This window comes from Camellia sinensis, chromosome 1 (assembly GCF_055761805.1).
Source record: "Camellia sinensis isolate YWXY chromosome 1, ASM5576180v1, whole genome shotgun sequence".
Lineage (NCBI taxonomy): Eukaryota > Viridiplantae > Streptophyta > Magnoliopsida > Ericales > Theaceae > Camellia > Camellia sinensis.
Window position 1 is genome coordinate 123,380,179 of NC_138961.1, and position 72,089 is coordinate 123,452,267.

Consider the following 72,089-nt stretch of genomic DNA (forward strand, 5'->3'; position numbering starts at 1 on the left):
CATCATACGTGCCATGTGGTGCTCCAATCCAATTAGATCACGCCACTCGAGTTAGCACCGAATAATTTCTCCCTCAAGGGAGGAACTTCGAGGGTCAAGGAAACAGACGATTACCATTCAAACCACAGGCAAGCCACTACTGACATTTAACGAGTCTCGTGCAAATGAGCCTCCAATTTGGAAGAACATTGAAGCATGAACCTTATTAAGCACACCACAATGCATTATTAGACACATCAATAATGTCAATTGTTGGTCCAAGCCAAACGATGCGCAACTAAATCCAACACAGAAAAAGTAGAAGCATCAGTTTTTATTGAACTACCAATTAGATTACCAGATATAACACCTCTACTGCAATGAAGAGCGCAGAACTATATATATAAACATGTGCTGGAATAAACAAAGTTACAGGTCCCATGTTCACTCAATAAAAACAACAAAGCAAAAACAAAAATGCAAAACTAGAAACAAACCAATGAATAAACAAATTCCCTCTTGCAGTCTGAGCCATTGCATGTCAAGATCTCAAGCTTTGCACTACCAAACTGTTTTTGGTATTCCTTGTGAAATGTTTAACTGAATTCTCTCTAATCATGATGAGGCTGGTTCTGTTTCTGGGGCTGGGCCCGGGGCTGGGGCTGGGACTGGGACTGGGAGGTCTCCGTCTCGGGCTGGGACTGGGAGGTCAGAGTCTGGTGCTGGTGCTGGTGCTGGTGCTGGTGCTGGGGCTGGGGCTCAGGCTCAGGCTCAGGCTCAGGCTCAGGCTCAGGCTCAGGCTCAGGCTCAGGCTCAGGCTGGTGGGGCTGGGACTGGGAGGTCGAGGTCTGGGGCTGAGACGGAGTTGGGGATGGAAATTGGGAGGGCTGGCTCCGGGACTGAGAGGGTTGGAATGGGGTTGGATCTGCTTTTTCATGGTGAAACTTTACGACAATACAGGTGATATTGTCAGCGCTGCCACGTGAGAAAGCAGCCTCCGTTAACTTCTGAGCTGCAGCCTCAGGTTCTTCTTCTGTTCGTGCAATTGACACAGCATCCTGATTACATTGTTGCATGAAAGCATCAGCAGATAGTAACGCTAAAACAAATCTAAGAAAACCTATCTTTGATTTTCTTTTATGGACTGCACTGCCCTTCAATCAATACTGTACAATCACAGTACAAAGGAATGTTGCAGGTTTTCCTCTGACAACAGAAATAATCAGAATAGCTTATAGATATGCCATTAACTCTGTCTGGCAACATGTTTAAATCCACATGCATCAGCAGAAATACATTGAATTCGATAGTGGATTTTGAATTTTTAATTTGGATATCAAAATTGCTTTGAGGATTTGAAATTCAAGAGTAGTGAACAAATTGTTATAACTGATAGGTTGAAGGATGGATTTGGAAAATAACATCTAATAGTGTAATTGAAATTCATAGATTTTGGTCATTAGATCCATGGAAGGATTTGCACAGATTTGAAATCTCGACAGCTTTTGGTCATCCAAATGGGACAGTGGATTTAGGTCACCGAGTTTCAAATCGACCTAACCTCAAATCCTTAAGGTTGCATTTGGACATATGAATTTGGATTTGAGAATTTAAAATCCATTGATTTGAAATACCTAGGCATTGCAAATCTATGTATTTCAAATTCTTTGTTTGGATAAGAAATTACATAAAGATTTAAAATTTGGTGAATTTTTATGTAACTGTATAAAAATGGTTATATTATACATGTATATATGAAGAACCAAAAAAATAAGACAAGTAAATTATTATGCAAGTGGAAAAGAGCACTGGCCATTTCTTCATTGTTGTGTTGCATCAAACAGAAAATCACAAAGGAGTGGGATTTAAAATAATGCCCAACTAGGTGTTATTTCAAATCCTCATATTTTGGTGATTAAGCCCTTGTGCTTGGTTGGATTTGAAACTCATGTTATGTGCTCATCCAAATGTAGTAAAATATTTCAAGCCTAGATTTCAAATCCTCAAATCTAAACGGAACCTAAATCCAAATGGAGAGAAAGTCTTAACAAATGTTGGACTGCGAGCATATTTTGAGAAACTTGTAGGTTTTTAACGATAATCAAAGAACATTACTATCATCATTGATCAAAGGATGGTTTTTACCTCATTCGGAACCACGTCCCACAGCCCATCACTTGCAAGCACAAGCAATTCAAATTCTGCATCAATCTCTTGATCCTGAAAAAAAATGTGAAAATTTCATGAAATTCATTATCATGAACTTGAAAAACAAGGAAAAACTCCACAGCTAATGAAATACACACTTAACTACAGGTGTTCTGCACACCATCCACTATTTCACAAAACTTGTCCATCCGCTAGGAAGCATGGATACAGATATGGATACAACATATAGATACGGATACGATACCGATATCGATACCGTGATATGACTAATCCTAAAGAAATAGATACTGGTACGGGTAGCATACGTTTGTAAAAAAAAAAAAAAAAAAACATATTTTTTATAAACTAAAGAATGTCGAGAAATCACACTATAATTTTATAATGCAAGATATTAACCTTTAAGAATTAGGTATTAATTTAAGTCACAGTAACTTATTTACCTACTAAATTTTCAATAGGTCTTTGCAAATATTTCATTTCAATATTAAATCTAATATGTTTATATTACAATAATAGAATAATCCACAACTTGTCTGTATGCTTTTCCCTTTGGCACTAGTAAAAAAAATGTTATATTCATGTTTACTTGCTTATCTAATTTTCCTATTGTTATATTCTCATGTTAATCATCACTTTCTATATAGTTATAAGGGACATGCATGAAACAATAAAGATACATCAATTTGACAAATTCTATTACTTTAACTCAATATGTTCTTATCAAAAAAACAAAACAAAGTAATATTTTTATATTTATCCTTGCAATTATATTATGTTATATTATAATGCTATGTAAGAAATGCTACAGTTCTAATTTTGTAAAAGAAGTAATACGTGACTTGGAATATCCGATGCTTCAATAAGTATTTGATACTCAAAAATAATGAAAATTTAATTAAGAAGTATCCGATTTTTTTATTTAGTATTTGATACATATACGCGAGTATCTAAGGAGTAGTGGTATCCGATACAGATACGTCACCCTTTTTGAAGGATTCGTGCTTCATAGTCCATTTTTTTTTGTCTGACATAAAGTGTAGGAGTTTCATGAAAATGGCAAACATATCATGATAATAAAAAATAAAAAAAAAAAAAAAAAAAAACCGAGTTTTCTATTAAGACCTAGCTATAAACAAATATCATTATTGCCATTGGATAAAATTTTGGGCAAAATCCATTTTACCTCCTTGATGAGAGTAACTACAAAAAACTTTCAATTGTACGGAAAGGCATTGTTTCTGATAAAAGGAAAAACGAGGTTCTGTCCAAATCATTTTTAAAGAATATTGCGATGATCCCTGCATCACAGACAGACCACCGAGGCTAATATACCCAAGATAGTTTTTGCTATCAATTGCCAAGAAAGGTTTTTTGTATGAATTTATTCAAATTGCTGGTGTTAAGTGGGTCATCCATCATAGAAGAAAGTTATTTGCATGAGAAGAGAAGCAGAATCAGAATTTGTTACTTTGTTTGCAACAGAATGGTCATACCAGGACTTATCGTAGTGATAACTTGGTTTGGAAAGCTAATCTTTCAGGAATGTTTTCCATCAGATCGTTTTACTTAATATATGAGAATTTACTGCACATTTCTTCTTTCACTGCTATGTTTATTTTGGAAAAGTATTGCTCCACCAAGAGTTTAGGTGTTTGATTGGTTGGTAATGTAGAATCAAATAGCTACTGCTGATTTATTGATAAAAAGAAACATTATATCCAATCAAGGTGCTGGCTGTTGTCATTTCTGTGGTAAAGAAAATGAATCTGGGAATCATTTACTTTGGTCAGTGTTCTCTGAAAGTATGAGGTGGAGGGCATGGATTTGGTATCGCCTTCAACAATCCATGAATTATTTGATTTTGTACATTTGAGGTCAAAAACCTTATTTTTGGAGTTGGTGCCACCAGCTGTGATTTGGTCTTTATGGAAAACTAGCTTATCTTTAATGGGGTTCAACCTGTGCGTGGAATGAGATAATCGAACTGGTTGAAGTCAGTATTATTCATTGGGTGAAGACTCATGTTAACATCAATTTTTATTTGGTAGATGACTTTATATACTGGTGGGTGGCGGCAGGGAAGTGGCTCAAACTGGTTAAAGTGAGTATTATTCATTGGGTAAAGCCAATCGTTCTTCAAAAAAGAAATAACCAGAAGAAAATGGCTTGACAAAAAATGGGAAGATGAACAGTTAGTTGGCAAGATGAGGAAGAACAGAATCAGAGATAAAACCCTCATCAGATAATGAGAGAGCACCATTTGACAATTAGATGATACAATATACCGGAGAGTTTGGCAATGGACAAACAAAAATAAGAACTAGAGCCATGTGGACTAGCCCAGAGAAGCGGAGCAATTGCATTGTTAAGCTGGCCACCAAGGAGCCAATATATTAATTCCCGATATTGGGAGTACTTCTCCAAATTAACTTACGTAGCATGGTTTTACAAAACAGTGAGATATCACAAAATATAGTAAAACCTTGGTAATAGATGAGGCTAGGCTACCTTTGGTGTTGAAAATATAGTAAACAAGATGAACAATATCTCTATAAAATTATTGTTTTGAACATCAACAATATACGCATGATATATCGTCTCGTTTTTTTTTTTTTATGTTGAGAGTTTCCAGAAGACGTGCGAATCACAACCAATATAGAAACACAAACTAAAAAAAAAAAAAAACTAACATGTATTTATTACATCATAATTAATTTAGTACAAAGTAGGGGCCACTGACTCAGTGATTATAACTATCAACCTTCAAGGTTGTAGGTTTGAACCTCAGGGCAGCCCACTTTGTACATGTTATGTCAAAAGTTAGGTCTGTGCCCGATCTACCACTCTCAAACTCACAACCAATGGGGACTAAACTGGGGTGTACTTTTTATGCCCTAAAATATATTTTAAGAACATTGAAAATACAGAAAAGTTTAAATGTTTCTGTTAAAAAAATGGATATAATGGCAATATGCTGAAATTGAACTAATGAAATAACAAAAAATAATAGTAGATTAAAAAATTCAAAACAATGCCCAAATGTTCTTTTAGCGGCCAAAATCCAAGATAACAGCGTTATTTGGTTTTCATCCAAGGGTATGATTTGCCCCCCTTAGTTGCACGAAACAAAATTAGAAGCAGGAGCGGGAATCATTTACATTTCAAGAATCGTTGGTTGGGAACGTTTGTATATATTTTAAATAATTTAAAAAAATATATTGTAAGATTATTTTTTTTTTCCCTAATGATAATGGAAATATATACATTTATTTAAAAAAAATTCAGTTATTCTAAAGTATTTTTATTACCTTTTTTATCTATTTATTTTAAAATATTGTTGTTAAAATTATTTGTTTTATTTATTTTCTTAAAAAAATAAAATAAAAGGAGAGAGAGAGGAGGAGAAGAAAGATAGAAGACATAAGAAGAGGAAAGAGAGAGAGAAGAGGAGGAGGAGATAGATCAATCTCGAGAAGAGACGAGATCGAGAGACGACGGGATTGAGAAAGAGGAGGCAAGAGAGAGAGAGAGAGAGAGAGAAGGAGAGAGAGAGAGAGAAGACAGACAGAATCGAAGACAGACAGACGATTGACAGAGAGATTGAGGTTGAGAGTGAGGATGATCAGTTCCTTCTCTTCTCAGATTCGCGCTTCTCTCGCATCAAACTCGCGATTCATCTCCAATTCTTCCTCAGAAGTGCAGGATCGCTTCTTTGGCTGATTCGTGAGCAACTACTGCGATTCTCGCTACTAAGATTTGCCCATTATACACGGGATTCAAAACCTTGCTACTGCAACCAATTGTATTGGGAAAACACCATTTGGGGAAAAAATACCATTTTATTCCTCATGTTTCAGAAGAGTTTGAGGTTTCTTGGATAAAGAAAATGACCTATTTTTGTCTTTACTGACTTCTGGTCTTCTTTAACATTATATTCACTAATGTTAATTGATAAGCAACAAAAAGTATAAGTAAGATATACAAGGAATTACTAAGAAACCTAACCTCAAAGTACATTAAAAAAGAAAAAACATAAAACAAATTAACGCTAATAAATTAGATGGTTTCAAAAGATTACCTGGATCTCAGGCTCTGCCACAACAAATTGCTTCAACATACGGTTACCAAAAGCACGGGACATTGCTAAGACACCCCCAACTCTCCAAGTGCCTGAAAGAGAATCAACACAACGTTCTTACATTGCTAAACTCAAGGCGCCAAATATTATTGATATAATATATTATCTTATTACCTTGATACGTACAAAAATTGGGGTTACAAATACAGATACATCTACTGGCCTCGCTCCATAAATGGATACTTTTCTACCATTCATTCATACTCATAGATACTGCATAGACTAAAAAAGACAGTAAATTTTGGGATGGTTGAATGAGATTCTCAAGCCTGGATGCCCTATCCAAGTTCTGGTTTGAGACAAGTTCAGCTGGGTAGACTCGGATCACTTCAATCACAATGCAGGTCCAGTCACCCCATCCCAAACATTTCTGTGTCCATCTCTAATCTCATTCTCAGAATTGCCATAATTTTAAAGTCCCAGAGATTGCACTGATTACAGAACAAAAAATGAGCCTCTTAAGCATGAGAATATCTGAGCAACTACATGATTGCACAGCTAGAAAAGAAAGGTCCATATATGGACTCCACCCATGTGTAGAATAGTCATCACTATCAGAAATCTTGAAAATAATATAAAGAAGCTTCAATTGGAAGTTCATGCTTCTATGACCACTCCCCCCAAAAAAAGTACAAACATACATATCCCATTTATTCAACAAACTAAAATTACAAGCTAAGACCCCATCTAATATTGCCCCAGTCCTGACACATCAGTTGATTTTGACATAAAAAGAGATCTCATCACAGTCAACATACAAGTGTACAACAGAATTGCAGATTCTTGAATAAAAAAGACTGGATATATACATGATGAAGTCTTACCTGCCCACATTATTACACCTCCTGCACTTTCAATTCTTTTCCGCTCATCACTTCTATTTGGTTTATGATCCTCAGAAAGTGGTATTGCTGTCAAGCAGGAAGAAAGAAACTGCTTTAAGAAATTACAACCAACCACAACTCCACTATCCTTCTTTTCTCCCCTTTCTTGTATGTATAAAATGTGCATCACCAAGGAAATAATTAAAAATAATTCATCCATACCAGACCAAAAATCAGCCACTACAAGAATAATTTCAAGAAAACGTTGCCTATTCTAATAATCCTGAATAGTTCTAACTGCCCATGTCAAACATTGTGTTTGCAAAAGGGTATGGGATAAGTATCCAACGTGTCTAGTTGGGCATTGGCGAAGCAAGCATGGTTGGTAAGTTTAGTTTAGTATGTAGTAGTACATATAATCCTTAACGATCAATGTGGCATATAAAGACTAACTTTCTTAGTTGTATCTCTGTGTCCTTCAACTTGAGTAATAGATGAATCCGACACAAACACAAACACAAACACAAACCCGATGCATGGACCTGGGTCCTTGAATCACATCACAGTGTGTAAGTCGGATCTAAGGCCAAAAACGAACCAAGGCTGGCCACCTAAGGTCCAAGCGTGAAGCGAGAACTTCATTGAAGCAAAGCAAACACCAATGATATGTTTTAAAAAATTAAAAAAAAATTCAACGAACCCTGTTTGCTTAGGGAAATCAAAACTTAGGGTTGATAATGATGTCACACCCCTTCTATATTAATTAACCCAAGAAGATTACAAGGAAGGAATCAAACATATAATCTAAATAAGGAAACAAATAATAGAGTAATCCTAACATATATTCTAACAGTCCCCCTCAAGCTGGTGCAAAGATATCTATCTCTCATGCCCAGCTTGCCAAGAATCTCATGAAAAAGTCTAGGGTAAACTACCAATAGGTCCTAATAGTTGGACTTAATTCTCATGAAGTCCTATTGAAAATAAGTTTTGGTAAAATTGTCGCTAAAAATAATTTTTTTGTAACAATTTTTTATATATGTCACTAAAAATTGATAATTAGTGACTTTTTTTTTCATGATTTTTATAAATTGTCGCTCAAACTTACAATTAGTGACTTTTTTTTATGACAAATTTTTCCCATAGGACCTATTAGACAATAAGTCCACTTATTAGAACCTACACGTAAGTACCCCAAAAGTTTACTCCCAACTCCCTTGCAGGGCCGGCCCTGGGTTTTCAAGGGCCTAAGGCAAAATAATTTTTCGGGGCCTTTTAGATATTCATAAAAATAAAAATAAAAATCACCCTGTTTGGTTTAGAATTTTGAAAAATAATTATTTGAGTTTGCAATTCGTATTTTTTTATATTTTTTGTATTTGGCAACTTTTTTTTTTTAAAAAAAAAAGTACAAATATTATAGTTTTTAAGTGTATCTAAATTAGATGTATCTACAAAATAAATAAATAAATAAAATTGCGTAAAATATTTTAAAAACACATAATTGGGTCATAAAAAGAGAAGAAAGAAAAATAAGCCCCACAGACTTATACATGTATTTTATTTTTTATTTTTTTAATTGGGCTAACAACTAACACTTATAAATATTTTTTAACTGGGCCTTTTATCAATTGGGCCAAATAGAACTTTTGAAGCATTTTAAAATGGCCTAAATTAGTTAAACAAATTTAGGCCATTTTGAATTTTTGATATAGTATAAGATAATGAATTTGGAAGCCTTTTTTTGGGGCCCTAGGCACAGGCCTCAATGGCCTTAGCCCAGGACCGGCCCTAAGTTTTCAAGGGCCTAAGGCAAAATAATTTTTCGGGATCTTTTAGATATTCATATTCATAAAAATAAAAATCACCCTATTTGGTTTAGAATTTTGAAAAATAATTATTTGAGTTTGCAATTTGTATTTTTTTTATATTTTTTGTATTTGGCAACTTTTTTTTGTTTTTTAAAAAGTACAAATATTATAGGTTTTAAGTGTATCTAAATTAGATGTGTCTACAAAATAAATAAATAAAATATTTAAAAACCACTAAAAAACACATAATTGGGCCATACAAAGAGAAGAAAGAAAAATAGGCCCCACAGACATATACATATGTTTTGTTTTATATTTGGGCTAACAACTAACACTAATAAATATTTTTTTAACTGGGTCTTTTATCAATTAGGCCAAATAGAACTTTTAAGACATTTTAAAATGGCCTAAATTAGTTAAACAAATTTAGGCCATTTTGAATTTTTGATATAGTATAAGATAATGAATTTGGGGGCCGTTTTTTGGGCCTAATTTTTGGGACCCTAGGCACAGGCTTCAATCAGGACCGGCCCTGGGCTGAGGCCATTGAGGCCTATGCCTAGGGCCCCAAAAATTAGGCCCAAAAAAAGGCCCCCAAATTCATTATCTTATATCCAAAAATTCAAAATGGCCTAAATTTGTTTAACTAATTTAGGCCATTTTAAAATGCCTCAAAAGTTCTATTTGGCCCAATTGATAAAAGGCCCAATTAAAAAATATTTATAAGTGTTAGTTGTTAGCCCAATTAAAAAAATAAAAAATAAAATATATGTATATGTCTGTGGGGCCTATTTTTCTTTCTTCTCTTTTTATAGCCCAATTATGTGTTTTTTAGTGGTTTTTAAATATTTTACGCAATTTTATTTATTTATTTTGTAGATACATCTAATTTAGATACACTTAAAAACTATAATATTTGTATTTTTTTTTAAAAAAACAAAAACAAAGTTGCCAAACACAAAAAATATAAAAAAATACGAATTGCAAACTCAAATAATTATTTTTCAAAATTCTAAACCAAACAAGGTGATTTTTATTTTTATTTTTATTTTTATGAATATCTAAAAGGCCCCGAAAAATTATTTTGCCTTAGGCCCTCGAAAACTCAGGGCCGGCCCTGGCCTCAATGGCATTAGCCCAGGGCTGGCCCTGTCCCCTGGTGGGGATATCTGCAAGTTGTTCACCAAACTTCACAAAATGAGCACATATTATGCCACTAATGAGCTTCTCTTTGATGAAATGATGATCAATCTCAATATGCTTTATTCTGTCATGTTGAACCGAATTGTGAGCCATGTTGATGGAAGCTTTATTATCACAATATAATCGCATGGAGTCTGTCTGGTCAATTCCCAGATTACTCAATAACACCTTGATCCACAAGAGCTCACATACACCTTGTGCCATAGCTCAACTTCTGCGCTAGACTTGGCAACCACATTATGTTTTTTACTTCTCCAAGTAACCAAATTGTCTCCAACAAAGGTATAATACCCTAAAGTGGACCTCCTATCAATTACCGATTCTTACCCAATCAGCATTTGTATAAGCTTTCACACTTAGATGATCATGTTGGAAAAATAAAGACTCTTTCTAGGAGAAGATTTCAAGTATCTCAAGATTCTCATAACTACCTCCAAGTGTATTTCATGAGGAGCATGCATGAACTGGCTAACCACACTAACAACAATAGCAATATCAAGGCAAGAATGAAATAAGTAAATGAGCTTACCCACTAGTCTCTGATAACTCCCCCTATCCACAGCTGCTCCCCCACTATCATCACTAAGTTTCTAATTAGGCTCCAGTAGTGTGTCACAGGCTTTACTTCGAGGCATCCCTGTTTCCTTCAGGTTTTCCAAGTCTTTGATTTCAAACTCCCTTGCCAAATACTTCTTCAATAAAAGGATTTTCTCAACATCGTCTCCTGTAAGCACTATGTCACCCACATATAGAATGAGAGTGGTAGTCTTACCATGAGAGGAGTGTTTAACAAACAAAGTATGATCAGCCTAACTATGTTTGAAGCCATATTTTAGCATCACCTGAGTGAACATCTCAAACCAAGCCCTAGGTGACTGTTTGAGGCCATATAATGACTTCTGAAGTCGACACACCTTACCCTTAATTTGAAGAGTTTCAAAGCCAGAAGGAATGTCCATATACATCTTCTCTTCTAGGTCACCATGCAGGATCAAACTGATGAAGTGGCCAATTCGGATTAGCTGCCAGAGAGAGAAGTACTCTGATTGAATTCATCTTTGCAATTGGAGCAAATGTCTCTTGATAATCCACCCCATAGGTCTGAGTAAAACCATTTGCCACAAGTCGAGCCTTATATCGCTCAATTGAACCATCTGCCTTGTGCTTCACAGTATACATCTATTTGCATCCCACAATTCGTTTGCCCCTAAGTAATTTAGTCAAATCCCAAGTGTCATTCTTATGAAGTGCTTTCATTTCCTCTACCATGGCAAGTTTCCACTCAGAGATAGCAAGAGCATCTTGAAAATAATTAAGTAGACTAACAAAGAAAATTTTTAACACAAAGGCTTTATAGGAGGAAAACAAATGAGAATAGCATACAAAGAGATAGGATGATGAGTACAAGATCTCACACCCTTTCGTTTAGCAATAGGTATATCAAGGTCAGTAGGCTCAGGAATAGCAATATCAGTGGACTCAAGGGGAACACAAGGGTTACTTGCACTCTCATCAAAAGAAGGAGACAAGAGTGGATGATTAGAACTAGCGTCTTGCATCCAAGTAACTTTCTGCCTTTCTTGGTCTCTAGCATAGTCTTGCCCTCCCTTGGCCTTGATGACGTCAGATTCAACATTGGTAGTATCATTGGGTCTAGGTGCAACAGGAACAGAAATAGGAATAGGAATCCCTTCATACCAAGGCTCCCCCTGTAGGAATGACTGAGACACCGAACATGACAAGAAATAAGATTGGAACTCAAAGAAAGTGACATCCATGGAGACAAACCACTTATGAGATGGAGGGTGATAACACTTATACTTTTTCTCTATGAAGCACGAACACCTCTTCGAGGGCTCCGTACTAGTGTTGGACACGGACACGCGGTTGACACGTGTCCGACACGCAGCAGAGAGTGTCCCTTTTTTAAAAAAAATTTTTAACAGCGGAACACGTTCGTGGGTAATTTCACAATTTACAAGACTTTTTTGGGGGCGATTTGTAAATAAGTAAAATAGATATATGCCCTAACTCGTCGATTAGCACAGAATAAAAAGGGAGAACAGAAGAGAAAGGGAAGAGAGGACCTGGTTGCTTGTCGTTTGTCTTCGCTCCTCGTCGGTCGTCACTTGTGTCTCGTCATCGGTCGTCACTCGCATCTCGTCGTCGCCCGTCGTTAAGGTACACACTGCTCTTCTTTATTCTTCTTCGTCATCGATCTTCTTCTTCTTCTTCTTCGTTCTTCCTTTTCTCCGATCTACTCAGTCGCTGTCGTCTCTCTCTCTCGCACCCTCTCTCACCCTCTGTCTAGTTTGTTTTCTTTTATTTTTTGAGTTATATAATGAGTTATAGTTATTATTTTCTTTTATACAGAATGATCCGTCTCTCTCTCTCTCTCTCTCTCTCTCTCTCTCTCTCTCTCTTTTTATTATTTTTATTTTTTATTTTCTTTTTTCTCTCAGTTATTATTTTCTTTTATAGTTATTATTTTTTATTTGAGTACATAATTTTTTTTTTTGATTAGTTTTGTTAATTTTAATAATGTATGTTTGTTAATTTTATTATAGGAACTAATTTTTAATTCTAAAACCATGGCTACGGGTGATAGTTTTAATGATATACCTGAACCTGATGATGATTTTGATGAGAACAAACCATTGTGGAAGTATATAATGTGAATGATACATACGATGTTAAATTAATTAAATGTTTATTTTTTATAATTTTAATAGTGTTATTTTGTATATTTTATTACCTTTTAATCTTATGATATATAATAAATAAAATTAATTATATATATTGAACGTGTCCCCAGCGTGTCGTGTCCCCTATTTTTTGAAAATTTGCGTGTCCTCGTATCCGTGTCGTGTCTCGTGTCCATGCTTCATAGCTTTTTCTGAATTGGCGAGTACCCCAGGAAAACACATTTGACAGAGCGAGGATCTAACTTACCCTGAGTAGGGGAATGATTGTGGACAAAACAGACAGAACCAAAGATTTTAGGAGAAATGGAAAACAGAGACTTGGAACCTAAGAGGTCCTAAACAGGAGCTTGTTTATGCAACACTTGGGTAGAAAGACGATTAATGAGATATGCAACAGTGAGAACAGCCTCGCCCTAGTAGGACCAAGGCACACCCATAGAGAAACATATCCAGCGAGCCATATCAAAAAGATGACGATTCTTACGCTCAATAACCCCATTTTGTTGAGGAGTGTCAGTGCAAGAAGTCTGATGGATAATGCCACGTGTGGAAAAATATATCGGTAACCTTGAATCAATGTATTCACCTCCGTTATCAAAACGCAATAATTTTACAACTGCACCAAATTGAGTACTAATCATTTTATGGAAATTTTGGAACACAGAAAAAACCTAACTCTTTTCTTTCATGAGATAAACCCCAGTAATATGAGAAAAGTCATCGACAAAGGTGACAAACCATCTATGACCTTTCAAAGACACAACACGAGATGGACTCCAAACATCAGAATGTATTAAGACTAGGAGCAAAAGAAGCTGTTTTGTTTGCCAAGTTGGCAAGACTCACAATGACAGTCAAAAACATTATTTTTGGTAAAAACAGAGGGAAATAAATGCCTAAGTAATAAAAAAGACAGATGTCCAAGACATCAATGCCACAGCCACAAGTCCGCCTTGGTAGTTGGAGACTAGACAGAATGATGAGCCAGCTTGTCTGTCTGATCCAGGATATAGAGACCATGTTTCATTCTTATAACGATTCTAATTTAAACCCGACCCGTTTATTGGTTTGGATCTGGAATTTCCTTGTCTTATCTGGTTGTTCAACTCTTTTCATCTTGTTGTTTGTTAGTTTTGGCTATTGGGAGTTTTGGTTGAGTTTGAAATAGGTTTTGGAGGTTAGTTTGCAAAGTGTTGTTGTCCAGAAATTTGCCTGTGTGCTCGAGCGGTCTTTTGCAGTTTGCAAAACTACTAGAAGTTTGAGTTCTTCGCTCAAGCGGTCATTCTTGTGCTCGAGCTAACTTTTGCAGATCTGAACTACTGGGAAGGGTGCATTGTGCACTCAAGTGACCATTCTTACGCTTGAGTGGTGTCTTCGTTGTGTTTGGTCACTTGAGAGACCATGCGTGTGCTCGAGCGATCTGCACGTGTATCAATTTGAGGAAGTCACTTTTTGGATCACTTTTCACGTCTCTCTCTCTCTCTCACTAAAAACCATCTTTGAACCTCAAATACACCTTGATCTAGTGATTTCTCAACCCTTGTCCTTTGGGGAAAAAGACAGAGCTCACCTAGAGCTTCCATTTGATCAGAACAAAGTTCGTTTCGGCTTCATCGAGTTTCTACTCTTGTTCTTCTTGGCCCTTGTCTTTAAGGTAGGGATTTCTCCTCACTTTAGTATAGTTTTTAACTTGGTTATTTGTCTTTCTAAAGAAATCTTGATATTGAGAATTTTTGATAAAATCTAGGATTTTGGTTTTGAAATCAAAAGAGGGGTTTTCAAAATGAGTTTTTGAATATGAATATGGGTTTGTAAATGCAGTTAAGTTGTGATGAAATGGTAGATTTTATCCTAGTTGATTTTTAAAGAAAGGGGATTTTGCTTTAAATTGTGAACATTTGATTTTGTAAAGAAAAAATGGATTTGATGTTGATTTTATGAAATTGGAACGATGATGATGAGGGTAACAGAGTTGGATATGAATTATCACTCCTGTCTTGAAATGTTGGGGAGTTTATCTTTATTGAAAATTATGTATCTGTTTAGAGATATATGTTTTAGGCTATCAGTGGAGGATAACTATGATAAATTGTACGCGAATTAAAATTAATTTCTCATCCATTTGCATTGAGCATTATTGCAAAATTAACACATTGAAAATGTATATTGTTTTGAGAAAAATGCGTGAATACATTGGTAAATCTGGGTACGAGGTGTGGTTGTGGTATTATTGTTGGCATGTGTATCCTTAGTGAAAGTCCAGAAACCAGCGCGGTTAGATGCCGAGCCTTCTAATTAGTACCGGTAAAAATAACAATTGATAATACTTATAAACTACCTAGGGATTCCCGGAGTTGTATCCACTACCCTGTTTTTTGTTGTAAAGGAAATGATTTCATGAATAGTGATATAACCTAACATTGCATGGTTTTGGAAAGAGATATAAAATGTTTTGGTATGAGCATTGCATATGTATTCACCTTATAACTTTGTTAAGATTCATACACTGTACTAGAGTATCTTTACTGGATTTTGGCTCACCCTATGTGGAAAACCATTTTTAGGTGCTTGTGACATGCCTCCGCCAAGGCAGTAGCTTGGGAGGACTAGGAGCCAAAAGCTTCTCTTTTTGTTATTTGTTGTATTTATTTTGTACAAGCCTAGGGTTTTATTTGTATTGAGCTCAAATTCACTTGTTGTAACCAAGTATCGTCTTGAAAAGTTGTAGCCATTAGGGCATTTATATACCTGTTGGATCTTTATTTCATATCTTTCGCTTATGACACATGCTATAGATTTAAGGTTAGGACTTATGAATGTATTACTACATGTGTTACCCTTTTGTAAAATGGAATCACATGAATGGAAGGATATTATGTTTGAAAATGTATTGTTATTTAATAATTATCATGGGATGAATAATGGTTATTCTTTCGGGGCATTACAATTTTACCACTGCCAATTGTCGTCCTCGTGATAAGGTCCTGAAACACACAATGATCAGGGAAAAATATCACACTATAATTCAAATCCCAAGTAAGACAACCAATGATAAAAGATTAACAGAGAAATTTGGAACATGTGAGACGGATAACAAAGGTATAGAAGGAGTGGCACGGATTAAACCTTCCCCAAAAACAAAAGAAATAGTATCATCTACAATCCTAACTTTGTCTTGACCAGAAGTGGGTTTATAATCCGAGAAAAGATCAAACAACCCACACATATGATCCAAGGCACTAGAATCAATAATCCATGGTAAAGACTTATGGGACAGAAAAGCACTACAAGAAAAGCCCAAGTTACCTGAGTGGGCAAACGAAGAGGAAGGTGCACCTGTAGGAGGAGGGAAAGACCGGCAGTCCAACAAGTGACGCAAGACATCCTTAAGCTCAGAAGTAGACATGCTAGACATAGCATCAGAAGGCTGAACACCGGAAGCAGTCATGTAAATCAACTACACTAGACTAATGGGCATAGGAGGTGGAGCCACATCCTCTAGATTAGCCTGATTGATCTCCTCTATTACCAGACCAATCACCACGCCCCCTAGAGGGAGCACTATGAAGCCTCCAACATGTCTCACAGGTATGTCTCGGCTGGCAACAATAATCACAGACCAGATTACCCTTCGTTGAAGGATTAGGAAAAGTGAGGGGCAAACTAGGCCCATCCCAAGGAAAAACAGAAAGTAAGGCAGAGCGGTCTGTAGAAGTAGGTGGCATTATAGCAGAACGACTCTCCTCATTCTAGACATAGGCAAAAGCCTCCTAGAAAGAGGGAAAAACATCCATGCCAAGAACACGACTCCGGACAAGATCAAGCTCTACGTTGAGACCTTCTAGAAACTTGAAGACCCTTTCTTGTGTGATAAATTTCCGATATCCCACAAAATCAGCTGTGCAGGCAGGTTTGTAATCTAGGAGGTGATCCAAGTGTTTCCATCCAGTAGTAAGAAATGTGAAATACTATAGAACAGTCTACAACCCCTGCACTGACCGCTCAATAGAGCAACGCAACTCAAACGTTTGGGAGAAATTTCCCTTCCGGAAATAGTTAGTGGCCACCGCGTCCCAAATATCCTGGGCAGTCTTCATAGACAAGTAGCCCTCACCAATCTTAAGAACCATGGAATGGATGAGCCAGCCCATAATCAAAGAATTAGTAATCTCCCACTGGTCATAACTAGGTTTAGTGATACTAAGTGCTTGGATTCTCCCATCAACATAACCCATCTTCTCTCGACTCTTCAAGAAAAGTGTCAGAGACTAAGGAGTGATGCATTGGTAATGTTAGCCATCATAAAAAACTACACTCCAAACAGCAATTTGTAATAATAACTATTACCGAAAGAGGGCAAAAAATAGCTAGAATCAAGACACACACTTAACCATACACCAGGGGAGTAATACAATCAGTCAAAACTGAATTATAGGGTCATATACAGACCTAAGAAATAACAAAAAGACTAAAAGGAATACTGCCAATCAAAACCGGGACCTGAAGCACTCAGTACTGTAGTAGAAGACTTATAGCAAGGAGCAAACTATGAATAGAAGAGCCAATCACCATATAGGCTTGATTAGAAGCCTCCAGGCAGAGAAGAAGGGACTGGCAAATTTGAGTAAGGCTGCCAAAGTCCTAGCCCATCATCAAGGATGAGCCGAATAAACCCTAGGGGTATTCGAGGTGAACAGACCACCCTAGAGAGACAAACTAGAGATGCGACAAGCCCTAGGGGAGTGAAGAAGGTTGGGTGCTGTCGGAAGTGGCTGTTTTGGGTGTCGGTTGTTCTGTGGTAGTGTTAGGGGTGCTGTGCTTGACTAGTAAGAGGCAAACGAAGGTTAAAAGCTAGGGTTTCGGTGGCTCTAATACCATGCTTGTTTGGGAAATCAAAACTTAGGGTTGATAATAATATCACACCCCTTTTATATTAATTAACCCAAGAAGATTACAAGGAAGGAATCAAACATATAATCTAAATAAGGAAATCTAAATAAGAAAACAAATAATAAAGTAATCCCAACATATATTCTAACAAACCCAACATCCCAAATACTAATAAATATTCGTCAAAAACATAAAATATTCAACAAATCCACCATCCCAAATCTTAGTTGCAGGAACCTTCTACTCAAGTGCCGTTTCTTACTGAGAAACGCGATTTCATACTCCCAATTAAGAAACTTGTAAGAAACTCGCTCCCAAGTGAGATAAAAACCTCTCAAGCATATAAATCTCATAAAAATAAAAGAAAAACAATTCAAACTTATTCTAGTAGTTTATATCTATATAATATTTACTTATACTTAAGAAGGACAATTTGTAGTTAAACTCTAAGTTACACGGACTCAGGTACGAATATCGGGTGCGGGTGCGGGTGCGGGTGCGGGTGCGGGTGCGGGTGTGTATCTAAGGGTCGAACATTTCAAAATTAAAAATTGAGGATACGTGGATATGGATCTAAATTTGAATACTTGTACGGGAAAACGTTAAATATTTTTAAAATATATATATATATTTATTATATGAAGATGAATTAAAAAAAAAAACTAAGGAATAACAGATTTGTTAAAAAAATAACAAATATAATATAAATAATAAAAATAAATTATATAAATTATTTTAGATATAAAATAAATTATATTATATATGATAAAATAAGTTATTTTTATTTTAGATATAAAAATTATATTATTTATAATATATTATATTATTCAGTTTTTTATGAGTGAATATATTATACAATACGAATAATATAATATAAATGTAATCAAAGGATAAGAAAAGAAAAGAGAGCAAAGAAATGAAAGAGAGAAGTCAAAGATGAGAAGAGAGAAGAGAAGACACAAAAAGGAGGAGAGAGAGAGAGAGAGAGAGAGAGAGAAGAGGGAGATCGAGGTCGAGAGACGAGAGGAGAGGAAGAGAGAGATCGAGAGACAAGAGAGAAGACAAAGAAGGGAGATTGAGCGAAAGTTTTTTCTTGCTCTCATCTCTCGATCGAGTGAAGTCGGCGACCAATGCCTTCTCTCTCGTCTCTCAAAGTCGGCGACCAATGTCTTCTCTCGTCCAATGACCAGAGGGATTGAAGTCGGCGACCCATGTCTTGCCCTTTCGAACGGTGACCAGGTTGGTTCTTGCTCTCCTCTCATTTCTTTTGCCACCGTTTGTAAAGAGCCGTGTTCGAGAGAGAAGAGGAGAATCCGACACAGATCCCACGCCTACACCCGTGTCATGTCGTGTCGACATGGGTACTTCACCCCAAAGTGCCGAGTCCATGTAACATAGGTTAAACTTAAACTTATTCTAGTAGTTTCTATTCATATAATATTTATTTATACTTAATAAAGACAATTTGTAGCCAACATAAATCTCTAGTATTTAGTTATATTTCAATATATATATATATATATTACAACTAAGCAATAAAAATAATTGTTAGAATATTTTTATATATTTAATAAATAAATATGTACCAGGTGCTCCCAACCTAAAAAACTTCTATATGCCCTCACTCTTCCAACCCGCTCCCGCTTCCACTCCCATCTTGTCCCTGCTTCGTGCAACTAAGGCTATTATTATTGTCAAAATTTTAATGAGATGGTGAGTGTTTATTAGTTAGATAAAGGGGTACTTACACGAAGATCCCTTGAACTCTCGCAAACAAATAAATTTAGGGGGTCTCCCTGTTAAATAAAAAAACAAAAAACCTAACAGACAAATAAATTACATGATACCACTATTCAAGACTATGATGAGTGTATTAAATATTGTTTCACAGAAAAACCAATTGCAAAGGCAATCCAGCACACAACCAATGGTTGGCACATATAGTTGCAACTTGCATGTGTGTTTTTCATTTTTTATGGCATATGTCCAACAATGAACTTTGAAAGTTGCCTAACAATTTTCCCTTTACTAGAAACAGGCAAATAAATTTTCTCATAATGTCTAGTTGCTTATTCAAAAAAGAAAACTAATTCTTCACTAATTTATAATATATGATATGACTGACTTCTCATAATGTCTACTTCCATGTCTGTGGAGGAGTGTGACATTGATGTTCACACACATACATAACTATGATAGAATATTAAAGGGGAAAATAGAATCAAATCTGAACAATGGCATGGGTAAAAAAATAGGTGGTGTGTGAATAATATATCTTCAAAGGCAATAGATATCATACTTAAAACAAACTTCACCTAAGTTCACATTCTAAATTAGTAGAATCTCAAATTGAGGATTCACATTTTCCCCTCCTCTCTATATCAAGTTCGAGTAGAGGTCACCATTTTAAAATTTGTAAGATCTACAACCAAGAGCCCTTGTGCTTCCTAAAGATCAAAATATGGTATTTCTCCCTGTCACTACTGGAAAAATGCACTATGACCTGATATAACAACCCAAACTCCCCCCCATCTCCATTGCCATTACAGTGCCCACTCTTTATCAAATAAAACCTTCACAAATATAATATCCTCCTGCACATAATGTATATTATTATATTCAAAAAAGTAACTAATATGATATTATGTATGACACAGCATATTGAGTTGCTCTTCAATTAAAATAAACCATTTTCTTCGTTAGCTAAGTTGCTCTTCAATTAAAATAAACCATTTTCTTCCTTAGTTGCTCAACAAAATTGAGAATATAGTGCACAGAGCTTCCTCTTGAATTTTCAAAGCCCGCCCAACACCCAATGTGTCCTAAAGTTCTTGTTAGAATTTCCCATCTTTATCTTCACCTACTCCACTACACACTCCACTTCACCTACCTCCACTTCACCACACACTCCACTTCACCTAACCCACTATCACCTCCACTACACCTACTACCACATTTTCTTCTATATATAGATTGTATAGGAATTGTAATTAATGAATCTTGTAATCTATCAATCAAGACATCAATCAATAATACATAAATTTTTACATGGTATCAGAGCAAGGTTAAGAATTTAATATTTTTTCGCTTCACCGGCGGGCGGCAACCTCGCCTTGGCCGCCCGCCGGACCTCAACCTAGTCCGCTAGAATTGTCTACTACATACCTACCTCCTCATCATATCTTCATAACATCTCATTCTCTCTCGGCATCATAGTAGCCGTGATACTGCTCATACTTCTGGACAGCGGAGAGAACATCGTCTTTCTCGATCTTTCCGCCGACGCCGGTGGCGAGATCCAAGGCTCCGGCTTTCGACATCACTCTCCCCAAATAGTCCATAGCAGCTTCTCCACCGGAAAGATACTCCTAACAGCAGCGGAAAAAAGGTGTTTCCCTCAGCCAAACAAGGCTCAATAGCTGTGGTCCTCATCAAAATACGTGTAATTGCTACTCCTGAACTTGGTTTCCCTATCCTTGCTAACAAGCTTCTCAAATGCTTCCGGGCCATGTTCTTCTATGTACTTCTCAGCAGCAGTTAGAATGTCATCTGGCTTACTGAAGATGTCCTTCTTCCTTGGGACATACTAGACGTTAACAGCCTGCTGTGGGTTAAGAAAGAAAGGCCTCAAATAATGCTCATAAACATATGCAGCACCACTGATACTCTTTATGATGGTGGATATTTCAATGCCATTACAACACAGCACCTTGAAATTTATTTTATTTTATTTTCTTATCTCTCTTTCTGACCATTACAACACAGCACCAGCACACTTGTTCCCACCTTTCATCATGGTCTCCACTTTCTTTTTCTTTTTTTATATTTATTTTAATCCATCTTTTTGAAAACAAAACCAATATCACTTTTTTTAATTCCTTAATTTATTTTAATAACATGAGTGACCTCTCTTTTCCACCATCTCCCTCTTTTTCTACACAATATTTTTGTACCACCGCCCACTCCATGATTTCCATATTAATATTATTATTATTATTATTATTATTATTATTATTTTCACAAAAAAAAAAAAAAAAAAAAAAAATTCATTCCAGTTGATTTTTCTGCCTTACCACACCTACCATTCGAGTTTGCCAAACCCACTTATTTTATTCATGTCAGGATCAACCCCGATCATAATTTTACACGAAAAAAAAAAAAAAAAAAAAAACCACCATAACACACCCAACACCCACAGTGGGATTTTTCTTCTCTACTCTGCTGCAGATCTCTTCTTCTTTCCTCCGCCCTGGACGGCCCTTGCCGGTGTTGTCTCCGTGCCTCCTACTCCACCGAGCACGTTCACTCCCCCCTGCTCCTCCACTGCAGCATATGGCGGCCCTCCAAATTGGAACATCACGGTGGCCTTCCGCTTCAGCTCCTTATTTTCTGCTTTCAGCACACTTATCTCTGCTCGCGCATCCTTATACATGCGTTGGAGCAGAGCCAGTTGGGCGTTTAAATGCTGCACCTCATTTGTCCTACTCTGCAGCCGGTTCGACAAATTTGTGACCGCCGTCATGGTTTCCACGCATGACTTCAGAGTATACTGATTAGCCTCAATATCCGTTTGCACCGCCATTTTTTGCTCCACCGACCGCATCGGAAAGTTCAATGGAGCAAAACCAGAGGTGTTTGGTTGAGGTTCACTGGCCACCGCACCAGTTATTTCTCTTGTGGGCTCGTTCAGTTCTGGAAAGAGCGTGAGCAGGTTCTGGGTAGCTGGACGGGAAGAAGAGGCCATGTTTTTGGGTTGCTACGTGTTTCAGAGAAGTGTTGGTTTCCGGGTGTTTCAAGATTTGCAGAGACAAGCTCTCCGAGCGTTCCGAGGTTTCAGACTAGTATGCACAGCCTTCGCCTCAACCTTGTTTTAAATAGCCAGGGCCAGCCACACGCATCGCGCGCCTCTTGACGCCCGACAAACTGGCACGCCTTTTCATGGCACATCTTTTGATAAAGTGGGCACGCCTTTTGATGGCACGCCTTTTGACAAATTGGGCACACCTTTTGAGGGTGCAACTTTTTCAGGGGTCCGACAAGACTCTGTAAACTGTCCCGACATTGATTCCGGTTAGCTCCTTTATGGGTCCGACAAGACTCTGTAAACTGTCCCGACATAGATTCCGGTTAGTTTCTACAAGGGTCCGACAAGACTCTGTAAACTGTCCCGACATTGATTCCGGTTAGTTTCTACAAGGGTCCAGCAAGACTCCGTAAACTGTCTTCTACAATGGTCCGACATGACCCCATAAACTGTCTTCTACAACGGTCCGACATGACCCCATAAACTGTCTTCTACAACGGTCCGACATGACCCCATAAACTGTTTTTCTACAAACGGTCCGACATGACCCCATAAACTGTTTTTCTACAACGGTCCGACATGACCCCATAAACTGTCTTCTACAGCGGTCTGACACCGCCATCCAGTGTCCTCTACACCATTATGACATCACCATACCGTGTCCTCTACAACGTTATGACACCCCCATACAGTGTCCTCTACAACGTTATGACACCCCCATACAGTGTCCTCTACAACGTTATGACACCACCATTCAGTGTCTTCACCAACGGTCTGACACGACCATACAGTGTCTCCTATCCTTTTTTATTTTTATGTATTTTCTTGTTTTGTTACTCTCTCCAAACTCAAGTTGGTTAGTTTCTCTCCTCCTTGAGTTTGCGGGGGGCTGTTAGAATTTCCCATCTTTATCTTCACCTACTCCACTACACACTCCACTTCACCTACCTCCACTTCACCACACACTCCACTTCACCTAACCCACTATCACCTCCACTACACCTACTACCACATTTTCTTCTATATATAGATTGTATAGGAATTGTAATTAATGAATCTTGTAATCTATCAATCAAGACATCAATCAATAATACATAAATTCTTACAGTTCTTCTCACAAATTGATGCCATGCAATTTCATTCAAAGCAACTGCATTATGATTATTCCACTAATCATCCCCATTCCAATATTTCTTCAAAAATGAGAAAGCTATTTCGAATTTTAACCTATACCTCAACGTCAAACATTTTATGCTAAACCCCAAAATTATTTCGAAACTTCATTTGACCCCATCAGTAATCACCAAACTTGAGAATATAATGTGGAAAGTACCTTTGCCAGCCTTTGATATTACAGTCCGTGAATCTCCAACATTGGCAACATACAAGTGGTTACCAACCAGAACTGCTGCGGAAGCAGTAGAACCATCATCGCGAAAAGTGTCCTTTTCAGACTCCAAGAAATCCATGTCTGTTTGTTGATATGTTTCACCTGCAAGTACACAAATTACCAGGTGAAAAAGGTCTTAATATGTGAAAAAATGATATGTCCAGGATCCAACACCTTGCAAACAGAATAGAAGATGAACATAAATGCTATTTTGACATTTAATTAGTCAACCTGTTGATATGTTTCACCTGTAAGTTTACATAATTTACAGGTCAAACAGATCTTAATTGCTTTAAAAGTGACCTATCCAGGATCTCTCACCCTGCAAACAGGATACACCTGGACTTGATTCCATTTTAACATTTGCAACCATTCCACATAAAATTTTACAACCTAAACCATTTGTACCAGCATGACATACCACACTGGGCCTAATAATCTTCTCTAGAACCATAAAAAAAAAAAAAAAAAAAAAAACATGGTTCTTGGCAATGGATTTTTAGAAACTTGACTCACTTATAGCCAATTTGGTGTTCGTTAGAAATTGTGGATGCTTCATCAGATTCTCAAAGAGATGTTCCTTCAGAAATTCCGCCGCACGAGAGCCACCATGACCTGTCACAGTGGTGTCACACTAATCACACATAAAATAAAAACAAAATAAAAAACATCAAATCTTACTCGTAATCAAGGATTTAGTCCTTCAAGAGTTGTTTTAGGTAACCAAACTGCCTGGACAAATGGACCATGTGCACAGACTTGCAACTTAAGTCATTTATGAGGTGGTACCTCAGAAGTTCTACAATCAAATAGGGGCTTTGCTAGCTAACTGTAATCTTTCAATTAATAATATTCCTTCTTTGAGAGATCATATTAAATAAAGAACAAAGTGGTAAACAGATGCAATGGGAACAAATTTTGCTAATCTTATTAAGGAGGCAACCTGCCAGATGTGAGCCATTAAATAACAATACATCCAAAACACTATGTTTGATCCACGTCCCAATATCTCAACACAAATAATAAAGACCATAAATTGTTAAGAGCTTACGATATAAGTATATTCCTATTTCACCGATTCTTTTCTGTTGTGAGACTAATGCATGTTCAAGTGATTTTGGCCGACACCTGTGAATTCAGTATTTAGGTGTTTCCCATGTTGGACTCCTTGTTTATATGTTAGACAAACAGATAAGTTTCTTACATAGCTACAACTTGCATCCTTATCCAAGCCTCGTAGAAGAAGAAGATGAGAGAAAAATCTAACATTTCATGTTATAATTCACGCTTGAAGGTAAAAGCGTTAAGTGAAAATCTAACATTGGAGAAGAAGAACTCCATCAAGTGAGGAGAACAAGAGCTTTTCGGATAAGATAAGGCACCTAAAGACGGGTATCGATCGATAGAAGGTTAAAGCTACTGTTTTTACTCGACAGGAAAAGCTATGCAAAAGCAGCCTCGCAATGCAGGGGTGCAAAAGCCTCCCAAGTTTTCTTGGTTATATAACCTTTCTTGGTCGTGAAATTGTGAGAGGGAGTTTTTTTATTTATTTATTTATTTGTGTCTTGCATCTCGAGTTGTGATTTGTGAGAGATTTAGTTTGTAGGTTGGATCATAGTTTTTCCTGTTTAATGTATTTGACTTTCCAAGAGGGAGTTTTTTTTTTTTTTTTGATTTGTGTCTTGCATCTCGAGTTGTGATTTGTGAGAGATTTAGTTTGTAGGTTGGATCATAGTTTTTCCTGTTTAGTGTATTTGCCTTTCCAAACCTAGCCTCTCAGGCCATGAGTGGATTTTCATAGGCTAGGTCTGGTTTGTGCGTGTCTCTATTTGATACAGCTAGGTGCCAGTAAGCATGTCTTGACCTTTTGAGCTTCACTATATATCTTTCATTTTCACAATAATAAAATGCTTACTTGCCAAAACAAATATATATATATATATATATATATGTATATCATTTTATATCATAGTTCAAGCTTCAAGACAAAATTATCATAAAAAACCTAACCATCAAATATCCCAAACATGCAGACTGTTTGCCCATTAATCTTGGAAGTCTTAACATCAAAGAAATCCTCCATGCTAGCTCTCTTCCCCCTAAAACTTGAATATCCACAGCTCAATCTTCTGTCTTCACTGTAAAATCATAATAGAGACAAAAAAAGAAAAAGTAAGCACAGCATACCAGACAAAGAATAATTGTCAGCCAATAGCATCAAATATATCCACTCTCGACAAATATAAAACATTCAAAACCAAAGCTTTTTTATATCATTGCAAAAAAGATCACACTAACCATGCAAACCTCATATAGACTTGATTCAAGAACATGGTACCAAGGGAGGTAGATTTCTCCAGAGCTCATATAGACTAGACAAGAGAGAGAGAGAGAGAGAGAGGTTGATTTCTCCAAATCTAGTGTAAAAACATTTTAACATGAACATAAGATAAAGAAATACTTTCATCTCTGCTTTAGCTAGGATAATTCCAATCAGAGAGTAATCATTTACACTCCCCCTCTTCACCTGTCAGGAAATGATAGTAAAGCTATTAAAAGGTCATTAGTCCTTTCAATGCAATGCTACGGGCTTGATACATAAGAGGCCAAACATTCCACTACATTATAGAAAATAATGGCCCAAACCCAAGCTTTAACCTCCATGCGGAGCAATGGCATAAAACAATTTTTTGTGATAAGTTGTAAAAAAATATTTTCTTCATTCATTGTAAGCATATATATGGATTGCGCCCCCTTGACACAGTTTGAAAATTGAATTAAAACCAAGAGAAAAAAAATGATATTTATAGTATTTTGCAAGTTGATATCCTTACTTTCCTTGGGTTTAGAATGCAATATAGACTTACTGGCTACTGCACAAAGCATCAAGCTCAAATAACAACATTTTGCCACAAATATACCTAATTAGAGCATGTTCATTCAGACATCCCATGTGGCATGGCAACCACATATTTTATACCCTTCTTCAAGTCATTTGGACAAAGGCTTATTGAGTTGAGTTTTTAAAGACGATGGATTTGCAAAGAAAACTACACGCAAACTGATAAATTACAGGGGAAATTGGAAATCAGTGGGACAATGAAAAAATAATTGCACTATAGATAGAATCTTTTTGTGTGCAACTTTGACACACAAGAATGACTTGCACCATACACATGAAGGACTTGCACTATGCACACAGGAAATTTGCACCACCATGAAAATGCAAATATTTTTTCACTGTCTCACTGATTTTCAATTTCCCCTAAATTGCACCCTTTTGGAATGTCAAATTTATGTTATGTATCACAACTTGTCAAACAACACAATGCACAAAAGACATCATAAGTCAACTGTAGGGAGGACTAGGCTGAGTTGACAAAGTGGCCATAAAGGTACAATCTAGAAAGGACTAAAAAAATAGCACAAATCAACTTGCAGGAATGTATGCTGTCCAGTAGTATTCCTATCATTATATACAGAAAAATAAATGATGACATGGATAAATAACCAACCACCTTTTCCACCCTCCACTGGCATAGCTGCGATCATCATCTTTCTCACGCAAGATATCAACAGTAGGCCCTCCTTTAGCAGTTGCACCAGAATCAACCATCATCTCTCCTCTCTTGGTAAATTTGTGACCTTTGGAATATGTCTGAGCCCAAGTTGCATTCAAACTTCTTCCTAAGTTGCTCAATTGAACCCTTCCCCAGGTGAATCTCTCAATATGCCCAGCTTGAAGAATCACGAACCTAAAGCTACTGTTGCATACCATCTAAAAGGATGACCCCCAGCTTCAATTGCCACCTTTTTGCCCTGATAAACCAAAACAATTTCTAGAAATCCACATGATATCTGCCATTTGAAAACTATCTACTCATATGATCATCATAACTCCATTTTGTCACTGAGAAACTTAAGGAAATGAGAATGAAAACAACATTTTTTTTCTAGAAATTTATTCTCATCTCATTCATTGAAAATGCTAACTTCCAATTCAAGTAAATGATAATTGCGTTAGGCCCAGTCTACATAAGGGAGTCAAAAAAATAAATAAATAAATAAAGAAATTATCCATTTTGCATCGTTTTGGTTTCCCAAAAGTAAGAAAAACTCCAGTCAACTTCTAAGACAAATCATTTATCTTTGATTCATCCTAGATGCTTTAATTTCCTAAGGAATCAACGGACGAAAATCCAAACTTTTAAAATGCTATTATTTTCAAGCAACATAAACTCTAGATCAAAATTCAAATTTTTTGTTTCTTTCCTACAGTTTCTGAGCAACCAACAGAAGATAAAAACTGCAAAGAATGCAACATTTGATTAACACAGATTAACGAATAGAAAAACAAAAATCAACATAATCAAGTGCAATTAAACAGACAGAAATCCAATCTTACTCTCAAAGTAGTCGACTCCAATCCAACACATCACGAAGACAGATCCATTAATGTGATTACGAAAATTAATCCTTTAAAGTGACCAAATGAGAGCTGATTCAATTAATATAATCTTTCAAGCTATTACAGATCGGTTCATTAATCTTCCAGGTTCAGCTCCACATATAATCGGATCGAAACTCAACTGTGAAGATCGTGAAAGATCCGAATCTGAGGTACGAGTGAAGTGAAAGAATCAGCTTGAATTCCGCATAATTCATAAAGAACAAAAAAAAAAAAATGCTAAGCTTTTTCTCCCTCTAGAAAGTATATCTCTGAGAGAGATTGGAAGAGAATCTGAAACCCTAGAGAGAGAATTGGAACGCTCTCTATATGAAATTGATTATATAGCTGAATAATGTTTTGTAAAGTTACAGAGAGAAGGAGAGAGAGAGAAGGGGGGGGGGGGGGGGCTCTTGGTCTTGTATCTCGGCACCGAAGAGAAGCAGCAACGTGGCACTACTCATGCATCCACTTAGGGGTTAGTTTTCCCATGCGACTGCGTTTTTCTACTACGTCGAAAGTAGTCAATGAGAATAGGCCACGTTGCTTAACTAAGTCATTTTTACATTGTGGATCATGACGTGGGAAATTGTGAGTACCTGTAACATAGATCATTCTTAGCTAGACTAAAAACTGAAGACACCCGATCAGCTAATGCATACATTTCAATGTCGTTATTGCTTAAAATTTATTTGACAATTAAATTAGATAACAGTTTTTCTCTTTAATGGTGGCCCATGTGTACCATTTAATTTAGTTTTTTTTTTTTCCTTTAAATATAGAATTTGTATGATTTTGGTTCTTAATGATTAAACTGTACCCCTTTCAGGTTATTTACCTCTTAAATTATACAATCGTATAAATATATTTTCAAATTATTGATAAATATCGTTTTGATTCTTTAAATTATAAAAATATATAAAGGGATCCTTAAATTATTAAGATATATTACTTTATCCTCTAAATTATAAAAGTATATAAATATTTCTAAATTATAAAAACATACAAACTAGATCGTTAATAAAATGTGTCAAAGTGAAACATGTCGAGGAACAAAGTGATACTTCTCAATAATTTAAAAAGTTCATCTGTATGCTTTTAAAATTTAGAAAGTCAAAATAACATTTCTCAATAGCTTAGGGGTCTATGTGTAAATAACTCTCAATTTAATTTCCAATAGATAAAAATATTTCAATATAATCATCAATTTAATTCTTTAGGTAGATGTCATTAAAATCAAAGGTAAATGTGGAAATCAAATTTTAAAAGTTACTACTATTTTTGTTTTCAAAATATGCAATTTATGTCAAAGCATGGTGGTGGCATTGATGACAATGGCGATAGTTGACGATGGACGTGGTAATGATAGTGAAGGTGAGAGTGGCGGCAGTAACGAGGTGACATTGGTAAAATTTTAGTTCAGAAAGTATTTTGTCTTTTAAAAATAAAAAATATTTTTTACTCAAATAAACTTATTTTTCATTGATCATAAAAAAAAGATTCTCCTTTAACTTTCGTTTGTTATTGTATTAGACACTCAAAATTGCAAAAAATATTTTTAAAAAAAATATTTTCATCCAAACAAACTAAGCGTAATCGTAAAACTTAGAAATAGTAAATACATACCATCCAAAGATGAAAAAAAGAGTCACCATCTTTGCAGGAAAAATATTCTTGCTACTAACAAAAATGTAATTTTCTTGATGAGAAAAAAAAAATTATTGCCCAAACCTTACTTTTCCAGATGAATGAAATACTCGTGGTCAATTTTTTTTATTTTTATTTTTTCGATAATTTTCTTTCACACTTTTTTATTTTTTGTTTCAAAAAATACTTTACTGTATTACATTATTTAATATATTTTGATATACAAGTAACATATGTATATCTATTGGATAATATTTTCCTATTTTTGACTCTGTTTATATATTGGATAATATTTTCCTATTTTTGACTCTGTTTTTATTGATGTGTGTTTATAATTTTGATATTTTGTCCTCGGTTCAAATGAAGAGAGAAGGAATTAGGTTAGAAATCAAATTAAAACACTTTCTATATTTTGAGGACTAAAGTTGCACAATTTAAATATTGAAAAACAAATAACACAAAAATCTTAATTTGAGAGACTAAAAGAGTATTTTTTTTAATTAAATTTTCATATTTACTCCTAACTTTAATGGCATCTATATAAACGAAGTTATGTCTGAAACATATTTTATATATTGAGAACTAAATTAAAAAAATTTAAATATTGAGAACTAAAATGATACAATTCTCATACTTTAATAACTGTGCGGCGAGCAAATATTCAAGCAAGTCCGCATTCCTTTCTTCTAAGCTCCTGTCTGTCCGATCGACCTACGAGCACAACGGCGGTGAGCTACCCGGCGGTGTGTGGCCGGAAAACCCCTCCGACGATCAAGTTAGACACACACTGGGATAGAAAGAGAGAGAGGACTGAGTTGTGTTTAGTGTTTATTTCACCAAAATGTCATCTCCATCAGCATGGGGGGCGCAGACTCACTTATATACCTTCTGCGCCCCAAATCTACTCTCATTCGTCTCTCGACACATGGTGCTGCTATCCCATCTGTCAGCACAAATCTTGCTGAGCACCACCTAACCAAACTGCCAGCCCACTCTACTGGGAGCTCGGCAGCTGGGCTGAATCTTCTCGGCTATCAACGGCCATGCTGTGCAGCTGGCCAGAGCGCTCCGCTCGCTGTGCTCAATGAGGACCGAGCTCAACTGCGTCCCAGCATAGCCGATCTCGGGACAGTTCATACTGGTTTGCCGCCGGCTTTCCTGCCGGGCTAACTCATGAACCGTGGAACAACAACGCCGTTCCCGGCACCGGACATCTCACTTGCCCGACCTCTATACCATGAAGCCAAGTAGCTCGGTCCAACCACGCCTTGCCTTAACCGAGCAAATCCTTTCAGGGCACGGGCCGCGCTACCTCGGCCCAATCTTGTTCGACCCAAATCTGTCTGGCCATTACCACGACCCAACCCAGATCATAAATCTCCCTCTCAATTGCCCCTTAATTCCGTCAGCTCAAGCGTGACTGGGATTACCTATTCTGACCGAGGTAAACACTTTCTCGGTTCTTAGTTTTGCAAGAAGTCAACTGGGCTAATTTATGCGCTCGGTTCCTTGTCTTGCTCGGTCGACGCCTCGTCTGACCTTCTTGTGTCTTGATTTGTTCGGTCAACACCTCGTCTGACCTTCTTGTCTCTTCAGCTCTGATGCTGCTATTAATGGGGACACGTGTCGTGCGCTGATTGGCCTTGTGTAGACGCGCCTGCGTGGGCCTCGCTACAGTTCGGACTCGATTTGTGTCACGGTTCTTAATCTGAACCAAAGAGTCTAAATTTGGCAAATCGTTTTGAGAAAAACAGATTTTTTTGAAAGAAGTGCCAAACATGGACTGCTTTGCCAGATACAGAGTCGCCACCTAAATATTTTAAAATGGGAGAATTTAGGAAACCCTGACTCGATGCCGAAGGCCACATGTCCGTCATCACCGGAGTTGTCTCCGCTCGGGAGCTAGGGTACGATTGGGGAAGGTCAGCTATGAGCACCCCCTCTCACCCGGTCCGAAGACCGGCCTCTACTAACCGTGATATCCGTTTTGAAAACGTTATGTCTTCTTATTCCAGTTATTAGCCTAGAATTACTATGTTATGCGCACAGCAAACAAGTATAGACTAGATTGCCTAATTTGGAAACAAGCACTGCATATTCGTTTGTCTTGAAAAAATGTTTTGGAATTTGCTACTCGCAAGTAGGCTAAAACACAGATTTCAATGAGCTATTCCAACTCAAACAATCCAACCTTCACCCACGGGCATTCCAACAGTTTATAGCATATAATCATCTAGCCACATGTTAAACATATTGTCATGATAGCACTCACATGCATGCAAGATGCTAAAGCATAAATACTTACTTTGTACTCCGTGCCAAAACAATAAACTAGTTAGCAAACATACGTGATCCTAGTTCATGTTAAAAATGGCTAGTGCAACACATACAAGATGTACTTAGAATAGGCTCGGCTAACCTAAGCATGGTATGTGAAATGCGATCAACTATCAGATACTCAGTTTTGAATTTGAAGTACAAATGCAGTTAGCGTGATGTACCGAGCCTAATGCATGCAATACAAATGCATGAATGCACGCATGCATAGCATAAAGTATGCCAATTTAGACGTGCCCTAATCTACCATCATAAGCAGGTAAATAAAAGGGAAGAAAGGAGTGGGGATTGGAAGACATACACACCACTCACATACACTTATTACAGATTTGCCCTCACTCGGAGGGACCAAATAAATGATACAAATTAATTAACTACGCAAGCTAATTAAATATTACAAATTTCCTAATCAGTTAACAAACTAATTTAAGCTAGGAAAACAGATACACCGCCTCGGGAGAAGAGCTCTATGAAATGCGTGCTCGGTCCTGCTCGGAAGCGCACCGCCATGCATGGGCTGCCTCTGTTTTCCTTCTTTTACTCCTCTGGAGGCTGCCAAAACCTCTGGGTTGCTTCTCTGGATACTGGAAGACATCACCGGCCGAGTGGGATTACCACCGGCAGTAGCATGTGGCCACCGGCCATTGGTGAAGCTATCGGCAGAGAAAGGATTGCCGGTCGGCACTTGGCACTGCCGGTCGGCAGAGTGTTCCTGCAGAATCTGCAATTGACAGCAACAGAGGGCAAGACAGAGCATGGCAGCACAATTCAAGGCATATATGCACCATTCATGTCCCCTATCATGCTTGTGACTCAAAAGGACATGTGTCTTGATTCTCAGACCACCAATCACGCATTTTCCATGCATGATGGTCCAAGGAGTCAAGTGTGCAACTTTCATGTCAAATGAAATGCAAACCAAACAAACAAACCAAGGCCCAATTCCTATCACCAAGTCAAGGAACAAGGCATGCATGCAAGATGCAATGCAACCTAGGCATACAAGCTAAGGATGCAACATGGCATGGCAAGACACTTATGCAAGCATACAAGCAAACATGAGGCAATGCAAATGGATGAAAAAATGGACTTAAACATGATTTGGGCAGCTCTAAATAGGCCCATAACAGTAGCCAAAGTGACCAAAATAAAGGACCAAAACACATACGCACATGCACATGTTAAAGGGTCAACACTTAGGCACAAGTGAGGCAACTCTCAAGCACACTTGAATGAGGATATCATGGACAATTAGCATGCAACATAAGCTCTAAAAATCATGCTAAAACATGGTGCCAAACCAAGCAACAAGGCAAGCTAAACATGCAACAATGGTCCAAGTATTTGAAGCGAGTCAAAGGGACTCGAACCATGGTTAAGTCAACCTTGAAGCGAGTCAAAGGGACTCGAACCATGGTTAAGTCAACCAAGCCTCACAAGGCTAAGAGGGCTTAAGATAGGTTCAAGACAGACCTAGACTATGCAAAGGGGGCCCCCTAGATGGCATCTAAGTGGCTCAAATTCAAAGGCATGTGCAATGGCCAAAACATGGAGCATACCACATAAGCTTTCAAAGCATTAAAGAGTCATCCAAGGCAAACATATAGGCATGCAAAGGGGACTGAAATGTCATGATGGATGGTTCCAAATCACCAAATCAATGAAAAAAGGTCATGCTATACATTCACATACTTAAGGCCAACAAGCCGGAATGCAAAGGGGCTATACTAAGCATGCCAAATCCGACCCAAACAACTATGGACAGACCTAAGACATGGCAAAATATGCACAAAACCTTCACAAGACTAAGCCTAAAACATGCTTGAACAAGGGCTAACAACCTAAGGCATATTAAGGCAATAACAAGGCATTACATGGTAGGTATGCTAAGCATGCATGGTGTACCAAAACCAACACACAACAAGATTATATCATGGCATAATAAGCATGGAAAATAGCCAAGACATGATCAATACACACTCTAACATGATGCTCCCTCAAGAGGCCAAAACGGTCCATTTCAAGGACAACATGGGGAGGGGGTGGCCCTCCCTTTTTGGAGACTTCAAGGCACCATCTCCGCCACTGAAATCCCTCAAGATTTCAGTGGTGGAGAGGCCCAAACACCAAAGTCTCGAAACTTGCACAAAATAGCACAAAATGAGGCCTTTCAAGGCCTAAGAGGGGTCAAACACCTCCAAACCACAAAACTCTCTAAACAAACAATTAAGAGGGCTAAAAAACAGAACTTCTTTGTATTATACACTAAGCTCAAAAACGATTTTAAGATAGGTAGAAATACAATGCAAGATTGGGGAATAAAGAGACAAAATTGTTACCCTTGAAGACCCCTTTAACAATGGTGCTCCAATAGCTCCTTGTAGGTTGAAAACAGCTCCAAAACTTCAAAACCAACCTCTTAGAACCTCAGTAGCTAAGTGAAGGTGAAACACTATGTGTTTATGTGCAATAGTAAGACAAAAACACAATTTAACACACACAAGAGGGAGATATAGAGATAGAAAGTGTATGGTTTCTAACCCTAGAACTCAAAACCCTAAAAATGGTTGTCTAAACTCTCTAAAATATCTCAAATGTCTAACCCTTGCAACAAGAGAGAGCCCCTCTCTTTATAGAGCTTATTGTCTTGTAAAGCTTACAAGACAAGCTTCTAAAGAGGGAGATCCCTCCATACACGTGTATGGAGGGGAGCCAAATGCAAGACAGTTGTGACAAAATATCTGCAAAAGCAGATGCATAGTAGTCGGTTGGCCAAAGATGCCATTTTGGCAAAATTTAGTGCCGACCGGCAATATACATTGCCGGTGGCAGCAAAAACCAGCCGGTGGCCTCTGGCCATAGCCGGTGGTGTGTGGGGGTGCCTCACAAGGTATTCCCTGCCCTTCCAAGGCAAAATGCAAGTGTTTGGTGCAAAACCAGACACTAAACAGTCGAGTTCGGTGATCCTGAGGCAAGGCGCGTAGCTGAGACCTCCGGGAACTCCAAACGAACACAAACATAGATGATCACCGGGTGTTCAAACGGTGACATCCAAGTCTTGAGGACGGTCAAAAATGGGGTGTCTACAGTTGCCCCTCTTTGACAGAACTCGAAAGTCATAACAATGACGGGAGTGAGTGTCAAAGCCCAGAGACGATCCATTTTTGACAAGGCCGAAGACTTAGACAAACATGCAAGACAAACAAGGTATACGCCCGAAGGCAGGGGCAAAATGCAAGACAATGCACGAAGCCGAGCATAGCTTATGATCATGCAAAGAAAGCTGTAATGAAGCGTACCTGCGACAATTTTAAGCTAACAAACACCAAACTACACTACAATGCAGATAGGATGTAAGAGAATTATGCAATTCTCGATACGTCTCACTCGGAGGATACAATACCTGTGCGGTTCGTCTGGTTGCACCAGCCTCAAATGAACCGTACATACAATATCGTGCCTGCAAAGAAAACAAACTCAACAGGTACAATATTGTTAGCAACATGCATAACAATGCAAAATGGATGCAAAATGATATGCAATATATACAAAACAATGTATAAACAATGCAAATGAAGATGCGATGTAATTGAAACAATGCAAACTATATGCAAAGAAATTGAATCATGATCCAATCACGAGTGGTTCGAAACCACACCTATGTCAAATAGATTGATGGAAGTAACAAGTCTGTCTACCATAGAATGGTCTACTGAACTATGAGCATCGTAAACAGATGCAAGAACGAGTATTTGGGGGGGAATGACATAAGAGGGGAAACGACCCGCTGGGGAAAGAACAACGATCCTAATACCGGATGCAAAAATTACACTACAATATAATATATATGGATATGCTAGGAAGATGGCAATGGACATGGCACGCGGGCCAAACCAAATCTTGCCTAGGAAAGGCATGTACGCATACAGGCCATGTTTAACATAGAACGGTCCACTGAACTATGTTTTGACACGAGAAGTATGGGCACATACCAGACCAAGCTCAACATGGAAAGGCGCAAGCCATAGATAGGAGGTGATGCAACGAATGCATGCGATCTACAATGCAATGGATATGGCACGCGGGCCAAACCAAATCTTGCCTAGGAAAGGCATGTACGCATACGAGCCATGTCTGACACAGAGAAGGTGCCGCAACCCTCAAAACAACATACCAGCGTGGAATAGGCGCGTGCACATGCAGAACTGTGCTTTAACGTGAAAAGTAAGGGCACATACCAGACCAAGCTCAACCTGGAAAGGCGCGAGCCATAGATGGAAGTGATGCAGTGAATGCATGCAATCTACAATGCAATATCTACAAATATGCAATGGAATGGATATTTACAAAAATGCATGACAATGCAGTATGATGCGACTTACTGGGAAAAATGCAATGGATGCATGCAAGCTACAATGGAAATGCATGACAATGCACGTTGATGCAATGGCTATGATTGCAGCTTTCCCTATCTTACCAACAGGGCGATATACTAGGTTGGTTCAGTATCCAGAACTGAGGCGCAGACATGCTGCCTCAATCTATGGGGTTTCCATACAGATTTCAAGCCGAGGATACACCCCTGGGTATTTAAACCAGACTTTAGTCTCAGAACTCCCGAACCTTTGCGTTTTAGGCATAAGCCATTCGAACTCTAGTTTTCACCATCCCAGTTGGTCTTCTAGGAACTCACCGCAAGCATAGGCAGGTAGCTTTACCAGACCACCAAAAGTCGTTCGGGCACGGCAAACACCGAAGGACTTGCACCTTCAGAGGATTTAGGGTCTCCTAGACCGAGATGCAAAATGTATGCATGACAATGCATGTTTTTTTTTGAAATGCAAATGATGCATGAAATGCATGTTGCATGGAATGCGCGACAACACGCGGCTTAAAATGACGCAACTTATCAACAGTCGTTCGGGCACGACAAACACCGAAGGACTTGCACCTTCAGAGGATTTAGGGTCTCCTAGACCGTGCGTATTTAAGGTCTCGCCAGACCATGCGTGTTTAAGGTCTCACCAGGCCTTGGTATTACAGGATGGTGTGATGCGCAAAATAGCGCGAATGGAATGCGATGCACAATGCAATAAGATGCGCAAAACCGCGCGATGCGTTAGACAACGCGAGTGCACAAGACAGTGCGATTGAAATGCGATGCACAAAACAGTGCGATGCGCAAAATAGCGCGAATGATAAACTGCACAAAACAGTGCGATGCGCAAAATAGCGCGAATGATAAACTGCACAAAACAGTGCGATGCGCAAAATAGCACGAATGATAAACTGCACAAAACAGTGCGATACGCTAAACAGCGCGAGTGATTTTGAAATGCACAAGACAATGCGATACGCTAAACAGCGTGATTGAAATACAATGCACAAAACAGTGCGATGCGCTAAACAGCGCGATTGAAATGCAATGCACAAAACAGTGCGACGCGCTAAACAGCGCGAGTGATCTTGAAATGCACAAGACAGTGCGATACGCTAAACAACGTGATTGAAATACAATGCACAAAACAGTGCGATGCGCTAAACAGCGCGAGTGATTTGCAATGCACAAAATAGTGCGATGCGCTAAATAGCGCGATTGAAATGCAATGCACAAAACAGTGCAATGCGCTAAACAACGCGAGTGATTTTGAAATGCACAAGACAGTGCGATACGCTAAACAGCGTGATTGAAATGCAATGCACAAAACAGTGCGATGCGCTAAACAGCGCGAGTGATTTTGAAATGCACAAGACAGTGTGATACGCTAAACAGCGTGATTGCGAGTGAATGCATGTTCTATGCAAATAAGGTGCGCATGTTAATGCAAATGACGACACACATGCCACCGAAAATATGACACGCATGTCGATGAAGAAGATGGGGCACACCTGCCAATGGAAATCAGACACGCATGCCGATAAAAATGAGGCACGTATGCCGATGCAAATGGGGCACGCATGCCGATGACAATGAGGCACGCATGCCTCATAAAATGCAAAATGATGCAAGTGTAACATGTATGCCACACGGAATGTAAAATGATGCCAAGTGTGACATGCATGCCACGCGGAATGTAAGACGATGCTAAGTGTGACACGCATGCCACACGGAATGTAAAATGTAAATGAACTTAAATGCGTAACAACGCATGTGTTTCGGAATGCATGACAATGCATGGTAAGGGAATGCACGACAACGCGAACGATGCGCGAGGCGACGTATGCATTGAAATGCATGACAATGCTTGTAATAAAAATGCAATGACAATGCATGAGAGATGTGCATGACAATGCAAGGGGTGCGTGTTACAACGCATGTAGTATGTGCATAACAATGCAACTGTGAGGCGCATGACGGCGCAATGTAATGCACCGAGATAGTGCGATGAACGCGTGCAACGCACACGGGGAAACTTTTGGATCTCGTAAGAGGCAAAAAGGATATCAAAGGATACAATCATTGCATGAGTTGGAGTGCTACGCACAGAAGACGTGGTCCGAGGTCAAAACGGAGGCCGGTTGAGCGTCGAAGATACACTTTCTTGCACTTTCTTGAGCTATGAAGATCAAAAACTGCTCATATGGCCTAAACAAGGTTGTGGGAACGCCGCCGGTCGGGAGGGGAGGCCACTGGCTGTCCACCGGCTGCAAAATAACTCCATCGGCACAATATACTGCCGGCCAGCACAATATATTGCCGACCGGCAAAAAGTTGCTGAGTCGGGGCAGATTCGACATTTCACCTCGGGTGTTTTAAAATAGGGTTTCAAACCCTATTTTCTTACTTTCCTTTCCGTCGAAATCTCACACTCTCTCTCTAGAGCGTTTTCCTCTCCTCTTTTGCTCGTTTCTTCACGTTCTACGCCCGTTTCGTTGTCGGATTCGCGATTTTCTTCGCGTTTCGGACATTTTCAACCGAACAAATCTTTGTTTTGGTGCCTCGTTTGCCGTTCCCACCCTTTTGGGGTTTGTTCCCCTCGCTTTCCTCTCGATTTCCATACCATTTTCACATCTCGGCCTTTCCGGCCATTTTCGACCTTCTCGGGGGTTGACTTTTCGGTTGACTTTCCGTATTCTAGCCCGGTTTTCTTTCCTCCGGCTATTTTCTCATCATTCCTGACATGGCGGACGATATTCCACAGGGCAGGACTCCCCCGGTGGGGTTGAGCTCTTACCTTTGAGCGAGCGCCCGTTTGACCCGGCGACCTACCGGCCGGCGATTCATGTTCTGTCCCCCGACGGACTGCGCCAGTTTCGGAGCTTCGAGAGGTACATGCCACCCGAGTTATTACTGCGTGAGCCGACCTCCCACCTGTCCTTCGGCGCTTCCGAGGTAACTCTCTTTCCTCTGCTTTACCTTCTGCAATGTAGGATATAAAACTGCCATATCTAGTTGTAGTCTTTAACTGCTTTAGTTCAGATACCCTGTATACTGTAGTTGATTGTAAACATACGTGCAACTGATATCTGCTTGAAACTGACACATGCACGCACACTGCACTAGCCCTGAATCACCAAAACACACTGTATTTCACTGCATACACACTGGTACCCAACATTTGCTTGAATCTGCCAAACTATGCACACATGCTACACTGTACTGAACTACCCAAACACGCTGACGCATCACACGTTGTAGTTCACTATAAGCACACCGGCACCCGGTATTTGTTCAAATTTGTCAAACTTTCACACATGCTACATCTGCTTTGAACCACTCAAACACGCTGACGCATCACACGCTGTAGTTCACTGTAAGCACACCGGAACCCGGTATTTGTTCAAATCTGTCAAACTTGCACACATGATACATCTGCTTTGAACCACTCAAACACGCTGACGCATCACACGCTGTAGTTCACTGTAAGCACACCGGCACCCGGTATTTGTCCAAATCTGTTAAAATTGCACGCATGCTACATCTGTATGCTTCTTAAAACTGCATTTTGAATGTTGTCTTGCAATTGTTATCTTCTGTTTACAGGGAGATTCCCATACCATCCGTGGGTATGGGAACACCGGCGCTCGGGAGTGGTACGGCGAGCTTCTTGATGCGGTCCGTCGCATAGTGGACCAGGCGGGCTTTGGCGCCTTCTGCAGAGGACTCTCCAGGCTCACTACATGCAGACCTCTCCTCGCCGTTCTGGTGGAGAGGTGGGGGGACACCACCGATTCATTTCATTTCTCCGCGGCAGGGGACATGACGATGACCCCTTACGATTTCTCGATGCTCACAGGCATTGGGGTAGGGGGCGATCCGATCCCCTTTGATATCGACATGGATGAGTGGACTGCCGCTCAGGTCCATCTGCTGGGTGAGACGCCACCTCTCGCTCGTCCAGGCTTTGTCCGATATTCCTGGTTCGAGGTGTAGTTTAGGGTCCAGCCCACCCTTGTTGATGCAGCCCCGATGACTCCGAAGGCTGTGGAGAGGTACGCTCGCGGCTTCTTCATGTTCTTGTTCGGGACGACCATCTTCGCCGACCGGGCGAACACCGTGCCTCTCTGCCTACTCAGCGCACTGGTGGACGTCATGGACATTTTGCATTACGACTGGGGTGGCGCCGCTCTGGCCACCCTCTATGGATATATGAGCTCAGCTTCCCGCGGCAGCGGACAGTTGCTCGGAGGCTATTGGCGTGTCTGGGAGGTACATCTTCTTCCCTTTTTACATTTCTTCTTTCTGCTTTCTGTATTCTGTACAGTGCACACACTATAGTCTGCTTTATGCTTGCTGTATACTATACACACGGCACACACATACTCTTCCTTACACTGACTGTACACTGCTCACACTGCGCACTTTGCACAATACACTGCACAACACACGGCTTTGCCATTTCTGCTTTATTCTGTATTTTGCTTTATCTGATAAATGCACTGGTATTTACCTTGCAGTTGTGGGTTTACGCCTACTTTCCTAGGCTCGCTCCCGTACCAGTCACGGAGACTCCTCTAGTCGTTCCCTTTTCACGTCGCTTTGACGGGAGATGCACCCGGAGGCCACGAGAGACATTTGGGTTTTTCCGCCGCTACTTCGACACCATTACTCCTGCCGAGGTATGTTTTACTTGCAGTTCATTTAAGCTTCGCCTTTCCACTGCATATTTCAAAGACAGTAGATAACAAACTGTATGTCACTTTCAGATCACTTGGCAGCCGTGGGCTCCATTGCCGGCGGCGATGCGGGACCGGTTTGCCGGTGCTGAGGAGACCTCGCGTTTCCGGATCTTACTGGAGGGCCCGGTTTGTCGGGCTTGGTACCTAGGTGAGCGTTTCCTACGCCAGACCCTAGGGTTACCGGAGAAGATAGTCCCGGTTCACCCTCCTGCGGACATGAGGGAGACCGAGAGGCTCACCACCGAGCAGATGGCCGATTACACTATCGGCTGGGAGGAGACCCGCTTTAGAGGCATCGGCGACTACAGAGAGTACGTGCAGACGTACCTTATGCGACCTCTGAGCGGCGGTCGTCGAGCGGAGGGAGCCAGGCCCGTGGCGCCAGCGGCTGGGACGGGAGCGAGAGCTGGGGCAGGGGCTTCGAGGAGGGCCCGAGTTCGTGGCAGGGGCGGAGTCCAGGGAGGACGGGGGGCTGGCTGGCCTGCTCTGCCTACTTTGTTGACTTTTCGAGGGCAGGGTGGGGCGACCTATCAGATCCCCTTCGCCCCTCCGCCGGCTGATCACGAGTTTGTCGGTGTCCCCGACTTACCTCCGGTATGTATTACTGCATTTTTGTATAGTCATTTCATTTCAGTTTATTTGATATTCCACAGAATATTAATGTATCTGATACTTTTGCAGGCTTCTTCTGAGTATACCCGGCAGTCATTAGAGATGAATGCCTCCATGATGGGGATGCTTCAGCGGACTTTTGATCTCTTGGCCCTCTACAACATTCCGGTATGTTCTTCTGACACTGGCCTCAAACCATTCATACACTGCTTCACATAATCTGATGCACGGCACAACACCTGATATACTGATCTCACAGCATCTGATACACTGCGTACACTGCATTCTACACTGTACTCATACACTGCATTCTGCACTGATAAACTGTTCACGGCATTCTCACACTGTACTCATACACTGCATTCTGCACTGATAAACTGCCCACGGCATTCTCACATTGTACTCATACACTGCATTCTGCACTGATAAACTGTCCACAGCATACACACACTGTACTCATACACTGCATTCTGCACCGATAAACTGTCCACAGTATACTGATGCATTTGCCCTTTTATGTACTTTTTCAGCCTCCTTTCCAGATTCCTATGGCATGAGGTGCTCTAGCTGGACCTTCCGTCCCTGCCCGAGGGAGAGATAAGGAGGGCAGAGCATTCCCCCGCACCAAGGCGGGACGCACTCATGTCGGGAGTAGCTTGCGAGCTCCAGTCCTGGATGATGATGATGACGAGGAGTCCGAGGCGGAGGTGGAGGCGGAGGCGGAGTCATCAGAGGAGGAGACCGGAGACGGCACTAGCTCGGGCTCTGACGACGATGCTGACGATGCTCCTGGACCCTCGTCCAGGAAGAGGACTAGGACAGACTGATAGCCCCCGGAGTGCTCGACATAGATACATATTTTTGTTATTTTTCTTCTTTCTTGTACTTTTCTCTTTTGTTGGTAGTTAGATGCTCTGTACTGCCGCTGGCAGGTTTTTGTTTCCAAAACTTGTGTATTTGAAAAGATGATGAAATGAAACAGGTTTTTTATCTGAAAAAGTGTTTACATTCGTATATCTTATATATTGCATCATGTTACACCTCAATGTAAATGGAATTGACTGGTTGCCTGAAAATTGAACACTTGCACAGTAATAATCAGATAACTAAACAGCCAACAGCAAAATAACCCAAGCAACCCATTGCCTGATTCTGGACACACAGCCCTTACTCTGTTGGGGATTAATCTGCATACAGCCCAATAACCCAACATTCGGTTCATTCTGCACATAGCAAATCCCGAACAAGCAGCCCAATCTGACAAGACGGACTACGGAGGTGAAACCAGCTGGAGTTGAAACACAATCGAATATAGAGAATGGCACAACATTCTGAGCATAAATGATTAACTTTCGGAAAAGGGGCTTTCTTAACCGGGGTATTGAGCCTACAACTGAACACAGCGGGGAGGACTCAAACAAAGAGGTACACGACCTAAACACAACGAGACACGCTCGGAAGAGACCTAAAACAAAGGTTGAAGTAAACAAAACAAAAGACACGACACACAGGCGCGTCGACGATGGGGGACCTCAGATCACGAGTAGCCAGCTTCTCTGGGTATTGTTTCCCACCCTTTCTGATCTTGTGATTCTCATATCACTCGGCCCTCAGGCTCGATTTTTCTCTCAAAACCCTTTTTCTTACTTTTCTCTCAACTTACACCTCTCTATTCTTTATTCTCTCATTTTTTCGTCCCTCCCCAGGGTGATTAATGAATGAATAGGAAGGTGTGGGTTCATGCCCAATGCCGTTAGCTCACAGCTATTTCTTCTGGTGGGTAGAGTGCCTTTCTGGCAAGTACGTTGACGATGGGGAAAAGACAGGATGCCTGACTCAACTGTGCCCGTAGTTCATCATTTTGACAATTTTTTTTGGTTTTCAACTAAAACAGTTTTGATCAAAATGAGAGTCGGATTAACATACTTGTTCGATTTTTGATTTGAAAATCATGCAAGTCAGGCTGTAAGCACTGAAAATTTTCCTTTTGGGGTCCAAGAAAATGGTCCAGTTTTGGAAAACGAAATAGTTTTCGAGAAAATAGTCAACCTCAGTAAAAATTTTCAAAAACTATTTTTGCAAACGGCTGATGCTCAATGAGCATGGAACTTACCCTTTGAGATACGCAACCTCGGATCGGAGGCAATGGAAAATTGCCCCTGGCTTAAAGGGGGGTGGATGGCAACGGAAAGTTGCCCCTGGTTTGAATGGCGTCTTGAGACGACTGGTGGCAACGGAAAGTTGCCCCTTGTTTGGATGGTGCCGCAACAGTCCGCAGACAGTCTTCATCGGTGATGGTCGAACTCTTGGACACAGATATGACGAAGACGGTCATAACAGATATATGGACACAATCACCTTGGAAGGTGTTGGCGACTAGACTTTGGGATGAAGTCGAAACCATTGCATGGACTGAAACGCTATGAAAGCGTTGAGGGCTGGACTTCAGGATGAAGTTGCCTACGTATCCCAAACATGGGAATCAAGCCTTACGTAGTTCCGGTTAAGGTACACTCGGGTATTTTAACCTTCACTTTTCAGGCTCTAACTTTTGCCAAGGCGCCCGATGCGGGTTTTTGACTTTGCGAGCTTCTTTTCATTTTCTTTTGTTCATTTCTTTTTCTTTTCTTTTTTGCATTGCATTTTTTTGCTCTTCTTCTTTTTTTTTCTTTTCTTTGTATTTTTTGCTTTTTTGTATTTTTCTCTTGCTCTAACTTTTGCCTGGGTCGCCCTTTCGGGTTTTCGGCCCAGCAAGCCTCTCAAAGGGTAAAAGTGTAGTGAGTCCATGCCAAATGGTTTCTGAAGTTGAAGCCTCTCTGTATCTAGGAGAACGGCTGTTGCAATGATTTGTAGGAGAATCCATCACGGTTGCTCCACGAGCTTCTTCCGGCGAGATCTACTCCTTCTGATTCGGCTTTGGTGCCTCTTGTTCGAGGGCTGCTTCAGAACTGGCCATACAGACCTTGCATGACGTTTGACCGTTGAACTTGCTGAACGGGTTCAAGGTTCGAAACGAACGGGTTGAATCTTGAGGCTGAGAGCGATCCTAGGCTGCACAATCTCAAGAGCGGTTCCACACAAGTCTTCACAGGGCTGTGTAAAACATTTGTTTTTGAAAGTTTTTAAGGAAACGACGAATCGCTCGCGCCGAAGATAGTGTGGAACCAATCTAGATCAAGCCAGGGTCCTTCCCAGTACTCACGCCGACAAGCATGATTTCATTCATTAAGGGCTTAGCATGCCTCTCTTTCTCTCAAAGTGATCAAAATTTTGCAAAACCCGAGGAATTCCTTCCTCTTCGTTTTTGTCACCGCAGTGTTTAAAGGGGTTTTTGAAAAACTTAGGCTAATGCAATGAGTTTGGCGCGCAAGAGAGCATGTGAGATGTACTGTCAGTCCATTCAAGTCCTCTGGCACAATTAACTTACACTAGAAGCAAGTGTGAAAATGAGATAGCCACAGCTGTTTCATTCAGATTTGTTGGTGTAACTGGCCCCTTGGCAGAAACAGACTCAAAAACAAAAGACGGGTAATTACAAAACAAAATGGTGTTCGAGGCGACAACCCCGGAATCACCTGGTATTCTATACAAAAGGGGACCGACTCGATACAACACGACAGACCCTTAAGCAAAAATACTGACTCAAAACAAAAGACTGACTCGATTCCCAAGCCAGAATTTACAAAACTCGGTTTCACCGATGCTCAAAAATGCGTGCCAGACGCTACATCCAAAATATACCGAATGCCGCCCGCAGGCAGTTCACTTTCTGATTACATACTTGCAGTATCTGCGTCCTTAAAATCCAGTAACTGGGTGGTAACGGACTTGGCTGAGGTGGGCGGGAGGATAACCTCGTTGTCAATCAAATCTTGCACCTCATGACGGAGGCGGAAACAATTGTCGGTTGCATGGCCTGTCTGCTGGTGGTACGCGCAGTACTGAGTAGCATCATGCGTGGCAGGGAGATTCTTCGGAAGTGGCCGAGGCTCCAAGGGTTTAAGATGTCCCCTCTCGGCAAGGATTTGAAGTGCCTTGGACAGAGGCATGTAGAGAGCATGAAAGGCCCTGCGCCCTCGGGGCAGGTACTTTGGGGTCTGAGCGCTCTTACTAGCCGCACAAGCGAAAGGATCGGCATGCGCCACCTTAGCTTTCTGATCTTTCCCAGGTGCAGGGCTGGGAATAGGAGGAACTGTTCTGGCATGATGGGGCCTATCCCGATTTTCTGACTGACTTGAACTCCCCTCAGGTGGAGTGGGGAAAGCATCCTCCACAGTTTTTGCCACAACTGTGGATACCTGTTGCTTGCTCATCCCTCTGGCTTTCAAAGCCACGACTGCCCACAGCAGTTGTTCAATAGGATCAGTATCTACCTTTGCTTTGTCTTTTCCTCTGGCCTCAGCTCGATCGAGGTTTTGGGTTGATGCTGGCATGTCATTGCCGTAGCTGGAGGCCATCTCCGGTTGACTGAGTTCGATCACAATTCGCCCCAACAGCGGGGGCTCCTGGGGTACAAAACTCCCGGCATATGGTGCGGCTGGAGGTGAAGCTGACATTCCGTAGGCGAGATCCGCCACAGACCTCTGGAGATCACCTATCATCCCCATTAGTTCAAAGGTGGTGGGCTCACGAGCCTGATACAACTGGGGGGCCCAGACCGGGTGCACAACAGGCGACCTGGGTGGGTGTGGCATATCAATGTTGGTCTCACTTTGCAGAGTGATCCCTTGATCTAATGCAGTCGTCATAACCACGAATTCTTCTGAATTCTGCGTCGTCATAAATCCTGCCTCAGCAAGGGGGAACACTGGCTATTCTGTATCAACTCTCCGACACTTCAGCCCAAACAGATCAAACATGGGCGTAGCCGAACAACTGCACTCTACTACGGATCACTGTTCCCCAGAATCACTGTTCTCAAGACTGAACTGATACCCGCGGATAACTGATTCTCAAAACACTGAACTGGTGCCCGCAGGCCTGATGTCCAAACTCGCAAACTGATACATGCACCTTGTAGAGACACACTCTGACAACACATAACAGATAATTGAGAGCCAAAACACCCCTATGGAGGGGTAAGGTTTCCCTGTCCTATTTTGTCAGGAGCTAGGGTTTCACTACGCACGTAGCGGTTTTCAAAGAACCTAACATCGGGTAAGCAACCTGTCCTAGCTTGGAATGGTCACTATGGATCCGAATATGCACTAGGTCGAATGGTCGAAAAGGGTGCCCCGGTAAAATCGGGGTTTGTGTTCCCATACTGTCAGAGCCCATAACCGGTCAGCCTTATGGTCATGTCTTGACAAGACAAGCCTCCGGCAAACCGTTCAAGAATGGCAGATGGCAAACACGGTGTCCTAGGCGCACCAATGCACATGCAATGTAAAGAGACACATAAATGAGATCAAAACAGGATATCATGAGTTCGAGTCAAGCTCTCTAAATTCCCCAGCGGAGTCGCCAGAAACTGTAGACGCGCCCGCATGGGCCTCGCTACAGTTCGGACTCGATTTGTGTCACGGTTCTTAATCTGAACCAAAGAGTCTAAATTTGGCAAATCGTTTTGAGAAAAATAGATTTTTTTGAAAGAAGTGCCAAACATGGACTGCTTTGCCAGATACAGAGTCGCCACCTAAATATTTTAAAATGGGAGAATTTAGGAAACCCTGACTCGGTGCCGAAGGCCACATGTCCGTCATCACCGGAGTTGTCTCGGCTCGGGAGCTAGGGTACGATTGGGGAAGGTCAGCTATGAGCACCCCCTCTCGCCCGGTCCGAAGACCGGCCTCTACTAACCGTGATATCCGTTTTGAAAACGTTATGTGTTCTTATTCAAGCTATTAGCCTAGAATTACTATGTTATGCGCACAGCAAACAAGTATAGACTAGATTGCCTAATTTGGAAACAAGCACTGCATATCCGTTTGTCTTGAAAAAATGTTTTGGAATTTGCTACTCGCAAGTAGGCTAAAACACGGATTTCAATGAGCTATTCCAACTCAAACAATCCAACCTTTACCCACGGGCATTCCAACAGTTTATAGCATATAAGCATCTAGCCACATGTTAAACATACTATCATGATAGCACTCACATGCATGCAAGATGCTAAAGCATAAATACTTACTTTGTACTCCGTGCCAAAACAGTAAACTAGTTAGCAAACATGCGTGATCCTAGTTCATGTTAAAAATGGCTAGTGCAATACATACAAGATGTACTTAGAATAGGCTCGGCTAACCTAAGCATGGCATGTGAAATGCGATCAACTATCAAATACTCAGTTTTGAATTTGAAGTACAAATGCAGTTAGCGTGATGTACCGAGCCTAATGCATGCAATACAAATGCATGAATGCACGCATGCATAGCATAAGGTATGCCAATTTAGACGTGTCCTAATCTACCATCATAAGCAGGTAAATAAAAGGGAAGAAAGGAGTGGGGATTAGAAGACATACACACCACTCACACACACTTATTACAGATTTGCCCTCACTCGGAGGGACCAAATAAATGATACAAATTAATTAACTATGCAAGCTAATTAAATATTACAAATTTCCTAATCAGTTAACAAACTAATTTAAGCTAGGAAAACAGATACACCGCCTCGGGAGAAGAGCTCTATGAAATGCGTGCTCGGTCCTGCTCGGAAGCGCACCGCCATGCATGGGCTGCCTCTGTTTTCCTTCTTTTACTCCTCTGGAGGCTGCCAAAACCTCTGGGTTGCTTCTCTGGATACTAGAAGACATCACCGGCCGAGTGGGATTACCACCGGCAGTAGCATGTGGCCACCGGCCATTGGTGAAGCTATCGGCAGAGAAAGGATTGCCGGTCGGCACTTGGCACTGCCGGTCGGCAGAGTGTTCCTGCAGAATCTGCAATTGACAGCAACAGAGGGCAAGGCAGACCATGGCAGCACAATTCTAGGCATATATGCACCATTCATGTCCCCTATCATGCTTGTGACTCAAAAGGACATGTGTCACGATTCTCGGACCACCAATCATGCATTTCCATGCATGATGGCCCAAGGAGTCAAGTGTGCAACTTTCATGTCAAATGAAATGCAAACCAAACAAACAAACCAAGGCCCAATTCCTATCACCAAGTCAAGGAACAAGGCATGCATGCAAGATGCAATGCAACCTAGGCATACAAGCTAAGGATGCAACATGGCATGGCAAGACACTTATGCAAGCATACAAGCAAACATGAGGCAATGCAAATGGATGAAAAGATGGACTTAAACATGATTTGGGAAGCTCTAAATAGGCCTATAACAGTAGCCAAAGTGACCAAAATAAAGGACCAAAACACATACACACATGCACATGTTAAAGGGCCAACACTTAGGCACAAGTGAGGCAACTCTCAAGCACACTTGAATGAGGATATCATGGACAATTAGCATGCAACATAAGCTCTGAAAATCATGCTAAAACATGGTGCCAAACCAAGCAACAAGGCAAGCTAAACATGCAACAATGGTCCAAGTATTTGAAGCGAGTCAAAGGGACTCGAACCATGGTTAAGCCAACCAAGCCTCACAAGGCTAAGAGGGCTTAAGATAGGTTCAAGACAGACCTAGACTATGCAAAGGGGGCCCCCTAGATGGCATCTAAGTGGCTCAAATTCAAAGGCATGTGCAATGGCCAAAACATGGAGCATACCACATAAGCTTTCAAAGCATTAAAGAGGCATCCAAGGCAAACATATAGGCATGCAAAGGGGACTGAAATGTCATGATGGATGGTTCCAAATCACCAAATCAATGCAAAAATGTCATGCTATACATTCACATACTTAAGGCCAACAAGCCGGAATGCAAAGGGGCTATACTAAGCATGCCAAATCCGACCCAAATAACCATGGACAGACCTAAGACATGGCAAAATATGCACAAAACCTTCACAAGACTAAGCCTAAAACATGCTTGAACAAGGGCTAACAACCTAAGGCATATTAAGGCAATAACAAGGCATTACATGGTAGGTATGCTAAGCATGCATGGTGTACCAAAACCAACACACAACAAGATTATATCATGGCATAATAAGCATGGAAAACAGCCAAGACATGATCAATACACACTCTAACATGATGCTCCCTCAAGAGGCCAAAACGGTCCATTTCAAGGACAACAAGGGGAGGGGTGGCCCTCCCCTTTTGGAGATTTCAAGGCACCATCTCCGCCACTGAAATCCCTCAAGATTTCAGTGGTGGAGAGGCCCAAACACCAAAGTCTCGAAACTTACACAAAATAGCACAAAATGAGGCCTTTCAAGGCCTAAGAGGGGTCAAACACCTTCAAACCACAAAACTCTCTAAACAAACAATTAAGAGGGCTAAAAAATAGAATTTTTTTGTATTATACACTAAGCTCAAAAACAATTTTAAGATAGGTAGAAATACAATGCAAGATTGGGGAATAAAGAGACAAAATTGTTACCCTTGAAGACCCCTTTAACAATGGTGCTCCAACAGCTCCTTCTAGGTTGAAAACAGCTCCAAAACTTCAAAACCAACCTCTTAGAACCTCAGTAGCTAAGTGAAGGTGAAACACTATGTGTTTATGTGCAATAGTAAGACACAAACACAATTTAACACACACAAGAGGGAGATATAGAGATAGAAAGTGTATGGTTTCTAACCCTAGAACTCAAAACCCTAAAAATGGCTGTCTAAACTCTCTAAAATATCTCAAGTGTCTAACCCTTGCAACAAGAGAGAGCCCCTCTCTTTATAGAGCTTATTGTCTTGTAAAGCTTACAAGACAAGCTTCTAAAGAGGGAGATCCCTCCATACACATGTATGGAGGGGAGCCAAATGCAAGACAGCTGTGACAAAATATCTGCAAAAGCAGATGCACAGTAGTCGGCCGGCCAAAGATGCCATTTTGGCAAAATTTAGTGCCGACCGGTACTAAATAGTGCCGACCGGCAATATACATTGCCGGTGGCAGCAAAAACCAGCTGGTGGCCTCTAGCCATGGCCGGTGGTGTGTGGGGGTGCCTCACAAGGTATTCCCTACCCTTCCAAGGCAAAATGCAAGTGTTTGGTGCAAAACCAGACACTAAACAGTCGAGTTCGGAGATCCTGAGGCAAGGCGCGTAGCCGAGACCTCTGGGAACTCCAAACGAACACAAACATGGATGATCACCGGGTGTTCAAACGGTGACGTCCAAGTCTTGAGGACGGTCAAAAATGGGGTGTCTACACCTTGAGCCGCCAACAGTCACGTCTCTTTAATTCAAATTTTGAGCGGCCTTTCCTCCCCTATAAACATGCCCCATCTCATGTCCTTCCATTCTTACTGTCTCACCTCAAACCTTCAACGTTCCAGAGCTCAAACATCCCTAGCAAGCTTCACTCCTGCCCTTTCTTGCACTCGCACTCGAAGAAGTAGTCCTTGCCCTCAACTGGTAAGTCCTTCAACTCTTCTTATTGTCATTTCATTTCATATTACTCCTTTTAGGGCACCAATTCCGTAGGTTTCAGGACATAACCCTCCCAAAACCCATATTTGCCCCTATTTTCTTCGTTGTTCTTCAATCCCAGTGATGAACACATGAATACACGAAGAACTGGGGCGGACCGAGCTCCAGGTCGCCTTTTGATCCCAAAATACAATAAGACCGAGCAATTTACTAGTTTATCAAAACCTTTAGCAGAAACCGGGGTAGGCAGGGAACTTGGCCGCTCGACCGGGCTAACATCTGGTCCGCTTGAGCGACCGAGCTCCTTGGTTCACCTTCACGACAGAGGTGGTTGGCACTCTTCATGACCGAGCTAAAATCAAGCTCATTTTGCGCGACCGCGCTCACACTTACAACTGCCATCCTTTTTCTGCAGAGTCCAAGGGGACCACTGACCAAATATTGAGGCTCTCAAAGACCGAGCAGCCATCAAGACACCAGTCTGTGCCAAACCACCTCAGCCGAGCTAATCCAGCCAGCTACACATGGGGCGCTTCCTGTAACAACCCCCATACTGTTTACTGATTAATGACCGATTGATTACCGATAATCACCGATTACTGTTAAACGGAACTGATAATGACTGATAACTGACTGATAATTGAACTGATTAAAAGTACTGAACTGACTGACTGAAATTGGAAACCGAATTGATTGAGTATATGTCAGTTAAATTGCATTCTATTTGTTTGACTGTATGATTATCTGTTCATGCTTATATGTTTAAATTGTAAATTGAAGGCCTTATTGGCGGCCGAATCCAAAGTTGATTGATGTTTAATGATCAACATAATTTATGTGATTTTATAGTATAATTATCTGAAACTTGATTAGGTATGATTAAATTAGATTAAAATAAGCTAATTAAAGAGTTTGGTTTATTTACCATATTGCCACCCTTAGTGGCACACTACCTAGTGATGCTAGAGCCTTGCATCCTTGACTCAAAACATTTCCATCAGCCATTTCTCCTGAGCTTAGCCGACAATGAGAGGAGAGTTAGAGAGAGAGAGAATTGTTCTTGTTGATTTGGCTTGAATTGCTTGGAATTGAAGTGTAGATTGCTATATTGAACCTCTAGACTTGCATTCGAGGAACCTAGGTATGAATTTCATCTTTTGATTTTGTCTTTAAGTTGATTCATGCATGGTTCATGTTAATTTGTAGAGCTAAGTCATGATTTGGTTCATTAATGGTGGATTGAAGCTCATCTCTTGCATGCATGTTAGTATTGTTGCATTTTGAGGTTGATTACATGGACATTAGTACATACATGCTCATATTGTTGTTATAGACCATGTTTTCATCTAGTTTTGAAAAGGAATGAGCTCATTTGAGCAAGCTTTGGAGCTTTAATTTGGTTTAAAACTCATCCATGCATGTTTGAATGTTGTTCTTGAAAATGGGTTTGAATATGGCTTTAATTGACTCACCTTTGGGGCTTGAATTCATAAATTGAGCTTTGAAACTTGTTATACATTGAATTTAGTTATGTTTTCCAGAATTTGGGCCCAAGAGGTCGAGTTTGGAGTGGTAGAATGCTTGGTTTGAGCTTGGGAGGCAAATCTGGAAATTCCAGATTTGGCTTCCTCGCTCGAGCGAAGGGTTCCCCGCTCGAGCGAGCACCTTTGCCCAGGGCTCCGCTCGAGCGACCATCGAGCGACCATCGCGCGTAAAATCTCAGCATCCAGTATTTTTACTGTTTTGTAGACCGCTCGAGCGAAGGATTACTCGCTCGAGCGAAGCCTTTGATTTTGGACTTACGCTCGAGCGGAGAAAGTCTCGCTCGAGCGAGGCTCCTAGTTTCAGCAAACTTTGCGAAATATTTTCTAAGTGTATTGTTGCATCCTCATCCCATCCTAGGCATTCTTAGGCCTAGTTTAAGACATTTAGATGAGGATATCGTTGTAGAACACACCAAGGCAAATTAGGGATTAAGTTATGATATTTCCCAACTGTGTAGCTTAGTGTGTGTTCAACCTGTGAACTGTGTAGGGTTGGCAACTGGGGAGACACGCTCTAGCATACTGTAGCCCAGAACTCTGTGAGTAACAATTGTTTAAAGATATGTTCAACTGATATCTTTTGAATACTGAACTGAACTGTTTATTGAACTGGTATTACTGAATGAATGTATGTCCTTTATTTCTGAACTGTACTGTGGCATCCTTAGTACCTACTGCTTACTGTTACTGTTACTGTTACAGAGATCTCTGTCGGTTCCCTCGTGGAGCCACTACTGTTTACTGACTGATGGCCATCATTACTGTTCGGTCTTTTAAGACCTCCTGTTACTGTTATGCTAATGGATGTACCACATATGACTGTTTACTGTACTGAACAACTGAAATACTGATTGAATTGAACTGTTTTCATTACTGTAAGGACATTCATTCTAAACCCCTTTACGCTTTATGTTATTCACTGGGCTTTAGCTCACTGCTCATATATATATGTAGGTGTACAGGCACCAGATCGGAGCTAGGAGCGTCAGGGTAACTCCAGTTTTGTCAAGCCAGCCTTTGTGCCTCACTGCGAGGTTCCGAGTCGCCATGCTATGGCTTGGGGATGTTTTGTTTGTTTTCCCCCGCCTGTCTTCATACTGTCTAACTGTTCTGTATAGACTGAATGTTTACCGTACTGTTATCAAGGGATTAGGTCCCTGTACTGTGTGACTGTAAATTTTGTATAGACTGTACTGTTTGTACATGTATGAATGCATGAAGAATCTTTTGGCATACCGACTGTCACAGCTCATTGGACATTGTATAATTACTATATTGGCTTCCGCCAGGCCCTGTACTCTGTTTTACTGTATTACTGTTAAGCAGGCCTTCGGTAATCTCGGATTACTGGCCGGTTACGGTGCTAAACCCATAGGGCCGGGTTTGGGTCGTGACACTTCCACTTCCTTGTTGACACTCCGGCTCCCTTGGCCGCGTTCCGGGAAGACTACGGTATCCCGGAAGACGTTCACATAGAGCTCGCCGAAATTGAGACCACCCCTTGGGGCAGATTAGACCAGTGCCCCTTCACCGTGCTTTCCATCATTAAAGGAGGCCTCCGCTTCCCGGTCAACCCTCTGCTGACTGAATTCCTGCGCCGTACCGGGCTAGCACCCACACAAGTATCAACCAATACCTACTGAATAATCAACGGCATCCATGAGCTAAATAACCGGCTAGGGACCAACTTAGGTTTAGCCGAGATACTGCGATAGTACACCCTTGGGCACACCGGCGATGGCCTCGCCTATTACTTAAAGATTAGGCCGGGCAAAGAAAAAATAGTGACCGGTACCCCAGACAAAGACTTACACGACGACGACTTCTTCTGGGTGTCCGGTAATTATGAAACGGCCGACGTACCGGGTTGGTTCATTAGTAAGAATTTTGGCGAGACATGTAAGTCGTGCTAACTGGCTCGGTTAATTGCCTTTCCTCAATAATTTGTACTTAAACATTTTTCTTCCTTCCTTTGTAGCAATCCAAGCCTTACAAGCCAACTACCACTATCCCAACAAAGAAGCCATCAGGACCGTGCTCCGTTATCGCAACCGGGATTGCAACGAGCTGCTTGGCTACACTCCAACATACCGGTACTCTGCTCCACGCCAGAGTAAGGTCACAGACTTTCTCCGTGCTCCATCACCTCCACCAGACCCAACACTACCGGACGTGCCCCTAATCCGGTTAACCGAAGCGGAAGAGATGGCAAAGAGAAGCCGCATCAAGAACCTCCTCACAGCAACTTCCACCGAGATACCGAGCATCCCAATCCGCTCCCCCGCTGCCGGTCAATCCAGCGGTGCCGTGGTGGCGTTGGCATCTCCCACCACCGGGCAAGCAAGCCAAGACACTCGCCGGGCTGGCAAAAGACCGCGTGCAGCTCCTTCTGCCGAACTGGTTACCCAGCTCACCATCGAGCAGCTTGCTGTCACCGTCGACCCAACACCGGCATGGCGACCACAGCTCAAACACCGGGGTAAGGAGATCCCGGCAACAGCTTCCATGAAGGGCGACAAGGAACATCTTCTCGCCTTTGACCTCTCCAAGGCCCTTCTCCTACCGAGCGACGTGGTCGGCAGCGACCATGTTCCAGACACCCGGTTGGTGAAGTCAGCCATGAAGTCCATGACCAGGGTAAAAGTCTCAAACTTCTACTCAAATTTTCACAAGTGTTTGCACGGTTTCTTCTTTGATCAATCTTTCTTCTTGCAGGCCATCCAGAAGCAACACTTGGTCATGGAGCACATTCATCGACTGCGGCAGAAGGCGAATGACACAGCCGGCCAAGTTCAAAGCCTTCAAACCGAGCTCGGCCGAGCAAAGTCTTCACTGCAGATAGCAAACGCGGACAACTCTCGGTTGCTTGGCTAACTTGGTGACGCCGAGAAAGAGAGAGATGCGCTCCAGGGCGAGTTGGATGCACTGAAAAAGTCCAGGGAGAAGGAGCTGGAGGACGCAAATAATGCCGGCTTCAAGGAGGCCGAGGACAGCTACAAGAAACAAGTCTTTGCCACCCAAGATATATACTTCAAAACGGGTTGGAAGTTTGCTTGCGATCAGCTCGGCCAAGGCCCTGGGACCGACGTGTTTGCCTCTCCACCGGCTGTCTTCCTACCGACCTATCTCGTGCCGTATGCCAACGACGTCTTCAGCGCGTTACAGGCTGAGGTCGAGGAAGGACTCGAAGGAGAAACCAAGGCAAATGCTGAGGAATAGGACCGCCAAATGGAGGAGCAGCCTGGCCAAACTGAGACCGGTGTCCAAGACCAATCACCAACGGTCAACTTGGAGGCAACCGCTGATGAATTCACTAACCTTTCCCCCTTGGCTTAGTTTTCTTTTTCTTGCTTTTTGTCTGAGCATGTAATCGGGCTAAGTTCCCCACCTTTTGTACTTATTTTCACATCAATGAAAAAGCTCTAATTTCATTAAGTGTTTACACGGTCTTAAAGCTGAGTAACTTCAACCGGAAAAAATACTTCGGCAACACTAACCATCTTGCATAACTTAATTAACCGAAAAAGACATCTTGGTTGCAAGCATATAATTGAATAAATCATCAACTGTTTCAACCGAAACAATACATCTCGGTTTGAATAAATAATCAGCATAGTCAACCGGAGTAAATCATCTCGGTTGCAATCTCAGAGTTGAACAAAACATCAACTCGTTCAACTAGAAGAAACCATCTCGGTCGAGAATCTGCAAAGTTGAGAAAATCATCAACTCGTTCAACCGGAGTAAATCATATCGGCTGAGAATCTTCAAAGTTGAGCAAATCATCAACTCGTTCAACCGGAGTAAATCATCTCGGTTGGGAGTCTTCAATGTTGAGCAAATCATCAACTCGTTCAACCGGAGTAAATCATCTTGGTTGAGAATCTCAAAGTTGAGCAAAACATCAACTCTTTCAACCGGAGTAAATCATCTCGGTCGAGAGTCTTTAATGTTGAGCAAATCATCAACTCGTTCAACCGGAGTAAATCATCTCGGTTGCAATCTTAGAGTTAAGCAAATCATCAACTCGTTCAACCGGAGTAAATCATCTCGGTTGCAATCTCAGAGTTGAGCAAACCATCAACTCGTTCAACCGGAGTAAATCATCTCGGTTGCAATCTCAGAGTTGAGCAAATCATCAACTCGTTCAGCCAGAGTAAATCATCTCGGTTGAGAATCTCAAAGTTGAGCAAAACATCAACTCTTTCAACCGGAGTAAAGCATCTCGGTTGAGAATCTCAATTAAAAAGCAACAATTAGAGTGCTAAGGCAAAGATGAGACACTTCTATATATTGACAAAAAGAATATTACATTCTGAAGTGTAAGGCAAAAAATTCCTTTGCGCGAAAAGAAAACAAAAGCTAGAAATAATACAATTTGAGGTTGGTCGCATTCCATGGCCGGGGTATTCCTCTACCATCCAAGTCCTCCAAGTGGTATGCCCCCTTGCCCACCAGACCGGTTATCTTGTAGGGTCCTTCTCAATTTACCCCTAGTTTGCCTTCACCTGGCACCAGGGTATTGCCCATGACTTTCCTCAAGACCCAATTACCTACTTTGAACGGTCTGGGGTGCACCGTTTTGTTGTATTTCCTTGAGAGCTCTTGTTGGTAGGCGGCCACATGGATGAGAGCCTTTTCTCGGCGTTCGTCCCCGAGGTCCAATTCTAGGGCAATGGCTTCGGCGTTCAGCTCGGGTTCAAAACTTTCACTTCTGAGGGTGGGCATTCCAACTTCCAAATGTATGACCGCCTCCATGCCATATGCCAAAGCAAAAGGAGTTTCCCCGGTAGATCGCTGCGGGGTTGTTCGGTATGCCCAAAGGACGTTGGGGAGTTCCTCAGCCCACTTTCCCTTTGCCTTCTCCAGCCTTTTCTTCAACCCATCAAGGATGGTCTTGTTTGATGCCTCGGCTTGATAATTAGACTACGGGTAAGTCGGGGTGGAGTTGTAGAATTCTATCTTCAAGTCTTCACAAAATCCTCTGAAAAGGTGTCCGTCAAATTGGGTGCCGTTGTCAGAGATCAGAATTTTGGGGACGCTAAACCGCGTTACCACATTCTGCCAGACAAACCGCTTGACGTCTTTCTCCTTGATTGTTGCCAAAGGCTCTGCTTCAACCATTTGGTGAAGTAGTCTGTGGCCGTGATGAAGAACTTCTGGTTGCCTGGTGCGGTTGGGAGTGGCCCCACTATATCTAGCCCCCACATCGTAAAGGGCTAAGGGCTGGTGAGGGAAATAAGTTCCCTGGTCAGCTGGTGGATCTGGTGGGCAAACTTCTGGCACTTCTCACACTTGCGAACATACTTCTGTGTGTCGGCTTGCATGCACGGCCACCAGTAGCCTTGTGAAATAGCTCGGTAGGCCAAGGACTTGTCCCCTATGTGACTGCCACAAATGCCTTCGTGACTTTCATACAAGAAGGCTTCCACGCTGCTCGGGTGCACACACTTCATGTAGGGACCGGTGAAAGACTTCTTATATAAAGCGCCCGATGGAGAGAGCCAAAACCGCTCTGACTTCACTCGCACTTTATGTGCTTCCTTCTTGTCGGCTGGAAGGGTCCGGTCTTTGAGAAAAAGGATGATTGGGTCCATCTAAGAAGGACCTAGCTCGGCGCAGAGTACTTCTCTCTGCCTGGTTTCCTCAATGCTGGGCCTCGGAAGGAATTCAATCAAAAGAGGGTTGGGAGATGAGCTGTCGACCATAGAAGTAAGGCCGGCCAACTCATCTGCTCGGCTGTTCTGATCACCTGAAATCGCTTGATGTGGTTCCTGACCAGAGCCTGGTACTTTATCATTCGGTCATCCTTTGCTTCGTAAACCCCAGAAACTTGGTTAACCACAAGTTGGGAATCACTGTAAACCATTAGCTCGGTTGCTTGCATCTGAAGCGCGCTTTGAGCCCTGCCAAGAGCGCCTCGTACTCGACCTCATTGTTGGATGTTGGGAAGCCAAGGGTGATAAAATGTTTAATAGTAAGTCCGTCTGGCGAAATCAGAACTATGTCCAGCCCGGCACCGTGACGGTTCGAGGCTCCATCAACAAAAAGTTTCCATATTTCGCCAACAAAGAGCTTCCAACACTCTGAGGGGTCCTGAGAGGCTTGAAGGTTGATGGAATCACAGTTGCTCGGCTGTTCGGCTTCTAGTTCCGTGCTGAGCGGTTCCACTTCAACCCCCCTTGGTGATTCGGCGCCAGACTCAGCAAGTTGATCCATAATGCCTAAGTCTGTAGGTGAATCGCTAGGTTGCGTTATTATGCCAGCCGCAGGCTCTGTGCTGAGCGGTTCCATGTCTTCCCTTCCTCGGTGATGCGATACCGGACAGAGCAGGTTGGTCAGTGATACCCAATTCTGTCATCGCATCGCTGGGCTGTAGTATCATATTAACTAAAGGTGCCTCGGTGGGGCGCGCAAGTTCCGCGTCGCCAACACCACCAAGCTGTGGTATTTTGGTCACGCTTGCATTCACCTCTCCATCTACCGTGGCAATATCGACCAGGTATACCGGATGAGTTCCGGGTGAGAATTCAGCAACAAAGTCGCCCAAAGTCTGGGCTTTTATGGCAATGTGTGGCTGGAACTTGACGTCAAACTGTCCCAACTCGACCGCCCATTTAAGAATTCGACCGGAGAAGTTCGCCCGCTCGAATAAAGCTTTGAGGGAACTCGGTCAGAACGATTATTGTATGCGCATGGAAATAGTGCACCAACTTCCTTGAGGCCATCATTAATGCCAACGCAAGTTTTTCCAGCGGCAAGTATCTCGACTCTGCCGGTAACAAGGTTTTGCTGACGTAGAAGATACGTAGATGCTTGATTCCTTCCGACCGGACAAGCACTGCACTGACTGCATGCTGTGAAACGGCCAGATAAAGGTAAAGTTCTTCGCCGAGCTTTGGTGTTTCCAACAGTGGCGCCGAAGACAGATACTTCTTGAGCTCGACCAAAACCCGGTCACACTCTTCATCCCACGAAAACTTTGACTTCAATGCTTGAAAGAAAGGACGACAGCGATCTGATGACCGACTTATAAATTGATTAAGCGCGGCGGCCATTCCGGCCAGATGCTGCACGTCCTTAGCCGAGCTAGGCTGCTTCAATTCTTGTACGGCTCTGATCTGTGTGGGGTCTGCTTCGATGCCTCGGTTCGTGACTAGGAAGCCTAAGAATTTTCCGGATCCCATGCCAAAGGCACACTTAAACGCATTCAGGCGTAGCTTGTGTTTTTTGACAATGGCGAACATCTCGGCTAAGTCGGACAAGTGGTCTGCTTGATGCCGGCTTTTAACCACCATATCATCAATGTAAGCCTCCATTGTTCGGCCCAGCAAAGGAGCAAACATCTTAGTCACCATTCTTTGGAAAGTCGCCCCGGCGTTCTTCAAACCAAAAGGCATAACTCGATAGCAGAAGAGGCCCCTTGGTATAGTGAATGAGGTGATCTCTCGGTCCGGGCCATGCATGGCAATCTGATGGTAGCTGCGGTAGGCATCCAAGAAACTGAGCCCGTTATGTCCAGCCGTTAAATCTACAAGCTGGTCAATTCTGGGCAGAGGGAAGCTGTCTTTCGGGCAGGCTCGATTGACGGTCTTGTAATCCACATAGACTCGCCACTTCCTATTTTTCTTGGTCACCGTAACCGTGTTTGAAATCCACCGAGGGTAGTGCACTTCCTAAATTGCGCGTGCCTCAAGCAAGTTCTTCACTTCCTCTGCAACTACCTCGGCGTGATGCTGCGCCGATCTCCTGATTCGCTGAATGACCGGCCTGGCTCCGGGAAGATGTTGAGGTGATGGCAAATAAAACTCAGATCGAGGCCGGGCATGTCATAAGGCGACCATGCGAAGACTTCGATATTAGCCATCAAAAACTCAACCATCTCGGTTCTTTCTTGGGTGGTAAGGCTTGAGCCGAGCAAGAAGAACTTGTCCGGATTCTCTGTATCAATTCGCACTTCCACCAACTCCTCAACGGCTTTATCCTCGGCCTTAGTACCCACATCATCAAGGACTCCCCGGTCTTCCGGTCCCTCAATCATTTAGATGAAGCCCTTGGCAGCCCGGCTCCCGTTCACTGCCACGAAGCATTGCTTCGACATGACTTGATCGCCCCAAATCTCCTCAATTGCCCCCATAGCCGAGGGGAATCTTATTACCTGGTGGTAGGTTGATGCCACGGCTTGCATAGCGTGATGCCATCCTCTTCAAAGGATCAGGTTATAAGTAGATGGCACCTACAACACCCAGAACTCCACCTGCTTAACTACGGATCCCGCTTTGATCGGCAGGATAATCTTTCCCAAAGGCCACTCCGGTTGTGAGTTGAAACCAACCAGTGGCGAAGTTGTCGGAGCCAAATCTGTATCTCGGAGCTTGAGCTGTTTGAATGCGTTGCAATACATGATCTCGACCGAGCTTCCCTGATCGATCAAGATCCGTTTGATATCAAATTCTTTGACGCGAAGTGTAACCACTAGGGCATCGTTGTGCGGTGTCTGAATGCGCTCTAGGTCCCTTGAGGAGAAACTGATCACATCTTTCTCTTCGATCTTCCCCCTCTTGATCGTAGGCTGAACCGAAAAAAATTCCCTCATGTGTTCTGCCTTCTTGATCATACTGCGGAGCTCGCATACACGCGTCGGTTCCACTATGCCGTGGATGACATTAACAACCCCTTGTGGAGGCGCATCCTGGTCACCCGGTCCCCGCGGATCAACCGGAGCTTGATTTGCCTTCACGCCTTCATCAATGTAAAGGTCTAGGTGTCCGGCTGGGACTAGCTCTTCCAAGTGTTATCTCAAAGGCAAACAGTCCTCTGTCCGGTGGCCGCACTCCCGGTGAAACGTGCAACGGTACCGCGGATTGAAGCCCTTCTGTCTGTCGCCCAACTTAGCAGGAAACCAGACATAGTCCTCGTCACAGATTTCACTAAGTATGCGATAGATTGGAATCTTAAAGACCGTGGTGATACCTGTCCTAGCCTTTAACCTTCTGTTTGCATCGGCTACGTCATCCCGGTCATTCTGACGTCCCCTACCCCGGTTTTTGCGATTTGAGCCACGGTCCGATTCCTCAGCGCGGTCATTTGAACAGCTGGACTCTTGTCCGCGTGCACTTTGCCAGCCGACCTCCTGTCCATTGCTACCGAAGTTGCCTTCGCGGTAGATGCTGACGCATCATCCTCCACTTGGATGTGCTCATTGATGCGCTGCATTAGCTGGCCCATGGATGTCGGCTGATGCATGGTAAGTGAGTCCCGCAGTCTATGTCCAACCGAAAGACCATGCTTGTATTGTGTGATTGCAAGGTTGACCGGGCAATCCAAGATCTCGTTGAAGGTCTCCCAATATTTGGAGTTGTATGCCTTCAATGTGTCGCTCGGTTCCATCTTGACACTCAGTAGGTGATCAACTTCCTTTGGTGTTTTGGTGTTGGTTTTGAAGCGCGTTACAAAGGCTTCGGCCAACTGCTGCCACCTTTCAATGCTTCCCTCCGACAGCCTCTCAAACCATTTCAAACCCAGCTCGCCCAAACTCGACGGGAATATCAAGCACATAAGAGCATCATTCCGCCTATGTCTGGCCATGACCTGTCGGAAATGACTAACATGCATATACGGGTCGGTTTTTTCGTCGTAGAGCGTGAACTTTGGCTGGTGGAAGCCCGCCGGAAGCGGTGCTGTCTCTATATCCACGGAGAATGGAGTGGCACTCAGCCTCGCCAAGTCTGTGTCTACAAGGAGAGGCGCGTCTGGGCAGGGTGGAGGCATTCCGACCTCCTCGCTGGCGTGAACCCCATAAGATAGCCGCTGGAACGCCGACACCCTCTGAGCCTCCCGCCGGCGAGCCTGTTCCTTCAAAACTGCCTGCAAATCCTCTGAACGAGCGGAATAGGAGTACCTCGACGTCGTCACCGGACGTGAGGGCTAGTAAGTGCTATCTTGCGTGCTGGATTTCTCTATATGCACGTCGGAATATCCAACCTTGTAATTTCTGGTGATAGAAATGGAAGGAGTGTGCCGCTAACTCTGACTGCCTGAACGGCGGGGTTGGGTGCGCTCACTGTGGTCTCCTCCTCTAGCTACACTCTTCCCTTTGACATGCCGCTTCAGCTCCTCTATCTCCGCCGCCATTCGCCGGATGGCGGCGTCCTGGTCTCTTAGCTTGTGTTCCAGACGTTTGGCGTGCGATTCTCTCCGCCGCCGATGACCATCTAGACTCCGTGAATGACCATAACTTCTTCCGCGCTTATCCCGCGCGTCTCTTGAGTGTCCTCCTGGAGAAGTATCCAGGTCCGTCATCGGAGGAATGATGGTGGGATGTCCTTCTCTCCGTCTGCCCGACTCCGGGGTAACTCCGTCGATGGCGGACAGCAGAATCTCTTCGTTGTTCACCATGGACGGTGATCAGATGAGTTTGGAAGACAAGGTTTTGTCTGAAAAGTTCCCACAGACGGCGCCAATTGTGCGGGGAGCAAATATTCAAGCAAGCCCGTACTCCTTTCTTCCAAGCTCCTGTCTGTCCGATCGACTTGCGAGCACAACGGCGGTGAGCTACTCGGCCGTGTGTGGCCGGAAAACCCCTCCGACGATCAAGTTAGACACACACTGGGATAGAGAGAGAGAGATGACTGAGTTGTGTTTAGTGTTTATCTCACCAAAATGTCATCTCCATCAGCATGGAGGGCGCAGACTCGCTTATATACCTTCTGCGCCTCAAATCTACTCTCATTCGTCTCTTGACACGTGGTGCTGCTATCCCATCTATCAGCACAAATCTTGCTGAATACCACCTAACCAAACTGCCAGCCCACTCTACTGGGAGCTCGGCAGCCGGGCTGAATCTTCTCGGCTATCAACGGCCGTGCTGTGCAGCTGGCCAGAGCGCTCCGCTCGCCGTGCTCAATGAGGACCGAGCTCGGCTGCATCCCGGCATAGCCGATCTCGAGACAGTTCATGCTGGTTTGCCGCCGGCCTTCCTGCCGGGCTAACTCATGAACCGTGGAACAACAACGCCATTCCCAACGCCGGACATCTCACTTGCCCCGCCTCTATAACATGAAGCCAAGTAGCTCGATCCAACCACGCCTTGCCTTAACTGAGCAAATCTTTTCAGGGCACGGGCCGCGCTACCTCGGCCCAATCTTGTTCGGCCCAAATCTGTCCGGCCATTACCACGGCCCAACCCAGATCATAAATCTCCCTCTCAATAACTAATATGATAATTAATTCTTTAATCTAATATATAAAAAAATAAAAATAAAATGATCAAATAATACTATAAAAAATATATATTTAATTATAATTATTAGTTCGATTTAAAAAAAAATTTTGGGTGAATAATTCAATTTTTTTTATAAACACATTGATTGCAAAATTAGTAAACCTGATTATCGGAAGAGGCTATGTATCAAGCCAACATCCAATCTATTTAGGGTGTGTTTGATTGAGGGGATAAGAGAGGGACTAAACACTGTGCGGATTGTAATACGATGGAAGTTTTTTATCCGACGTTTATTTTTTTTTTTTAGTCCGCCGAACGTCGGACTCCATATCCCTCATATGAGGGATTATTGTATCTTAAGGGGGGTGGGATTATTTCCATGGGATAATTTATTGTTGGAATTATGTAGTAAAATGACCATTTTGACCCTCTACTATTTAATTATGTATTATATTTAGTAAAATTAAATAAAATTTAAATGTCTCAATTTAAAAATAAAATAATTTGATTTAACTTTTTATTGATGTTTTATTTGTTTAATTTTTTAAAATAATTTTTTATAGATATTTTATTGATGTTTTATTTTAAAATTTTGTTTATATGTTATTTAATTTTATTATTTAAATTTTAATAGATGTTTTTATTTAATTTCATTATTTAATTATCATTATTTTTTAAAATAAATTTATTTAAAAAATAACATATATTTTTATAGATATTTTATTTATTTAATTTTTAAAAAATAAATTTATTTAATTGTGTAAAAAATAAAATAAAATAAATTTTTATTTAATCTAGTTAAAAATAATTAAAATATTAAAGATATGTTTAATATTGTTATTACTTAGTAAACAATTGAAAAATGGTAAAACAGTCTTTTGTTCATTTATCCTATCTAGTCCATCCAATCAAACATTAGATTTACTAAAAATAGTTCTTTTTAGACATCTAATCCCATGAAAAAATAAATACATGATACATATCTAATCTAACCAAATAGTCCGAGAGTCACACTCTTAAAATTCAAGTCTAATAAATTCTAATCCCCTTATCTAGCCTGTCCAATCAAACAAACCCTTATTGGACTAAAGAAAAATTGTCCTTATGGTTAAGCTTTGATGCATCTTTCATCTCTAATGGTGGCTGATGCAAGAGCATGCTTGTCTGTCATTCAGTGGGCGAAACAAGACACGGGTGTCATTTTGTGTCTATTTCCACAGACAGTTGAGTTCTGGTGGATGCCCTCGGGGAAAAGTTGAAGGCAGATTGGGAGGCAGGTATTGTTATATTATTATCTACTATCCACTACTGTTATTATAAAAAGTATTATTATCTACTATCTACTATTGTTATTATAAAAAGTATGTGAATAGTATGTCATGTTTTTTATTTTATTTTTATTTTTATTTTAATTTTACTCTCTCAAATTTATTATAATTTTTAAAATTATGAAGAGTCAAATCAACTATCTCTTTATTTTTAAAGTTGAATACTAAAAAAGAATATCAGCTTCTAATAATCTTATATAAATATAAACAACCCGTCTTCCATGCCATGTTTTCTACTTTTTTTTTTTTTTTTTAAATTCAAATTTTACCCTCTCAAATTTGTTAGTTTGTTTGGTTTGATTTTCACAATTCACTTTTCAAAAATTTGAAATTTTTTGTTTTTCGTATTTTATTGTTTTTACTGAATATTTTTAGTAGTCTTAGCAATTTTTTTAAAAATTTTAGATACACCTAATATAAATATACTTAAAAAGTTTAATATTTGTGAAAAAAATCTTTAGAAAATTCAATAAATACCAAAAATACATATAAATAAATAATTCATTACATTTTTCGTATTCTTGTATATTTACTTTTTGGATATATTTAGATGCATCTAAAATCTTTAAAAAATTGCTTAAAATTTTAAAAATATTCACTAAAAATAAAAAAATAAAATAAAAATACGAAAAATAAAAATTCAATTGAAACCAAATACAAAAGTCATGAAGAGTCCTATATAAGCCAACTATCTCTTTATTTTTGGAGTTGAACATTCAAAAATGATATATCTACTCTCAAGAGTCCTATATAAATATAAACAAACCATCTCTCTTTTTATCCAAAAAAAAAAAAAAAAAAAAATCATCTCCCTATTTTTTACACCGATGATGATTGAAGAACAAAAACTAATTACTCTTTCTTATTTCTTGTGTCTGCTTCTATACTGATATACATAATATTTGCAATTGTCCATCATGGATCAAATCACTGTGAATAATTTTAGTTGAATCTTAAAATTGTATACATTCGTTTGAATCTACACAAAGGAAAGTGCATGTGTTTTTAAAATAAAGATTTGTGTTACATCTCAAAAATTCGCAGGGCATCTTCATACATTTTATTTTAAACAAGAACCAGGTATGATGTCAAAATTCTAAACAAGAACCATTTTCATTAGTTTTATTTTTTAAATTTGTTTTTCAATTTTTGATTTTCCATATTTTCTCAGTTTTGGTAATTAAAGATATTAGAATTTCTTCATATTTTATATTTAAATTATACTTTTACATGAAAATCTAATATCTAATAATCTAAATAGAATTAAAAAGTAAAATATTGATAAAAAAAATTATAAATTCAAACATGTATTGATTTTTTATTGTTATGTTTTTTTTGTTATTATTATTAGGGTTAATTAAAAAAAAACCTAGGGTTTCGCGCCTTTTTCAATTTAGACCATAGTATTTCAATTTTGACAATTTAAACCCCAGCCTTCCTCTCATGTTGCAATCTGATCCCCCGTCCATCTCCCCTTAAACAACTTCTTAAAGTTGGCATACAAATGTCTAAAACAAAACCTGTGATTGGCTTCAGGGCATACCAATTACTATTAACTAATAGAGACGGAGATGGACGGAGGATCAGATTGCAGCACGGGCGGAAGGCTGGGGTTTAAATTGTCGAAATTGAAACACTAGCGTTTAAATTGAAAAAGGCGCGAAACCCTAGGATTTTTTTTGTAATTAACCCTTATTATTATTTATTAATATTAATATTTTTTTTTCAAAAAGAATATACAATAAATTATTTTCTAAGTATATTCAGATTAAGTGAATCTAAATCTAAAATTCAAATTAAAAAATATTAAATTAAGCGAATTTAAAAAAAAATAAAAAGAATTTATTAAAAAAAATAGTGTCAAAGACAAAAAAAAAAAATATGAAAATCAAAAAATATAACGATTCTAATTTAGACTCGACCCGTTTATTGTTTTGGATCCGGACTCCTTATCTTATCGGGTTGTTTATATCCTTATTCATCTTATTCCTTGTTGAATTGAGTTATTTGAGTATTGTGGTTGCGTTTAAAACTGGTTGGGAGTTCGTTTTTCAAAGGAGTCTTTGGCTAGGTTTTGGTTAGATCGCTCGAGCGGTGCTTCTGGCGCTCGAGTGGTCTTTGAGAATTCTCAGTACTTTTGCAGGCCTACAAAAGTACTGAGAGGGCATTTTTCTCGCTTGAGCGGTCTTCGCTCGAGCGGTGCTTCTTACGCTCAAGCGGTCTTTGGAAACTTTCAATAATTTTGCAAGCCTGCAAAAGTATTTGAAGTGTATTTTTCTAGCTCAAACGGTATATCTTAGGCTCGAGCAGTCTTGGCTTGGGCGGTCTTTCTTACGCTTGAGCGATTGGCTTTTGTCTGCAAAACTTCTGAGAGTATATCATTGTGCACTCGAGCGGTACTTTGTTCGCTCAAATGATCTCACTTATTGTGTCTGGTCGCTCGAACGATATTTTGGTCGCTCGAGTGGTCTACGCATATATTAGTTCCAAAAAATCACTTATTGAGTCATTCTCTCTCTCTCTCTCTCTCTCTCTCTCTCTTTACATTCCAAAAACACAGATGTTCTTCCTCTCCCTCTTTCTTAGATACACTATCATCCATTGACCTCTCAACCATTGCCCTTTAGAAAAAAGAGTAAAGCCTACTAAGAGCTTCCATTAGATCGGAACAAAATTCATTTTCGGCTTCGTCAAGTTTCAACCCTTGTTCTTCTTGGGTTTTGTCTTTGAGGTAGGAGTTTCTCCACACTTTGGCGGTGATGCCCGATTTCTTGGGCACCACTTGTGTGTCCCAACACTATACCCTCTGTCAAGAGAGCCTACCATACCATATTTGGTCACACCACCTACACTTGAGTTGAAGCCACTCCCGGCCACACTCAAGTATGCATTTTTAGGTCCCCAAGATACTTTATCGATCATCATTGCATTTGACTTGACTGTAGAGCAAGAGAGTCAGTTAATGAGTGTTCTCGTGGCACATCGGAGTGCTATAGGGTGGTCAGTGGCTGATTTGAAAGGGATAGATCCTTCCGTGTGCATACATTATATACACCTATAGGAGGACACCAAACCTTCTCGCGAAATGCAATGGAGACTGAATCCTAATATGAAAGAGGTGGTGAAGAAGGAGGTATTGAAATTGTTGGATGCGGGTATCATATACCCCATCTCAGATAGCAAGTGGGTGAGCCCCACACAAGTGTTGCCCAAGAAATCGGGCATCACCGTTGTTGAGAATGAGGGAGGAGAGTTAGTCCCCACACGAACCACTACTGGGTGGCAAGTGTGCATTGATTATAGGAGACTAAATTCCTCAACTAGGAAGGATCATTTTCCTTTACCTTTCATTGACCAAATCCTAGAGCAGTTAGCGGGGCAGGGTTTCTATTGTTTTCTTGATGGTTACTCGGGGTATAATCAAGTCCCTATGTACCCCGCTGACCAGGAAAAGACCACATTCACATGCCTTTTTGGCACTTTTGCTTACAGGCGCATGCCCTTTGGGCTATGTAATGCACCGACGACTTTTCAACGGTGTATGATGGCCATTTTCTCCGATATGGTGGAGAAATTCTTAGAGGTTTTTATGGATGACTTTTCGGTGTTTGGGCCGTCTTTTGAGGAATGCCTTAGGAACTTGAGTAGAGTGTTAGAACGATGTATTAAGGCAAACCTAATCTTAAGTTGGGAAAAGAGCCATTTTATGGTTCGTGAGAGTATAGTGTTGGGACACATTGTGTCCCCTCAAGGTATAGAGGTTGACAAGGCTAAGGTTGACCTCATTGCAGGCCTTCCTCCACCCAATTCCGTGCATCAAATTAGGTCTTTCTTAGGACATGCAGGTTTTTACCGTAGGTTCATCAAAGACTTTAGTAAGATATCACGTCCTTTGTGTAGTTTACTGGTTAAGGATGCGCCTTTTGTCTTTGATGAGGCATGCTTAAAGGCATTTGAAACACTGAGAATGGCCTTGACCACCGCCCCAATCATGAAATCACCAGATTGGTCACTTCCCTTTGAAATCATGTGTGATGCCTCCAATTATGCTGTCAGGGCTGTGTTGGGCCAAAGGGTCAATAAGGCACCATTTGCTATATACTATGCTAGTCGCACTCTCTCGGATGCACAATTGAATTACACTACCACCGAGAAAGAGTTGTTAGTTGTGGTCTTTGCCTTAGACAAATTTCGGTCTTATCTCCTAGGTTCCAAGGTCATAGTCTTCACTGATCATGCCGCTTTGCAGTATTTACTATCTAAGAAAGAGACCAAACCTAGGTTGATTAGATGGATTTTGTTGCTTCAGGAATTTGATTTAGAGATCCGTGATAAGAAAGGATCTGAGAATGTGGTGGCGGATCATCTCTCTCGAATCCTCGTTGAGTATACTAGTGACCCTCTTATTTTGCATGATTTGTTTCCGGACGAACAACTCTTTGAGCTGTCACAAGCGAGCCCCCTATGGTTTGCACATATTGTGAATTACTTGGCCATTGGGCAAATTCCATAGAATTGGTCTAAGCAAGACAAAAATCGATTCTTTTCGCAGGTCAAGTATTACTTTTGGGAGGATCCGGAGTTGTTCAAATATTGCTCCGACCAAGTGATCCGACGGTGTGTGCCGGAGAGTGAGGTGCATAGCATTCTTACATTTTGTCATTCTTCTGCATGTGGTGGTCATTTTAGTGGGCATAAAACGGCCGCCAAGATTTTACAAAGCGAGTTTTATTGGCCCACAATTTTTAAAGATACCCATCAATTTTGTAGAACTTGTTTGCGCTGTCAGCAAATGGGTTCGATGTCTCGGCGTGACATGATGCCAATGTCCCCTATTCTTGTCGTAGAAATATTTGATGTTTGGGGGATTGATTTTATGGGCCCTTTCCCGCCGTCGTTCAGGTTTGAGTACATTCTCTTGGTAGTAGATTATAGGGGTGTTTGGGAAGAAAAAAAATAGCCAAATTTAGGCTAAAAATCACAAAAAAATAAAATATGCTAAAATAGCTAATAAGACAAAATATCACATCAAACCCATAATCATTTCACTTTTTCTCTCACAAACATCACATCTAACCACAAAAAAATCCAATCATCTTCCCAAACACAAAAATTTTAGCCTACTTAAAATAGTCAAAAACTAAAATAGCCTACTAAAATAGCCACTTCCCAAACGAGGCCTATGTGTCTAAGTGGGTGGAGGCAATAGCTACCCGAACAAATGATCATAGAGTGGTAATCAAATTTTTGCATGAAAACATCTTTAGTCATTTTGGGTTTCCTAGAGCCATAATAAGTGATCAGGGTACACATTTTTGTAACCGGTTCTTTGAGTCGGTAGTTAAGAAATACTCTATCACTCATAAAGTTGGCAATCCATACCACCCTCAAACGAGTGGCCAAGTGGAAGTCTCAAATAGGGAGGTAAAACACATAATTGAGAAAACGGTGAGGCTGGATAGGAAAGATTGGTCACAACGGTTAATTGATGCATTATGGGCTTACCGCACTGCTTATAAGACACCCATTGGGATGTCACCATATAGAGCGGTGTTCGGCAAAGCTTGCCATCTCCCGGTTGAACTTGAGCACCGAGCTTTGTAGGCCATAAAGAAGTTTAACTTTGATATGGCCATGGCTGGGCTCAACCGGAAATTGTAACTCAATGAGCTGGAGGAAATCCGGAATGATGCATATGAGAGTTCGAGAGTTTTTAAAGCTTGGACTAAAGAATTCCATGACAAACACATTAATAGGAAATCCTTTGAACCCGACCAAAAAGTGTGGCTTTTTAATTCAAGATTGAGACTCTTTCCGGGTAAGCTAAGATCAAGGTGGGATGGCTCCTTTGAGGTTGTTGAGGCATTTATTCATGGCGCCGTTAAGGTGTGAGATCCAAAAATTGGCCACACTTTCAAAGTGAATGGCCAAAGATTGAAACCATATATAGAGGGGATTGGGAATGGGGATATGATTGAGTCCATTGCTTTGATGGACCCATTTTACTATGATTGATAGATTGATTTCTTGTTCTCTTTTCTTTCTCTTCTATGCTATTTTGTTTTTCTTTGTTCTCGTTATACTTTACTTGTGTCTAGGAGACTTTAAATCCTCTAAAGGTGTAATTCCTTTGGCGTTTGCCGTGCCCGAACGGCATCTGACGGTCTGGTATAGCCACCTAACCGTGTTTGTAGTGAGTTCCTAGGAGACCAACTGAGACGGTGGAAACTAGAGTTCGAATGGCAAAGCCTAGAACACAAAGGTTTGGGATTTTTGAGACTAGAGTCTGGTTTAAATACCCAGGGGTGTGGAGATTGCTTCAAAACTACCTCGGCTTGAACTCTGTATGGCAGCCCCATAGGTTGAGGTAGCTTTATGCGCCTCGATTCTAGATACCGAATCAACCTAGTCTGTCACCCTGTTGAAGAATAGAGAAAGTTACAAACACAGTTAGGGAGAAAAGTAGTACCCG

At 41.1% G+C, this 72,089-nt stretch overlaps 1 protein-coding gene across 2 annotated transcripts; it reads right to left on the bottom strand.

Moving 5' to 3' along the window:
- Positions 1-355: 355 nt before the first annotated feature.
- LOC114295652 (putative protein phosphatase 2C member 13, mitochondrial) lies at positions 356-28,834 on the bottom strand. 2 transcript variants are annotated; one of them, XM_028239958.2, is made up of 9 exons: positions 28,319-28,834; positions 27,432-27,732; positions 25,924-26,051; positions 24,430-24,528; positions 23,857-24,015; positions 7,111-7,197; positions 6,227-6,318; positions 2,125-2,199; positions 356-1,037 (listed from the first exon to the last, which is right to left on the bottom strand). In XM_028239958.2, exons 2-9 carry the CDS (start codon positions 27,689-27,691, stop codon positions 591-593), a joined length of 1,347 nt encoding a protein of 448 aa, XP_028095759.2. In that variant the 5' UTR covers positions 27,692-27,732; positions 28,319-28,834; the 3' UTR covers positions 356-590. The 2 variants fall into 2 exon arrangements, with proteins under 2 accessions (XP_028095759.2, XP_028095757.2); XM_028239956.2 differs by having other exon boundaries at positions 27,429-27,732; positions 28,319-28,791.
- Positions 28,835-72,089: the final 43,255 nt, after the last annotated feature.

Coding starts and splice junctions, on each gene's coding strand:
- LOC114295652 (XM_028239956.2), bottom strand. CDS start 27,691: ATGGTATGCAACAGTAGCTTTAGGTTCGTGATTCTTCAAGCTGGGCAT. Junction 24,529..25,923: donor CATGTTTGGGATATTTGATG/GTTAGGTTTTTT, acceptor CCACTGTGACAG/GTCATGGTGGCTCTCGTGCG. Junction 6,319..7,110: donor AGGTGTAATAATGTGGGCAG/GTAAGACTTCAT, acceptor ATTCTCTTTCAG/GCACTTGGAGAGTTGGGGGT.